This window comes from Myotis nattereri (assembly GCF_964212035.1).
Source record: "Myotis nattereri genome assembly, chromosome: 1".
NCBI classification, from domain to species: domain Eukaryota; kingdom Metazoa; phylum Chordata; class Mammalia; order Chiroptera; family Vespertilionidae; genus Myotis; species Myotis nattereri.
This window is the reverse complement of record NC_138075.1, coordinates 200,243,645-200,307,050: the sequence shown is the minus strand read 5'-3', so window position 1 is coordinate 200,307,050 and position 63,406 is coordinate 200,243,645. Positions and strand designations below refer to the sequence as shown.

At 44.4% G+C, this 63,406-nt stretch overlaps 2 protein-coding genes across 2 annotated transcripts; both read right to left on the bottom strand.

Moving 5' to 3' along the window:
* Positions 1-16,713: 16,713 nt before the first annotated feature.
* Positions 16,714-33,132, bottom strand: LRRC66 (leucine rich repeat containing 66; the record flags this gene model as incomplete). Its single annotated transcript, XM_081082965.1, has 4 exons — positions 16,714-18,944; positions 21,020-21,209; positions 24,298-24,467; positions 32,637-33,132. The coding sequence occupies 4 exons, from the start codon at positions 33,130-33,132 to the stop codon at positions 16,714-16,716; spliced, it is 3,087 nt and encodes a 1,028-aa protein (XP_080939091.1).
* Positions 33,133-38,500: 5,368 nt separating this feature from the next.
* SGCB (sarcoglycan beta) lies at positions 38,501-54,393 on the bottom strand. The gene is made up of 6 exons (XM_081089413.1): positions 54,338-54,393; positions 49,277-49,486; positions 46,495-46,680; positions 44,404-44,595; positions 43,694-43,825; positions 38,501-40,459 (listed from the first exon to the last, which is right to left on the bottom strand). The coding sequence occupies exons 1-6, from the start codon at positions 54,368-54,370 to the stop codon at positions 40,256-40,258; spliced, it is 957 nt and encodes a 318-aa protein (XP_080945539.1). The 5' UTR covers positions 54,371-54,393; the 3' UTR covers positions 38,501-40,255.
* Between the last annotated feature and the right edge of the window lie 9,013 nt (positions 54,394-63,406).

Here is a 63,406-nt window from a genome sequence, read left to right as displayed (position 1 = left end):
GCCTTTGCCAAGATGATAGGGACAGTCCAAGGAGCACTAGGAATGGCCCTGGACGGACAGACAGCCGGGAAGCACTACTGTAGCTCAAGTGGGAACTGTGTCCAATTGGAGACTGTTTGCCCCTAGTCAGGGCAGCCACGGCTCAGCTGCCGCAGAGGAGGGGGTGCAGTGTTCCCAGATGAGACAAACCCATTGTTTCCTTTCAGGCTCCCAATAACCTATGCTGGAGGGACTGTCGCATCCCTATGTTTCAGATGAGGAAAATGAGTTGCTCTGAGTGCTAAGGCACCGAGGTCAATAAACTGAAGGTCACACAAGAGAGTGGGCGAGCGGGGTTCAGACTCAGGCAATCTGGCTGCGGAGCATGCCCGAGAAGGACAGCACGATTCTGCTGATTGTTCATATTAGTCAGAAATTGAGATTTAAAAAATTTAAATCTCCCAATTTAAATATTCAGAGTAATTTTTGTTGTCAATCCTCACCTGAGGATATATTTTCCATTGATTTTTAGAGAGAGTGAAAGGGAGGGAGGGAGGAAAGGGGGAGAGAGAGAGAAACATCAATGTGAAGAGACACATCGACTGGTTGCCTCCCACATGTGCCCCAACTGGGGCAAGGGGTCAAACCTGCAGCCCAGGGATGTGTCCGGACAGGGAATCAAACCTGCAACCCGTTGGTTTGCAGGCCGAAGCTCCAACCACTGAGCCACACCCGCCAGGGCAATATTCAGAGTATTAAAAAAAAAGACTTGCAAGGCAGAGAGAACCAAAGTGTGGTCCAAGCCATGGCCTGCGAGTGACGAGCTTGTGTTGAGCATTCCAAGAGAATGAGGTTTTTGCCTCTGTTTTGTTTTCCCCAAAATATTCACAGCAGAATTTAAACTCGCAGGTTCTCCTTCAGAAGAGTCAAGTTGGACACCTACACACTTTTGCCATTGCTCAAAATATTTCCGGAATTCCTCTTTTGGAATTGCCTTCAGAAAGGTTTACATATCGGCTCTATTATTCTGTAGCCGTATGTCTTTTTGTTGATGACGCTAGCATTTCCCCGCGTGATGCCAATCATCTTCACCAGATGCGGCTCTGAATCACTTCTAGTTATTTCCAGGAATCACGTCCATTCTGAATGCATGGCGATTACTGCCTGGGGAATCATTCAAAAGAATGTGTTCAAAAATCATTAAAATACATATATGGCTTTCAAGGTAATGGCATTTAAAAGGACACGCCAATTCATCTTTTCACATTTAATATAGTAGTTTAAAAGCCAGCCTCTAATACAAGGCTTCATATTTTGATCCGTGCTGGGATATAATTCCTTGTAAATTCTGCCATATAAAAGCAGCTCTCCCCCTCCCCAGAACAGGGTGGGTGAGGCAGGTGCTACTCTGCAGCTTCCAATATCCATCTGCTGTCCCACTTAGATTAGAGCCTGTGGCACTGGCTTTGAGCTGGGCGATGTTATTCTGTCTCTGTTGTACCTGTGATAAGATCAATTTTTTTTTCTTTTTGTTTTTTAAACACATTCTCTTCTTACCCCAAGGAGGTATTGGTGCTTTTGCTGCTCTTTCCACCCAATAGGTTTCTAGACTTGGATTACATGGTCTGAACATTTCCTTTTCATTGCAGGGACTGACACAGCGATGTCAACTTCTAATTTTTTTCATGTAAAGAATATTTAAAATAAGGAAGCCTCTGTGAAGGCCATCATTTGATGAAAGAAAGTAGATTTTAACCTTTGAGAAAGAATGAAAAACATAATCCTATATAATAAAAGGGTAATATGCAAATTGACCCTAACAGCAGAATGACTGGTAATGACTGGTCACTATGACACATACTGACCACCAGGGGGCAGACACTCAATGCAGGAACTGCCCCCTGGTGGTCAGTGTGCTCCCACAGGGGGAGCTCTGCTCATCCACAAGCCAGGCTGATGGCTGCCAGTACAGCGGTGGTGGTGGGAGCCTCTCCCGCCTCCTCAGCAGCACTAAGGATGTCCGACTGCAGCTTAGGCCTGCTCCCCGCTGGCAAGTGGACATCCCCCGAGGGCTCCCAGGCTGCCAGAGGGGTGTCTGGCTGCAAGCTTAGGCCCAATCCCCCGGGGAGCAGGCCTAAGCTAGCAGGTGGTCATCCCCCGAGGGGTCCCAGACTGCGAGAGGGCACAGGCCGGGCTGAGGGTACAGGCCGAGTGCACAAATTTTTGTGCACCAGGCCTCTAGTCCTATAATAAAGGACAACGGAATAGATTTATCTTTTTCTCACCATACATGATCACACCCACTAGAATAGCTACTATGAAAAAAAGAGAAAATAACAAGCATTGATGAAGCTGTGGAAGTATTGGAAACCTTGTGCACTGTTGGTGCGAAACAATAGAATGTTTCCTCAACAAGTTAAAAACAGAACTACCTTATGATCCAGCTTTTCTACTCCTGGATATATACCCAGAAGAATGGAAAGCAAGGTGTGAAGATATATTTGTACACCCCTATTCCTAGCAGCACTATTTACAATAGCCAAACAGTGGCAGCAGGCTAAATGTCCATTGACAGATAAGTGGATAAACAGAAGATGGTACATATTATACCACACTAGAGGTATATGAAATTTGTGCATGGGGGCGTGGGGGGCAGGGAGGGTGTCCCTCAGCCCGCCTGCACCCTTTCCCAATCTGGGACCCCTTGGGTAGGGTCCCTAGGCCTGGCCTGTGATCAGGGCGACAGGTGTGGGGTACCATCGCTTGACTGGCCTGGGTCTCCCTCTGTGGGATGATCGCTGGCTGGCCCCACACACCCGCCACAGTGTTGCAGCTGGTGGCCTGGGCCTCCCTCTGTGGGGCAATTGATTGCGAGGCTCTGAGATCAATGACTCCGCAGAAGGAGGCCCCGCCCACCTACCACAGCACCGCTGGCAAGGTAGCCAGGGTCTCCCTCTTTGGAGCCCCTCGGTAGATTGCCTAGCAGAGTGAGGCCCTACCCACCCAGCTGGGGCTCCGCGATCGATCACTGTGCAGAGGGTGGCCTGGGCCTCCCTCTGCGGGGCAATTGTGGGGTGATGGCTGAGCCCCCCAACCAATCGCATCACACCCGCCTTGGCTGGCCTGGCACCATGCGTGTCATAGCGAGGTCGTCTGGAAGGTCGTCCTGACGGTTGTTCTGCTGTTCGGTCATTCAGTCAATTTGCATATTATGCTTTTATTATTATAGATAATCCACATCATATACAGGTTGGGCAAAAGTGGGTTTACAGTTGTGAGTAAATGAAACACAAAGTTTATTCTTGGATTACTTATTATGATTGTATTATTTTCCATATGAACAACTGTTAACCTACTTTCCTCCACCTTGCACATATTAAAAAGGAATGAACAACATAAATGAACCTTGAGGGCATTATGCTAAGTAAAACAGGCCAGTCACAAAAAGGTAAATCTGTCCAATTTACATATATGAGATGCTGAGAGTAGTCCAACTCATAGGAACAAGTGGAGTGGAGCTTACCAGGAACTGGGGAATGGGGGTGTGGGGCGTTATTGTTTAACTGGTACAGAGTTTCAGTTTTGCATGAGACAGTTCTAGGGATGTGTTACACAATTATATATACACTGAGTGGCCAGATTATTATGACCACCTGACGTTTGTAGGCAAGTTAGCCGTACACTGCATTGTATGGGATATGGAAGCCAAAGGCCTGTTGAAACACCTTTGCTGTCTGCAGTTACCAAGATAAAATGTCTCAAATTCACACAGAAACACAAGGATTGGACAGTCGAGCATTGGAAAAAAGTCATGTGGTCCGATGAATCACATTTCCAGTTGCATCATGCAGATGGCAGAGTGAGAATTTGGTGGAAACAGCATGAAAGTATGCACCCCACATGCATGAGTACAACCCTTCAAGCTGGTGGGGGCAGTGTTATGGTTTGGGGCATGTTTTCCTGGCATGGTTTGGGCCCTTTAATTCATGTGGAACAACGTCTGAATAGCATAACATACCTAAGTATCATTGCTGATCAGGTTCATCCTATCATATTGATCGCGTATCCCCATGGAGATGGCTTCTTCCAACAAGACAATGCACCATGCCATGGTGCTTGTATTGTGCAGGAGTGGTCTCAAGAACATGAGGGAGACTTTACCTTGCTTAGGTGGCCCCCACAATCACGAGATCTCAATCCAATTGAGCACTTGTGGGACGAAGTTAAAAGAGCCATCAGGCAGCTGGTTCCACAGCCATCAAATCTCACAGAGCTGGGCAGTGCTATTCATCAGGCATGGTGTCAGATTCCTCGCATCACCTTTCAACATCTCGTGGACTCAATGCCAAGAAGAATCGCCACAGTAATGAAGGCAAAAGGTGGCCCAACGAAGTACTGATGGGGTGGTCATAATAATCTGGCCACTCACGTTCAAATATATCCCATGTTCAAAGGCTGTTAAATCGCGTTGTTTACCCATATCTTCAGAAAAAAAATCACTTCTGTCATGGTAAACAACCTGCTTCCCTATTTATAATGGTCTGGCCCTCTAGCAACTTCAGTGCAAAATTATAGCTAATTTGCCTACAAACGTCAGGTGGTCATAATAATCTGGCCACTCAGTGTATATATATGCCCAGGAACCGGAATGGCGGGATGACCAGAATGACCGTGACTATGACATGCACTGCAGCAGCTGACCAGCCTGATCTGGGCCCTGATTGCCCCCTCCCACTGCAGCCAGACCCCCCCCTGATAGGCCCCCAACACCCCGATTGGGGGCAAGGCTGACTGGCCAACTGCCCGCAGCCCTCCCCCCACTGGCCTGGCCCCAATGGGCCCCCATTGGGGGTGAGCCAGCCAGACCCCACCTGTGCATGAATTCGTGCACTGGGCCTCTAGTGTGAATATATTAAACACTACTGACCTGCGTGCTTAAAGATGGTTAAGATGGAACATTTTGTTAGCCACTCACCTGTTGATGGACACTTGGGAATACTACTTGTCCATAAAAAGAATGAAATCTTACCTTTTGCAACAGCATGGATGGACCTAGAGGGTATTCTGCTAAGTGAAATAAGTCAGACAGAGAAAGACAAATGCCCTATGATTTCACTTACATGTGGCATCTAAAGGATGAAATAAACAAAATAGAAACAGACTCAGATGCAGGGAACAGACTGATGGTTACCAGAAGGGAAAGGGGTTGATGGCTGGGTGTAAAAGGTAAAGGGATTAAGAAGTACAAATTGGTAGTTACAGAATAATCATGGGAATGTAAAGTATAGCATAGGGCAGTGATGGTGAACCTATGGAACTCATTTTTTTGGTTGATTTTTCTTTGTTAAATGGTATTTAAATATATAAAATAAATATCAAAAATATAAATCTTTGTTTTATTATGGTTGCAAATATCAACAAATTTCTATATGTGACACGGCACCAGAGCTAAGTTAGGGTTTTTCAAAATGCTGACATGCTGAGCTCAAAAGGTTCGCCATCACTGGCATAGGGAATATAGTCAATAATATTGTAATAACTATGTATAGGCCAGGGGGGTACTTGAAATATCAGGGGGACCACTCTGTAAAGTATATGATTGTTTAACCACTATATTGTACACCTGAAACTGATACAGAATAATACTGAATGTAAACTATAATTGAAAAAAATATGGAAAATTTTGTTATGTGTTTTTCATCACAATCTCTATATATAAAAGCCTAAGTGACCATTCCAACTGAATGACTGGAATGACTGGTCAATCAGTCGTTATGACACACACTGATCACCAGGGGGCAGACGCTCAATGCAGGAGCTGCCCCCTGGTGGTCAGTGTGCTCCCACAGCCAACCTCCCATGGCCGGTGAACTTTCTGCGGCCCCTCCCCACTGGCCAACTGGCCCCCTGATAGGCCTTGATTACCGACCAGGCTGAGGGACCCCACCCATGCATGAATTCATGAAAAATAAAATAAGGGAAGCCTTCATTCTCCTCCCCATCAAATGGGCACTGATCCTCAGTGGCATTTGAATCACTGGACCAGGAGGCCTCATGCAGCCTGGAGGGAGCCCAGGTTTGGGCTGGAACACATGTTTGTTTTTATGCCAGTGCCATACTGTGATAGCTTTGTAGTATATTTTGAATCAGGAAGTGTGTGCCTCCACCTTTGTTCCTTTTGCTCAAGGTTGATTTGGCTATTTGGGGGTCTTTGGTTCTATATGAACTTTAGGATTGTTTTTCTATTTCTACAAAAAATGCCATTGTAATTTTGGTAGGAATTGCTTTGAATCTGTAGATCACTTTGGGCAGTATGGGCATTTTAACAATATTAAAATACCAGTCCATAAGCACAGGATATATTTCCACTTATCTGTGTCATCTTCCGTTTCTTTCATCAGCGTTCTATGGTTTTCAGTGTACCGATATTTCACCTCTTTGACTAAATTTATTCCTAAGTATTTTATTATTGTTGATGCTGTTGTAAGTGGAATTGTCTTAATTTCTTTTTTAAATGGTTTGTTAATTATAGAAATGCTACTGATTTTTGTATGTTGATTTTATTTATTATTTTTAGCAGGTGTTTTTATATAGAAGATCATGTCATTTGCAGTGTTTCAATATCTTAATAATCAGGAGGATCATACTGGCGAATGCCAGCTCAATGCCCTTTAGGTTCTTAAAGTAAAAACATTCCTACTCTGCGGTACTGAGCTGAGCAGGAGATTTGTCTGCATCTGGAGCAAACCAGTGAGGGGAAGCAAAGTATCCTAGACCTGGTTTATGGGCTTGAGAGAGGGTCAGGGAAGACGGATGGTAGCCGCAGGCCAGCCAGCAAATCAGGGCAGAGTTAGGTGAGCTGTGGTAAGGATGCGGGCAGAAAGGAGCAGTTGGAAAGAGCTAGTGGAAAAACACCTCTAACTTCCCATTTTTCAAGGGAGTGTGCAAGAACCCTGATTAAATAATTAGCCCTGCAAACTCTACACGTAAGGACAGTTCCTAGTTTCATCCTCCTCCCAGTACTCCATTGGAGCTCAGAGCCAATCACAGAGCAGATTTTCCAAAGCCAGCAAACCAATACATAGCAAGTGAGTTCTGGAAGAAGTTAGCTTTCTACACATTCAGGCTCCGTAGCTTTTTGGCATTTTGTGGGCACAGTCTCAGTGATCCCTCCTTTTCCTTCTTCCATCGAGAGGCGACGATACTGACAGACAAGAAAACCTGGACGCCAAACAGGAAACAGAAAAGGCAGCACAATGCCTGGAGGGCACCCCTGACGAATGGAGTGGCAGGCGGTGCCATCCATCGGAAAAGATTGTCCATCACAATTTAAAGCTCAGAGCCCTCCCCACACGAACGTTGGGGTGGGGGTGGGATGTGTGCACGCACACAGGTACATCTGCCCAGGTTTTGCTGATGCATAAACAGAGACATGGAGAGAATTTCCAGGACAACAAAGAATTAGTGGAAGATCCAGGAACAAAATCCAGTCCCTGACATGGGGAAGCAGGAATTCAGTGCTACATTTACTTTATATTTCCCTTCCTCTTACTCACATCCCCTGTCCTCCTCTTTCCCTATTCACAGAACCTATGGTCCAGCCTAGGTCAGCCAGATAGTTGGGACTGGGGGAAATTACCGTAGCCAGTAGGAAAGAATGGGAAAGTGATGTAGAAGGATTTACCTGGACCATGGTTGGGCTGACAATAATATTGGTTGAGTGAGTAAGAAAGTGATGGGTTAGAATGGAAGTAGCTTGGAGGTACTAGACTAGTGGATGGTAGCAGTGCTCTGCTGAGCACTCCGTGCCTGAGGCTTTCTGGGCATTTATATGCTTGGTGTTATTTGACTCTCACAGCGACCCTCTGGTGCAGGACTGTTGTCATCCCCATTACCTGGATGCGGAAACTTAGGCTTAGAGGCAGTGATGAGCTGGTGAGTGGGTAGCATGGAGCCTGGGGAGGGAGAGGGATGACAATTTGTAGTGTTTGCCCATTTCCATGGTGTAAACATCGCCACGGCTGATTTCACACTATCAACCCGACGTTACTGAACACAGAATTGGGAAGAGTTGCACACAATTCGCTCCTGTGTGGAGCCAGCTCTTTTGCGCCTCAGCTTAGAAGCGTTCAATAACTTCCCCCCAACAGCACCTCCCTGCACATTAATGCAACCTAGTTCTCACCCCAGAACTATCCTCTTCACCATAGCACCTGGGTGTTAGTCACCCAGCAAGGAAAAGGGAAAGAATGAATGCTTTTCCTTTTTTATTTTTGAGCCCAGCCAGAGTTCAAAGATCAATGACCGATTAATATCCAGCTCCTGAAAGAGAACAGCGCTTTGGCCTTAGCAGACCGTCACGTACACTCTCTGTGGACAACAGACCTCTTAGGGAGAATTCAGAGGCGGTAGGGGCAGAGTTCACTGGGAAAGAACGAAAAGGGCTTTCCTGTTGAATCCCTAAATTCCAGTCAGGGCTCGGGGGGGGGGTGGGACGCACAGAGGTCGGGCTCCACAGCCGCTCTGGAGGGAGTGGGACTGAGTCAGCTTCCTACAGGTGTTCCAAAGCCAAAGACAGTGGGATCGCGGTGCTGTTGAGGTCATTTTCAAGTTAGTCCATTATGCTTCTGGGTTGCCTGTGGGACCCCAACATGGTGTGTTCTGGCGCTGAGCGAAGCCAATCAGGAGACTGGCAGGTGCGGAGGCTGTTGGGGCGGGAGGCGGTGTAGGTGACACCGGGGGGGGGGGGGGGGGGGGGGGGGGCGGGGGGCGGGGGGGGGGGTGTGGGCCGAGGACGGAGCTGATTTAGGTTTTCTACAGGACAGCGATGTGATCTGGCTACCACGTGGGAACTCTGTATGTCCCAACCATGTTTCCATGGAGAAGAACAGAAGAGCAATCTATGCATTCACTTCTGGGTCAGGGCTCACATTTTGTTTAAAAAAGAAACAAATCATGTTTTGTTTAATGGCCATAGTATTCATTAGCATTTAGCATTACTAGCATTTCTTTCAGGGTGTGGAATTTTGCTTACATACCACAGTTCATAGCATTATGGACTCAAAGACACAATGTCCACATGCTTCTGGATTTAGACCGTCCAAAATGGCTGGGCCTTCATCATTCAATGTAAATTGAATCTTGCTCATGCATTTATAAATTGTATTTTTCCTCTACTGACCCACATAGGGCTATAGCCCATTACATTTTAGTACTTTTGGATTCAATGTAACATCCATTATTTAGATATGTGGTCTACATGATACATGGACATTCCCTCTGCACCCCTCCATAAATTACTTTATGATATGGACATTTGCATATTTGATACGATATGCATATTCCCCGCCTCCCTAGCCTCTCACTCCTACCCTCTCCCCTGCACTGTTTGTTCCCTTCCCAGCCATGGAGCTGATTCCTCTGGACAGTTGTAGACACCTCTGGCGTCGGAGGCTGATCCTTGTGAGTCTTTCTCTCTGGAGTCTAAGCGCTCTGAGGGCAGGACTGTGTGGTCCAGCCCGCACCCCCATGCTCCCTCACACCCCACATCCCACCCTCACCCCATAGCTGCACAGCAGTTTGCTCATGAGGCATTCAGTTCAATTAAGCGGTAAATACAAGCATGTTTCTGGGCATATATGTGTACCAATACTAGCCAAAGTGGCACAGTATTTTTTAAAAAGATTGTGTATTGGTTTTTTGGGAGTGAAACATTGATATGAGAGCAAAACATCAATCAGCTGCCTCCTGCATGCCCCCAACCAGGAATCGAGCCTGAAACCCAGGCATGTGCCCTGACCAGGAATTGAACCAGAAACCTTTCAGTGCCCGGGGAAATGCCCGACTAACGGAGCCTCTGGCCAGGAACACTTACAGAATTTTTAAATGTGCCACTGAGTTAACGGAAAGTAACGCACTCCAGGCTGCGGAGTCGGCCAAAGCAAAGCTGGAGCAGGTCGGCGCCGTGAGGTTGGGCCTGGGCGGAGTGTGCGTGTGAGTGGGGTGGTCGCTTGCAGAGCGGAAGGCCCTCAGGACCCTCTCCTTGTAACGACAAGCTTCAGGTCACCCACTCTCCCTACGAGAAACTGCTTCCCTGCACAACCACTTTCGCAGCTACTGGTATTTGGTTTGGTCGTGGTTTATTTTGTTCCTTCCTTGGCAACTGCAGGCAGGACTTGCTGTTCTGGGTGTTCTTGCCCCTGGATTTGGGTGTGAGTGAATTTCCATGTTTACTGCTTTGTAAATCATTGCCCAGGCTCAGAGGGAGGCGCTTTTGCAGGCAGGGGTGGCACGTGCTTAGTGCCTGATGCAGACCATGCCAGCCATCTGATCACTTCTCTGCTGCAGCAAAGGGAGCTCAGCCATGTTTGCTCCTACGGCAGGCCCTTCCAGTCCCTTGCGTGGAAGATTTTCCAGTTCATTTTACTGTTTGAACGCTAACCTGGGGTTGCCAGGTAACATCCCGTCACCTTGTTAAATCTGAGTTTCAGAAAAACAACAAATAGCATTTTACTATAAATAACCCCCAATATTGCCGGGGCATACTTAAATAGTAAGAAAGGACTTGTTTACCTGCAAGGCACACTCAACTGGGCATACTGTGGTTTTATTGGTGAAATCTGGCAGGCCTAGCTGAACTCACAGTGCCAGCCAACACTGCCAGCTGACACGCTCCCTCTGTAAATGGGGAGACAATGAGTGAACATCTCTCTTTTCTTCAAGGTCATAGGCTGTGCCCAGTTGGCCTCCCCCTCCCCCCTGCCCCCACCATTCCCCTCCCAGGGGGAGCGAGGTCCGCAATCTGCAGCCCTGTATGGCGCTGGGAGGAGGCTGGTCTTAGAGTGAACTGGGGTTGCGTCTGCTGGGACAGGGCTGTCCACAGCTGAACAGGTCCAGAACGAACGACACTCCAGCTGCTGAAATGTGGAAAATAATCTACACTAATAAAAGACAAAGATGCTAATTGACTGTACCTTCGCTATGCCCCCAAGCAACGCCCACCAGCCAATCAGAGGGACTGTATGCAAATTAACCCATCCAAGATGGCGTCTGGTAGCCATGGAGCTGGAGCAAGGAGGAGGCTTGGTTGCCCGGGAAATGGAGGAAGCCAAACTTCCTGCCTGCCCTGAGCTGGCTATGGCCTCTGCTCATAGCAACACAGTTTCAATTATAAAAGAAAAACAAATCCCAGATACCTGCTTCCAGCCAGCCTCCAATGGGAGCTTGGGTGGCTGGGGGCTGTGGCCAGCCTGCAAACAGCCATCAGCCCCTCACCCAGACTGGCCAGGCACTCCTATATAATAAAAGGGTAATATGCAAATTGACCCTAACAGCAGAATGACTGGGAATGACTGGTCACTATGACAAACACTGACCACCAGAGGGCAGACATTCAATGCAGGAGCTGCCCCCTGGTGGTCAGTGCGCTCTCACACAGGGGGAGCTCTGCTCAGCCACAAGCCAGGCTGACGGCTGCCAGCACAGCGGTGGTGGTGGGAGCCTCTCCCGCCTCCTCAGCAGCACTAAGGATGTCCGACTGCAGCTTAGGCCTGCTCCCTGCTGGCAAGTGGACATTCTCCAAGTGCTCCCGGCTGCCAGAGGGATATCTGACTGCCAGCTTAGGCCCAAACCCCCAGGGAGTGGGCCTAAGCCAGCAGGTGGTCATCCCCCGAGGGGTCCCAGACTGCAAGAGGACACAGGCCAGGCTGAGGGACCCCCCGCCCTGAGTACATAAATTTTTGTGCACCAGGCCTCTAGTAATAATAATAAAACAATAAAATAATAAATGAAGTAGGAAAAGGAATTGAGTCCTGTTTGAGCTGTTACCTCTCTGGTGGCCATAGATGTCCCAGCTGCCTGGCAGCAGGCACCAAAGCAACCTAAGGGGCAGGCTTTGGGGGAGGGGGAGGTTGGGAAAGGGCTCCCCTTGGTCGGAGGGAGGGAGGGAAAGCGAGAGCGTGGAAACCCTGCCCCTCAAAGCTGGCACCTGGAGCCCATCACAGAAGGCAAGAAGGGGAAGTTCATGCTGGGAAGGTGGGAAGCACAGGGCCCCAGCCAGCCAGCAGTACTGCCCTGTCGGGAGCAGTGAGGACCACCCCCAATCCTATTCAAAAGCTATGGTAAAAAGTCAGTCCCCTGTGTACATTTCAAACATAATTTTAGGGCCTAAATGTAAGCTTCTAGTTAATAACCAGGTTTCGCCAGCCAGCTGTTTGTCTCAAGACATCTGCGGACATCTGATGCCTACAGAAAGCCAGCGTGAGTCTTGGTGTTTTAGGGGAGGAGCAGGCTCCTGAAGGAAACCATCCAGGACCTCTGCCAAGATGCAGCTATGCCAAACAACGATGTGGTTCAAAGGCCAAATAGAAGTCCACGGTGTGCATTTGGGGAGCACAGAGAGAAGACGGTGGTGGCAGCTTCTGAGCCTGGGCCTGGAGGCGGGTGGGTATTCCCAGGCACGTAATGGGGAGACAGGATTCCTGGACACAGAAACAGCACGACTTCCAAATGCCAGATGGAATAAAAATGACACTGGGAGGAAGCAAGCTGCCAGGTCCAGGGTGTAGGCCCCTCTGCAGGACAAGTGCCCTGCTCCTTTAGCAAGTCGATGGCCGGGAAAGAGGTGCTGGTGGAGGGAGGACTAGCTGGATACAAATACCCTACTGCACCTCATGGTAACAGAGTTCTCTCCCTCCCCCTCTTCTTCCTCCCTTCATTCGTGTACTTGCCAAACACTTCCTCTGTGACAGGCACTGGGTTCGCCAATCAGCACGGTGGATCCTAACCTTACACTGTCTCTCCGGTCGGTCCTTTCCTTTTTGTGTCCCCCTCCCCCTTCTCTAGCAAAGGCCCACTTTACAGCAGTGGTCTCCGCGGGGACCTCACTCTCTCTACTCTCAGACCATTTCCACAAGCTGTGAAACTGATGTAAAAGTTGATTTGGAATCAATGAAGCTCAATAAAGAGCCTGGACAGAGGCCGCCCGGCCACCGCCCTGGGTAGGAGGCCCACTCGGTTGAGGGCATGCACGGGACTGCACAGAAAAGGGCTCCGTGGAAGACAGCCCATAGACAAAGTTGACAAGCTATGTGGTGAGGGCTCAGAGGTGACAAGACACTTTATTTTGTCCTCATGGTGCTTATAGTATAATAAGGGAACAGAATTTAACAAAAATTCACACACATCATTGTTTAATTTTCCCCATGAAAGCTCTCCTCTGGGAAGGAGAGTGCTTGTGTTGTGAGAGGGTTTGCAATGGGGAAATCTAACACAGTCTGGAGGCCAAGAAAGCTCCCTGAGGAAGTGGGGATTAACCTGAGAACCAAGTAGGAGCTGAAGGAGGGCTTGTTTGGCGGAGGGCTGTTGAGTGGGTTGGAAAGAACCATTTCAGGCCAGTGCCATGTGGGCAAAGGTTATATGCAGCTTTAGAGAAACAGAGAAGCCTGTAGCCTATGGGTGGGCTCTAACCAGGGTGCCACACGGTCATATTTGTATTTCAGAAACCCTCCTCCCTCTACACACACACACACACACACACACACACACACACACACACTATGTGTGGGAATCATTACAGGCACATAGGATGGAGGTAAAGAGCCAGTTGGTGTGCTGTTACCATCGGTCTGGTGGGAGAGTCAAGGTGAGCACTGTAGCTGTGACAGTGGTGACAGTGTGGCTAGAGAGGAGGGAACAGGTTTGACAGCTATTTGGGGGCTAGAATGTGCTGTGCTTAATGACCAGAATTAGACGTGGGAAGTGAGGAGAGGGGAGTCAAAAGAATGACTCCCAGGTTTCTGGACGGAGCAACGGGTGCGTAGTGGACTGGGATGCAGAGGCTCAGATTTGGTGGGTGGGGAGGGCTAGAGGGAGCAATGAGTTTCCTTTCGCACTCACTGAACTTGAAGTGCCTGTGGAGACACCCAGCAGGCAGCTGGATGGGAGGGGAACATGCCAGAAAGATTTCAAAGCTGGAGTTACAGATATGGAAAATATCAGCTTTCAGGTAGAGGTGGAAGCCTTCACAATTGATGGCTCACACAGGGAATGTGAACTGAGTAAAAAGGCAAGAGGTTCCTGGACCAAGCCCTGGAAAACACAGGTATTTAAGACGCGGACATAGAAAGAAATGGTGGAAAAGGAGCTCGAGGAAGGATGACCAGAGAAGCAGAAGAATCAAAAGAAAGCATGTGCTGCATGGGCTCTATTTGCCCCTCCAAGTCTACTTTCCACCCTTCTCCGCCCAGCTCTGTGGCCTGGAGGCCAACCTCTGTGGACTTCCCCTCTGGCTTCCAGGACCCGGCCACTGGAGGGCGCTGTAGAAAGCCTGGAGGGCGAGAGGAAGAGAGAGGCCGGTGATTATTCTCTGGGCTTCCTCCTGCTGGGCTGCAGTTCTTCCGTGGCTACATTCTTCTACCAAAGACCACAGTTCCTGCTGTGCACCCATAGCTGCGATTTCTTTTGTCTTTTTGGCCTAAGGGTGGGAAAGGCTTTCGCTGTTGCTCTTCGGTCCTTCCCCTTCCCTTGCTAGTTTCCCTTAATCCTGCCCAGATCTTCCCAAGTGGTTCCTTCATTCAACTCTCTCTAGCCATCCCTGGTCCTTGCCTTCTGTGTCCTGCTGGGATCCTCGTCTTTATAGTCATATCACAAAACCACAGGAACAGGGTGCCAAGAGGGAGTGATCTACAGTGACAAATGCGGCAAAGGATACCTTGAAGTCCACAGTGTGTGGCAAGCAGGGATTGTTGGTGATGTCTCCTGGCACAGGAGAGGTGAGCTGAAGCCTGGCCACAGTGCCCCGAAGACCCAATGAGTCACTGGCCATTCCCGTGAGCTGCTAGCTATGAAGCGAGAAGAAGGTGGTATTTTGAGGGAGCTACAGGGTGGTTTTCTTTCATTTTAATATTGAAGGGACCTGAGCCTGCTTTAGCCTGTGGGAAGGAGCCATTAGATAGGGAAGGCTTGGAAGTGCGGGAATGGGAAACATGAATAGATCCATGCCCAGGACTGCACCGAGAGCAGACGGGAGGGACTAACCTTGACCACATAACCCAGGCTTCTTCTTAGACAGCAGGGAAGGAGTGAGTATAGGTATGACTAGGAAAACGTGTGCTGCTATGGGGTAGGGAGTGGGGGAGTTTCTTCCTGATAGTCTAAATTTTTTCAGTGAAAGTTCAAGGACAGGAAATCTCAAAATAGCAATTTTGAATGGAGAGGGGAATTGATCAGGGACCAGTGAAGGCCTCAAAATCTTGCTGAAATAAGTGAGATAAATGATTGACATAAATGATGTAAATCAGAATAAAAATATGTGGTGAAGTGATAATGTCATGCGATAAAGTTGGAAAGGTCGGAGGTGTCTATGGAATTTGGTCTTCATAGAGGCGATGGGGAACCACCAAAGGTTCCTGAGCCGTGGAGAGATGAATAGGATATAAGATTGAGTGGGGGCGAGGAGAGGACTAAAGGTCACCAAGAACCCTTAAAATAATCTAGATGTTAGATGAGGAATGTGCCTTATTTGGGGTGAAGAGTAGGGTTACTAAGGAGCTAGATCCTATAAGACCAATGGTGATGCCAACAGTTGGACTGGGGGAATCCTTAGGGCCTTTCCCACAAACTCAGTCACCTTCTATCTTAATCTACCCTAAATATACACTTGAAGTAAAAGCAAGCTGCTATCTATGCAAACACTGGTCCGACATAAACTGGCTGGACCCTTCCAGGTTGCCATACTAAATGTCCCCTTGTATCCGACATACAGAACTACCACTGCATAGAACTTAGAGGCTGCTCAGATATAGGATAGAAAAGAGGAGTCAGAGATAAGTCAAAAATTTGAACCGGTCCTGCTGCATGGATGTGATGATATTACTGACCAATAAAAAGAATATGGGACATCATGATTGTGAAGGAAAATGATGGATTTTAGTTCCCAGGAAGATCTATGTGAATTTGGGCATTTGGATTGAGAATGTGAGTCTGGAAGTTGGGAGGGAGGTTGGGCCTAGTGGTGCAAACCTGGGCGTCACCTGTAAGAGCTGGTCGTGAAGCAGCGGGGTCCAAGGAGGGGCCAAGGGGAGATGCAGGGGACTTGAAACAGACCCCTGAGGAATGCTGTTAAAGAGGACAAGCCGAGGAGGAGTGCCAGGAAAGCAAAGGGGAAAATGTCAGAGAAGCAGGAGGATAAACAGAAGATCACAGATCATGAGAGCCCTGATTGGCAAGTCAGGCCAAAGAAGGGAGAAGCAGGGATAATGGTGGAGACTCTTTTTCTTTTGCAAAAACCATCACTTCTCTTCTTGAAAATTGATTTTTAATTTATTCTTTGTTTTATAAAATGTTCTTTTTTTTTAAAAAAAGATTTTTAAATTGATTTTTAGAGAAAGAGGAAGGGAGAAAAAACCATCAATGTGAGAGCAAAATATCAAGTGGCTGCCTCCTGCGCGCCCCCTAGTGGAGATCGAGCCTGAAGCCCCGGTATGTGCCTTGACCTGGAATGAACCAGCAACCTTTCTGTGCACAAGACAACCACCAACCGACTGAGCCATACCAGCCATGGCTAAATGGTCCAACTTTTAACACAACTTATTACAAATATTTAGAAAATCTCTGAACCCCTCCAGTTTTGTAGGTTTGTGATCAACCTCCCAAAATCTGTGCTGTTCTTTGTGCAGAATTTGTTAAAATCTGTTCAGCCATTCCACCTCAGTGCTCCAATCTGTACTAAGAATGTTACTTGCATTGCCTTTGACTTTCAGGTTGAACATCTTCGTCTTTGTTATAGGAGAGCCGGTCCTCACCTAGACGGGCAACCCCCAGCAGGTCGCTGTGGGTCTGCATTTGAGTACAGAAGTCAGAATCATCTGTTTCTAGTTGCAACAGATTCTCCTCTGAATATTTACCCCCGTCTCCATCACCAAAGGGCTCCCGTGTTCTTAACGGACTGGTTTTATTGGGAAGCGCTTGTAATAATAGTACCTGGCTCTTGGAACCCTCTTCAAAATAGTCCCCTCCTCCTCTTTCACCCTGAGGAGCTGGTTCGTCACCAGAGAACTGTAACAGTTGTGTTGGACTCACAGCCTCTCTGGACTCATGGGCCTCAGGGGCACCTGTGTCCATCGGGCTGGAATGCGTGCTGCCCCCTGCAGAATCGTGTTGTGAGAGACGGTTGCTTTCATCCGGGTCTGACCCCTGAGTGAGAGGTTCATATGTACACATGTCTGCATCTCTCTCACCACAGGCAGTCTTATCAGGACCCGGGGGAGCTTCTGCAGGACACGGTGGTGTTTCCACAGTCAAAAATTCTAGGTCTCTGAGGGAGCAATGCCACCCTGCTGCCTCAGACCGAGGAGCCGTGACGCAGCCATAAATGAACGTGCCCGGGGTCGTGTCGCGGGCGGCCCTGTCACCCAGTGACCCGGGGACGGCCCCTGGGTTCTCACATGTGTGGGTGTCAGAGGCACTTTCCCGATGACTCTTGGTCAAACCAGAGTCTGAACCGGAAATGAGAGGTTTTCCAAAGCGATCCTCCTGATTCTCACATTTCCCCTGAGCCTTCCGGAAGGTGGTGTCCTCAAGACTCTCGGATGATGTCACGGTGTCCCTCCTCACCCCTGGGTCCCCGTCCTCCGGGAGCTCACTGGTTCCAGGACTCTCCTCCCCATCTGCCTCTTCTCCACTCACATTTCGTGCGCCCTCTGAACTCACGGAGCTCAGAGTAAATAAAGAGCCTTCATCGGAATCGGAGTTGGTGCCCAGCTCGTCCCGCGTCTCAGGAGGAGCGTGTCTCTGGGCTGGGTCCTCGTGAGCAGGAGTGACATGTAGGTCCCTGCCCCGTGCTGGGGGAAAGGCCTTTGGGGACGGGCCCACATGTCCGAAGTCACCGAGTTGGGCTGAACCGTAGTAGGGGGGATGTTGCTTCTCAGCACTGGCTCCCTGTGCGTCCAGCAAACTGGGAGTGCGCACTGGCACTTCCTCAGGAAACGCCAGCGGTGCCCGCTCCGCGCCCTCTCTGACCCCGTGCCCTCCCGTCCTCTGTGCTTTTGTACATATTTGCGTTTGAGAGAGAGCAGCCGTCATTTCTCTTGACAGTGGTGCGTCTAATGCATTCGAATCCTTATGGATGGAGCCAGGGCCAGTTCGTAATCTGCCAGCAATCGCAGGGATGCCCACTGAGTGCTCACTGAGCGAGTCTTCCGTTTCAGAATCAACTTCTCCACGGAGACCATGCCTGCAGACGCGGTCCTGTCTTGCTGAGGCGCGGGGGTTACTGTCAGCACCGGGCCCTCCGCGGATAACGGAACCGGCTGCTTGGCCATTGGGAAGCAGGTGATCCTTCCTCCTCCCTGCCCCAGTGTGGCCCCCACGCGGTCCCCTGCTCTGCCCGCCGCCAGGCTCCTTTCTGCCAGCAACGACAGCAGCCTGTGGGCTGGCCTGTGTCCCCGAGAAAGCGTCTTGGGGCGCACAGAGCCTTAGGCCATGGTGAGCTTGGTGCAGATCCACCCTTGGGTGCTGGACGGCCCCCGCAGCTTCCGTTTCATCGTAGAAGCCCTGGTTGGAATACCCGAGGGCAGGACCGGGTCTTTTCTTTCTGCACCTCCGTTGCCACAGTCTGTCGATATACGGCCTCGTCAGAGCCCCCAGGCAGAAAGCTACGAAGAATGTGATGAACACCGCTAGGCACACGGCCAGGGCGAGGTCCTGGGACGCGGCTTGTGTCCTGCCAGCCGCTTGCACATCCTGGGTGCTCCTCACCCGTCTCGGCGGCCGTCGGTGCTGCTCGCGGGCATCGGAGCCTGGGCGGTCCTTCTTCCCCGGCGTGGATGAGCCCACATGCATCCCTGCCTGGGGCCTCCCAGCTTTGCTCCTTAGGAGGCTTTTCCTGTGATTCAGCTTCGTGTGAGGAAGGTGGGCCTCCCTGGGAATTCTGCTTCTGGGTGTCCACCCGTATGCCTCCTCGTGCCCTGAAAGTGGGGGTAAAACACATGGAAATTAGAGCCCATGGTTATATTTAAAGTGCATATTGCATGATGATAAGCAGCCCTCCTGATTGACCGATGATGTCTAAGGCCGGCAGTACGGCTCCGTGTGCATTCACACGTGGCTTGGGCTCAGGGCTGCTGCTCACCAGCCCAGGATCGGTGTGTTTCTCAGGCTTCTTGACGATGGCTACCTGTGGCAGGGAAAGAAGCCAGACTGGAGGGGTAACCTCATTACGTCTCCTTCTTCCAGACCCTGACCTACTGCACGTTCTTGAGAACATCCCATCAGCCCCCCACAAAGTCTGCCTCAGCCCTACCCATGTTCCCAGCATCATTTCCTCAGCGTGCCCAGTGCTGGCGAGCACAGCAATGCCCAGGGCTCTCTAGTGGCTCCTGGTGTTCTGCCCTCCACACTCAGAAGCCAGGGCGGCTTTGAGAGAGGACAGGACACGTGTGGCTGACAACACTGGCCTGCCTCCGATCTTCGTGGTCTTCTTCTAAATGTGGGGAGCGTGGCCATGTTCCTACTTTAATGTCAGTCCTGAACAGAACAGAATCCAGGACTGTTCAAAAAAAAAATCTGACTTTCTTTCCCTCTTCCCAGTTAGAAGTTTAAGCCAACACAATAGTGGAAACTGCCCTAACCGGTTTGGCTCAGTGGATAGAGCGTCAGCCTGTGGACTCAAGGGTCCCAGGTTCGATTCCAGTCAAGGGCATGTACCTTGGTTGCGGGCACATCCCGGGTAGGGAGTGTGCAGGAGGCAGCCAATCGACGTTTCTCTCTCATCGATATTTCTAACTATCCTGTGCTGGGCTGCATATCTGGCGCTTCGGCCAGGCGGGGCATGCTGTCCTAAAACACATAGATAGGAAAGTACTGACATCAGGCCAGGCCTTGAGATATGGCCTCATGGCCCCATCCTAGCATGCAGGCCTTCTTTCTCAGAAGGCCCGGAAGTCTCATTCCAAATTTGGGAGACAAAGGACTGGAAAAAGTATAAATAAAAGGAGTTTCCTCCATATTGGGGGCCCAGAATTTGAAAGACACATTTTTCTCTGGGCCTTCGCAGAATTTAATAATAAAATGTAACTCCTGTAGTCGGCACTGCAGTTCAGCCTCTGCTTCGAAAGGGTGCTGTAACTGTAGTCGCTGGCCAGCTTAATAAAGACTCCTAAATTTTGATCTGAGTCCCTGGTGGTTGTCTCCGTGGGTCACCCCATTACATATCCCTCTCCCTTCCTCTCTGTAAAAAATCAATAAAGTATATATTTTTTAAAATAGTGGAAACCACTTTCCAGAATATTCAACTCCAATAACATATTTTAGCATGTTGGGAGAGTGGCAGGGAACAAAGAAAAGAAAAATCTACTTTTGAAATGTGTGTTTGTGTCTGTGTAGGATTATATTTTTAGGATGTTGGCAAACATTTAAACTAATCATGTTTCAAGATTTAAAAGTTCTTTCTTTGATTATTTGTTAAGAATTGGGATTTAAAAATATGACACTTGCCCTACCTGGTTTGGCTCAGTAGATAGAGTGTTGGCCTGTGGACTGAAGGGTCCCAGGTTCGATTCTAGCCAAGGGCACATGCTTGGGTTGCAGGCTCGATCCCCAGTAGGGGGTGTGCAGGAGGCAGCTGATCAATAATTCTCTCTCATCATTGATGTTTCTCTCTCTCTCTCTCTCCTCTCTCCCTCTCGCTTCCTCTCTGAAATCAATAAAGAAATATATTTTATAAAAAAATAAAAATAAAAATATGACACTTGTGGGGTCTTCAGGGCAAAATTCTCTCCTTATGAAGTTTCTGAGACGGTGGAACTAGGTTTCTTTGGCCACGTAAAGAAACTCACTCATGACTGAGGAAAACAGTTAGAAACCAATGACTGCTCTATGACACAGCCTGAGGCTGCCCAAGGCCATGGATCACCACTCTTGCTGTCATTGTTTCCAATGAGACTAAATTGGTCCTGTTTTTTGTTCATCTGTTTATTTGCTTATTTATTTATTTTCAGTTCAGCTGGAACCCTTTCAGAGAGAAGCGGTACTACTGACATACCTATAGACTTGTTGCAAATTACATCCCACTTTCTCCTCCAGGATTCAGAAATGACATTTTGGAAGATGGTCACGCTGTCATCACACTGCCATTGGTTATGGGCCAAGTCAGCCTCCAGGTGGGGAAGCTCTAGAGCAATGGTCATCATGGGCAGGATGGCGGTCAGAGCATTGCTGCTGAGGTCCACAACCTGCTTGAGAAGAAGCACATTGGGGCCAGTCTGCGAATAAAGACACTTAGAGATAATAGACGAGTTCCAGATATTGTTTGTGCCTTTATGGAGGCAATAAGAAGTTAGCGCTGATTTGAGAGTCAGAGGAACCTGAGCGTAAATCTCTGCTCTGTCTCTAACAGTTCTGTGAGCCTAAGCAAACTGTTTACTTTCCATGAGCCTACCTGCCAAGGTTGTTGTTAGGATGAAATGCATGCAAACTCTTTTAGTATGGTGCCTACATTAGATGATCAATCATTTTCCCTTCCTTTTTTCCTATGAGCTGTGATTTGTACAGTTAGATAAAACCTGGACTCACCATTGTTACCAAGGTCTAGATCAAGGTCTAGAATTAGATACCAGAACTAAAATGTCTAGAAGCACAGTGTTCTTGAAAGTGGCAGAAGATACTGAATGATGAGCCCATACAACACAAAACTGCGGCTGACCACAAGTAGCGAAGAGAGATCTTTTGCTGCAAGGGTAGTAGTACATTTCTCTGCATCTGCACTACTTAGTATGCACAAGATGACCAGTTTTTCTAGTCTAATCAGAAATGAAGGGGAAACCAGGGAACAAAAAGGACTCAGTGACACTAGAAACACAGAGAAGGACCCGTTGAAGATGGATGTGTCCATGGCATGATGCAGCAGGGAAAGCACAGTTAGGTACAGCTCTAGCTACCATTCGCAGAGCACTGCTGTGCACCAGGCACCTCACTGGGTGCTTTATATATATTATCTCTAAACCTCCCAACAAACTCCTCATTCCACCCCCCCCCCCTTTTTTTTTTACTCATTCCACCCCCCCACACACTTTTTTTTTTTTTTTTTTTACAGAGGAGGAAACTGGGCTAGGGCACACAGTATATTCCACAAGCCCCTAGTACATAGCAGCTGCTCCTTAAATAGTGGAGAAAAGAATGAATGAGTGAAATGGCAGAGTTGAAATCTGATCTGGCTTCCCTGTGTGCCTTCTATTCCACAACACGCCCTCCTGGAGCCTGAGCTCTCACCAAACTGGAGTGAAGGGCTTGGTGGAGGAGGCCTGGAGCATGAGGCACCAGAGTGGGGTCTTGGGGCCCGGGAAGGGGCAGATGGTTATCAGAAGGGAAAATCACAAAAGTCTTGTTGAAAAATAAAAAGAGGGCTACGGGTGAAAATTAGAGAGGCTGGATGTTATCTGGGTCAGATGTTTTATAAACATCACGGGAAAAGCAGCGTTGATCTCCTGGGTTAAATAAACCCCTAAGAGCTGATTCAGACAATTATTCCAATGACACCATCACCAAGACCACTACATGCTGAGTCAGAATTCTCCCTGGACATGAGCAATGAGGCTGACCTTTCCCATGCTGAGTAACCAAGCAGTCTTGACTCCCCAAGGAAGGTTGCCAAAAATAGGAAGTAGGAGACTGGGATTGGGAAGGAAAAAAACAAAACTCTTCTTTGGCCTGGTCTTGCCAAGGATCAATAATTTTCTTACGTAACCCTCCTCAACAACTGAGTGAAATATTCTACTGTTTTTCAGGTAGTTCTTTTCTTTTTAGTGCACGTCTGGCTTTTTTTTTTTTTTTCCCTAGTCTAGCAACTATGATATGATAAATCATTGAATTGAAAGCAAAACTGGAGAGAGGCCAGAAACCTAATAAGATGATTCAGGAGAAATAATTTCTGAGAAAAGATTAAAACAGAATAGTCCAATGTGGCTAAAGAAACAGCCATCCACCATCCGTGGCAGGAGTGTACATTAGAGAAAACCTGGGAGAAGCATACGTTGCTACACAAATCACTGAATCTAAGAAGAATGGAGTAAGAGTAAGAAAAAGGATGCTAATTTGAAATGCTAATGCAAATGTATTCTATCTAAACATGATGATAAATTCATCATATGAAAACTCTATCTGGCTTCTGAGAAGATTCTGACATGGGAAGACATATTGCACTGTGTAAATGTTAAATGCATCTCCTGGAAAAAAAAAACAACAACCCACATACCATCTATTTTAATATGCAGCTTTCTGGTACCAAATATGTTCATCCTGTTCCAAAACCAGTTTTTAAGTTATTACCAAACATGTAGAAGGAATATTAGAGAAGGAGAGATTGTATAATTCTGGGCAGTTCAGGTGAATTGAGAATTACAGATGATTTAAATCATTCTTGGGATTGTTTTTTAGTTTGCCTGCAGCATCTATAACCTGTGAGCTGCAGAAGACTTACAAAGTACAATAAAAATGCACAGGAAATAAAACAGACACAGGGCAATCACACACACATATACTTATAATCAGTAGACACTATACTAAATGAGGTCCCCAGGCAATCTGACTACCTGTTTGTGGTGAATTGGAGAGCACTGTCAAGTTCAGTGGGCTTTCTCATCTGCTCTTATAATTTGGCAGATTCTGAAAGAGCCCCCAATGATTCTGTCTCCTGGTATTCATGCCCTTGAGAAATCTCCTCCCCTTGAGTGTAGGCAGGGCCTGTGACTTGATTCTAACCATCAGAGTCCGGCAAAAGCAATGGGACATCACTTCGATGGATCTCATATTCTTTGTCCTAGCAGGCTCTCTCCTTTGGGCTGTGGTGCAAGCTGCCATGCGGTGAGCTGCCCTAGGGAGAGGCTGACATGGCACAGAACGGAGGGCAGGCTCAGGCTGGCAGCTAGCAAGGAACGGAGCCCTCAGTCAATGCCCACAAGGAACTGAATGAAAGTTTCCCCTTCATTTCCCCGTGAGCTTCACCTAGGCCTTCAGGTGAGAATTCAGTCTTGGCCAACACCTTGATTGAAGCCAGCGACAAGTTTAATTTGATTTAGAAAAAAATAATGTGCCAATTGTTGCTGCTGAGTATTGTGTTCAAGAAAAATTCATGTCCATTACTGAGACCACTGATTTTTAAGGCAAGAGAGAGACTTCAGCGATTTTAAAGGAATCTTAAAATAGACTTACATGTTTTGATTAATAGTCAGTACTACTGGACATGAAGACACTCTTCAAACATTCTTCTAATGTCATTGCTCATATGGCTGTGTATTTGAAATATTATAAAAATTATTTTATAACCTGTAACTTTTTGAGGTCCTTGAAGGCTTCCGGATGAATTCTGAATATCTTGTTGCTCCTTAAATAGAGGTTCTCCAATTGCAGGCAGTTATGAAAATCAAACATACCAATTTGCAATATCCCATTGAATGACAGATCCAAACTCTGTAATGACTTCAGTTTCCACAGTCCTATTAAAATTAAAAAGCAAGTTAAAATATTGCCCTGGCTAGTGTGGCTCAGTTGGTTGGATATCGTCCTGTGCACAGAAAGGTTGCTGGTTTAATTCCTGGTTGGGACACATGCCCTGTCTGGGTTTTGGGCTTGGTCCCAGTAAGGGGCATGCAGGAGGCAGCCGATTTCACATCGACGTTTCTCTTTCTCTCTTTCCCTTCCTCTCTCTCTAAAATATCAATGGAAATGTAGAAAAACAAAATTAAAATATAAACTGGTGATATTGATTGCAGCATTGTTTGTAAGGGTGAAAGATTAGAGACAACCTAAATGGTTTTCAATAGAGAAGTGGTTACAAAGCATGGTATGTCAATACTATAAAATACTATGGAACCGAACACTATAAAAGAGAATGGGGTAGAGCAACAAGACTGCATGAGAAGGAAAATGTTAAGTTGCTGAACAGTATCAAGGATAATTCCAGTGTTCTTGAAAAAAGGAGCCATTTGTACCCATACACATATATCATATATTTTGAGTGAGCAGGAAAAAACGCCTGGAAGAGGTAAACTAAGCTATTAGTAGTACTTACACTTAGAAGGAGAAGTGGGGTTAGAGAAGGAAGGAAGCTTTATTTTAGACATCATTGAACTCTTTTTTTCAATGAGCATGTGCTAATCTATACTAATAAGAGGGTAATATGCTAATTAGACCGGATGTCCTTCTGGACAAAGCCATGGTGGTGGGGCCAAGGCAGAGGTGGTTAGGGTGATCAGGCTGGCGGGAGAGAGCAGTTAGGGGCTATCAGACTGGCAGGGGAGAGCAGTTAGGGGGATCAGGCTGGCAGGGGAGAGCAGTTAGTGTGATCAGGCTGGCAGGCAGGCAAGCGGTTAGAAGCTAGTGGTCCCAGATTGCAAGAGGGATGTCTGAGGGGTCCCAGATTGGAGAGGGTGCAGGCCAGGCTGAGGGACACCCCCATGCATGAATTTTGTGCACTGGGCCTCTAGTTTTATAATAAAAGCATTAATTAAAAAGTCTAACTTTGAAGAATAAGTAAATATTCATTTGATTGAACTATGGATAAAACTGAATAGTTGTTTGATGATTTATTTATATGGGTGAACTGAGAGTTTTCAAATTTCATGACTCATTTTGTAGCTATATCCTTTCTTTTATGTACTTATGGTTAATATTATAACTATTTTCTAGGCATTCTTGTATGTTTTGAAGGTAGTAAATTCTAGCTAGATTTTGTATTCTGGCAAAATAATCTAATTGCCTTTGTATTTCACCTGATGCCAGAGTCACCAGGAGGTGCATTTGGCACTGAAAAGAAAGCTTGAGAAGGAGGTGCCAATCACAGCGTCTCCCAAATTTGATTTACCATCTGAGTCCCGCAAGGAAGCCCTGCATTTTTACATTTCCTTCTGCTCTGCTCTCGTGTAGTCTGTGTCTTTAACTAACTACCACAAAACAGCTCAAGTTGGTTCAATTCCAGAAGGATTTATTCCTTGTGTACTGTCTTTGGTGCTGAGGACAAATATAGCATAGAATCCTTGTGTCTGGTTGAATGATAAAACCTAGAAAAAGTTGCTAGTTATACAAAGCACTTATACCCCTCCATCCAACTGTCCATAAGATGATTCAGGTCAGATTTCATGTCTTTGTGAACTCTTCCGATGCCTGGAATATAACATGCACACAATAAATTAGAGGTCACAGTGTTCGGCCTGCACAGAGATTTAAAAATTAATGAGCTGACAATAAAGATTCAATACAAAAATGTTGCATATCTAGCTTCTCTTGGATTATTGGAATTTTAACTGGCACAAGACGTTTGGCTGGAGCTGAATGAGGGCACCTGTCTTAAATGGGCATGGACTTACCTACAAATGTGATTTCTTTCTACTCATGTCTCTATCAAAAGTAGGAAAACAAAGGATAGGCCAAGAAACCTGCATGTTTTAAAAAAATGGGAGAGAACCAGGGCTGATGTTCAGCTGGCATATGCTGGTGGGAAATGCTTCGATATTGGTTGGTAAATTTGCCGTTCCTGACTGAGTGCCCCAGCATCTGTTAGCTTCTCTGCTGTCCTAGGCACTTCAATATTTCCCCTCCTGCCCCTGGAGAAAATGTTTCTTTGTGGAGAATATTCCTACATATTTTAATATGCAAACATATGGGTTTGTGAGGCGGGGAAAAGTGAAACAGAAGACAGGAATATGAAAGGAGCTATAGTTTCCTTGACATTTTTGTGATACCTGACTGCCCTATGCAGGGATGAGAATTTGTGGTTCTGCAATTTCTCAGTACTTAATTGAATTGAATATGTAGGCCAGGAGATCAGCGGAAGGGAGATCATGGCTAGCTTTGAGTGGAAGGAAGAAGTTATTTTTAAACCTCCATTTAATTGTATACTCTTTCTGTGCTCTGAGCATTTCACAAACATCTCCTTTTAATCCTCACAAAGCCCTGGGGGTTATTACCATTTTACAAATTGCAAAACTTAGGTGCAGCAAGAATTTGCCCCACGTCATGGCAGGTGGAGGTGGGATTGAAATTCAGACCTTTTAACCATTCATTACCATTTTGCCACACACACACACACACACACACACACACGACATGGTCAAGGTCCTGAAAGATAACTTGAGTTCTGAAAAGGAAAAAGAAGGCGGGGAGTAGGGCTGGGCTGTCTACGAAAGAGAATGGTATGGGCCATGGAATACATAAAATGCCAAATGCACTGGGATTGTTTAGTGATTCTACTTGTGTCTTATAGCAAGTAGGGCTATAAGATGTTCGGCTTATCCAGCTCTGTCACTTTTGATGTGAATCAGAAAGTATCACTTAAGGTCTCCATGCCTCAGTTTCCTCCCTTAAAAATTGTTTCTTGCAGGTGAAATTGAATCTATCTTTGATTACTATGGTCAGGTATTTTGAGCTCAGTGGAAACCAGGTGTAACAGTTTAGATAATCACTCAGCAAATATCCACTTTACTTCTTTGTCCCGTTGAGTTGAGGTTGGTCATGTGACTTGCTTTGGGTAACGAGACGTTAGCAGACATGATGTGAGCCAAGATTTGAAATGTGATGGGGATTGCTCCCTTGGATTTTGCCAAAGAACAGTTACGAAAAGAGCATGTCCTGATTAGCCTGCTGATCCAAAGATAATAAGAGATATGACCTTATTCATTTAGGGTCTCTGAAAAACGGACCGGGAATTTGAGAACTCTTCCATGATACTTGGCTGACACTCTCAATGGGGGAAAATATGTTCTTTTAAAAATTTTGCATGGTGAATCAATGTTGCGCGGGTGTGCATTCAGGTGACTAAAAGAGGTTAGGAAGTGCATTAGCTGAGTTTGGATGTCAGAGGGTAGATTCTGTTTCAAGAGAGAAGAGTCAAATGTTGGGAAGAAAATAGGGAGGCACTTCTTTTTTATTGAATTGCTTTCTGATGATCATATAAGCTAGGGAAAGCAGGAATTTGATTAGCCTTTGCATTTAAAAGGCCAGAGGCAGTTTTATTACTTCTAAGAAATTATCTCAGTGTTTATTGGAAAAAAGGCCACAGAAGGTATGCCCAGACATTACACCACCTTAAAAATATTCCTTTGGACTATGAACTTCCTAAATGTTCTCCCAAGTATGATACCTAATAACACAGAACAATAATGTTCAAGGGTCATGGCTTCAAGTTCAAAGAGTACTAAGAATTAGAATAGAGTCTGGAATGGTCCTAGATAAGAATTATTGATAAGGCTAGCCCTTAATGTAGTTAAATTTATACTAGTAGAGGTGAGCCAAAGACCTTGCCCTCTTAGCTTAATGACATACATTTTGTTACTCCTTTACAACCTGAACTTTGAAAAAAAATATTTTTTTTTATTGATTCAAAGAGGAAGAGAGAGGGGGAGAGAGAAATGTCCATGATAACAGAGAGTCATTGATTGGCTGTCTCCTACTGGGGATCAAGCCCGCAACTTAGGCATGTGCCCTTGGCCAGAATTGAACCTGGGACCCTTCAGTCTGCAGGCTGATGCTCTATCTACTGAGTTAAACCAGCTATGGCCAACCTGAACTTTTTGAAAAAATTGGTTACTGGTATTCCCATAATCATAGCAATCAAGATGAAATGCTTCATTTCCTACAAATGAAAAGAATACAATGTACTTTTGTTTTTACATGATTAGTAATACATGATTTTGTGGTTGTATTTTTTTTTTAAATTCTACCAGTTTCAAAGTCAGGTATTATTTCATCTCATTTCTAACACATTTATCTCTTGGGTTCTGAAACTTCGTTGTTAAATGATGTCAGGCTATCACATCTGGACTGTCAACCTAACTGGAATCCCAGTAACATGTTGGACCTGAGAGATTTCTAGGCACTCTGTGGGCATTCCGGAAATACTGCCTGATGAAGGTGGGATAGTTTAACTGGAGACCTGCCCCATTGTTTTAAAATTTTAAAACCGATTTTCCATTATTAACACTATATTCCAAATATATGGGAGGAAGGTAGAATGATCATTAAGGTTGAATTCATGGCTGGCTTCTGTCTTGTAAACACATCGGCTGGTACCTCCTCTGTTGTTGTCCCAACATGAAGCTTTTTGGTGACTTCACAGCTGCCTCTGAAGACAGGCAGGGCTGACATTGGGTGAGTCGCTGTGATAGTTCACCCTCACAGAAGTGGGCTTTCCTGGGTGAAAGCAGCTCTCTGTTGGCTCTATAAACTCACTGCTTTAAGACTCATGGGACATGAGTTATACAGGTACACGTGTGCTGGCAGGCCAGTTGTTGATCCCTGCTTCCCAAGATACATATCTCTAAGGTATTATTTCCGATCAGACCAAACACCTATATAAATAGTTAGACACAAATGATTCTTGGCTCATGAATTACAGTGGACTAGGAGTCCCATCTACTGCGAAGTTATTTAACTTACTTTGTTGTTGTTGTTAATCCTCACCTGAGGATATTTTTTTTTATTGGTTTTTAGAGAGTGGAAGGGAGGGAGGGAGGGGTAGAGAGAGAAATAGGAAAGAGGGAGAAAGAGAGAGAGAAACGTCCATGTGAGAGAGACACATTGATTGGTTACCTCCCACATGTTCCCTGATTCGGGGGGGGGGGGGGGGGGGGCGGGGTCAGGGGATGGAACCTGCAACCCAGGTATGTGCCCTGGACCAGGAATTGAACCTGAGACCCTTTGGTGTGAGGGCTGAGGCTCTAACCACTGAGAACACTGGCCAGGGCTATTTAGCATTTTAAAAGATAACTTGAGATTCTGACAAAAACAGATTTATTATTTGTTTCTGAATAGGCTGTTATTTTCAGTTTGTGCCAAGAGAATAATAATAACTAATATTTGCATACTGCTTTACAAGGTTACAAAGTACTTTTCACAATATCATTATTATGCCAAATACTATGTTAAATTAGGTTCTTGAAAGACATTTTTTTCTTTACACCTCACAGCAATTCTATGAGTAAATTCCACATTATCCAGATGTTACCTTTAAAAAGGCTTACAGCGGTTCTCAACCTGTGGGTCGCGACCCTTTCACAGGGGTCGCCTAAGACCATCGGAAAACACATATATAATTACATATTGTTTTTGTGATTAATCACTATGCTTTAATTATGTTCAATTTGTAACAATGAAATTGGGGTCACCACAACATGAGGAACTGTATTAAAGGGTCGCAGCATTGGGAAGGTTGAGAACCTTAGAATAAAGGAATCGAAAAAGCACCAAGGAAATGTCAGAAGCAGCATGGCAGGCAGCCCCCTCTTACCAGCTTTTCCCTCCAAAATGGGGTTTTAAAGCCAGAGTCACCCAGCCACAGTCACAGAATCATAAAATGGGAAGGGATGTTAGAGGGGACTCAATCCAGTAAAAACGGAAAATGCATGTTGATTTTGGAAAAATAACTCATATCACAAAATTCTATGGGTGAAAGAACTCTGAATTATATCCAATTAGATTCTGTGCTTACACTGGACTCCATCACCCAGCTGTTTCATTCATCTCTCTGTGGTTTCACTTGCTAGAATTCTAATAGAATATCAGGCACAGGATTTGTCATTTCCCTTCTTTTTTCTCCTTTGCGAGTTAACATTTCCCCTGATACTTTGGGAGGCCAAGTTTAACTCAGAAAAGGAAGATAGGGGTTGCATCTGCATTTTATAGGGATATTTGGTCCTTAAATGGAATTGTATTTGCCCTAACCTCCGATGAGCTCTGGGAAATTCATCTGCCTTCAGGAGACACATTCGGCAATTCTCTATTTACTCTTGTGGTGGATAATATTTGACATATTAATCTTTTACCTCTGTTTTCCCCCTTTCCTTTCTCTCAGTTCAAGCAGAAAGCTGTCGGTGCTCCAGGGGAGGCACATTTCGAGGCACAAAGCAGAGGAGTCCACAAGTCTTTCTGGCTTTTGTTTTCCACAGGCCTAAAGTTTTAAAGGAAAGGAATTTCTAGAACTAGACAGAAGGTTTTGAAGAAACAAAAAGGGGATTTTTTCCAAGCTGAAAAGACTGAAAGAAATGTTCTTTGGCTAATGGGGTTAGGGGGACAGATGGACAACACACACACACACACACACACACACACACACAACTTTGATGCCTTGTCAGGGTATAAGATTCTAGAGCTGCAGTACAAGTCTGAGAAAAGGCAGAGGAAAGCTCACAAAAGACCGAGGTTAAGTACAAGTACCCTATACCCCACCCACAGCCTATCCTAGTAGAATTCGGGCTCAGAATCAGAAACGATGCTGAATTATAGGCAATAAAAGGTTATATCTCTAGTACACTTGAATTTGTGGGTTGAGATTCACATCTACCATACTAGTTAAAAAATATTATATCATTATATCATCACATATGTTATACCATTATATCTAATTGCTTGATTAGGTAAAAAATTCAAACAATTTGATGGTATAAAAATATTATGGAAAGTATATTCCAATTTGAAATAAAAATATGTACATAGACCTAAAGAATAAACTTAAATAATATACACTACATGAAGGACTTCAATTTTTCCCTTAAATTTTTTCTTCAAATTCTAATGTCACACAAATAACAGGTATTCCTTTTATAATAAGAACAATACAATAAAAATTGTAAAATAAGATGAAATTAGTTTACACTGAAAATACTGCACACTGCTTTTATGGAAAAGGTCAGGGAGAGAAGACTCCTGCCATTCTCACACAATTCTGCTGATATGATGGCTGGAATAGTAATTCCGTCACCCCTTCAGGCTATTGTTGTCAAAATGGTGCTTAAAACCAGACCAGATGTGGAGAAGGAGCAAAAAATAAATAAATGAAAGACGTAAAAAATGAGAAAAACTAAATATGCATCATTTGGGATGGAGAAAAATGACAATATCCCCCCACTTCTTTTTATAGTATAGTGTCTTGTGTAAAGTAAGTACTTGGCAAAGAATGCCCAACACCAAACACAAACAGGGAAAGGAAATGGCCTAGCACTCCTGACTATAGAAAGGGCAAAGGAAGCTCTGGCTAATGAACCTGACACAATTTCTAAATGAAACGTTGGTGGATTAGCTGAGGAACGCCAACATGAAGGTTAGTGAATGTCAGAATGGATTAGAGTTTATTATAATAGAAGGATATGTAGAGTATCCCATTAGAAACCAGGATAAGGAATTCTGATTTTGACTTAGTAAGAAAGTTTACATCTTAATACATAAAATGAGCATTTTTCTAGTCTACACTTGGAGGGCTACTGGATAAGTAGAAAGAAAAGGTATTCTAAAAAAAAAATTCCAAATATGGCAATAAATTTGAATTGTGTTACATATTAAAAGTATCTGCACTAGTTATTTCTCAGGTAAAATTTAAAATCATGCATTATTATTTAGCACTTAATACTTCCTAGTGTCTCTTGGCAAATCCACATAACATGAATATAAATTATAGTGACGGAAGATGAAAAAGCATTGACTGTAAGTTCCACATATTTTAACTTCAAATTCCACAAAGAAACCCTTTTTATTATATTTGCTTGGATCAAATTGCTTTACTTTCAGCCACTTCCTCAAAACTGAAAGCAAACATGGAATTCTCATTGGCATAAAACATGAACTCTCCACACACTCAGGATTTCTCAGTCTAGTCCGCCTCTTAAGATTGTACTTACCCTTGGGAATGTCACTGAGTTTATTTCTTTGAAGAATTAGCAGCTTTAGATGCGGAAGCCCACGTCTCAAGCTGCTTCTGTGGCGTTTCACCCATGAGCACTTAGGACCGGGGAGATCCAGTGAGATGGAGTGGATGGCATTGTTGCTGAGGTTTAGGGTTTCCAGACCAGGTAAATGTGCAAGAGGGCTTAAGGCTATTTTCAACATGAGATTGTTACTGAGGTCCAGATGTTTTATATTCTGTTTTTCTTCTTTTGTGGGAGATTGTAAGAGAACCCTAAAGAAAATGGAACTTGCATCCACGGTGGCTGCCGTCTGTGATGTGTCCACAGGTATATCCTGCTTTCCAGTAAAGGAACAATTTGTCAGATGATATCCATTCCATTGGTGCTCAGAATTGAAAAAACTACTGCTTTTCCTTGCTGGGTTTGTCATGGCCCCAGTAAAATAAAGACCCAGAGCCATGGTAATGGCTCTGAAACAAAGGTTTTTCATAATGCCTGGAGAAAGGAAAATGAATTGATTTTTTCATTATAACGCGTAAAAACTAACAGCAAGTAAGCAGAAAATTTACTTTTCAAGATTGAGGAAAATTATCTTGCCGTGATTGCCAATTTAAGTGAATGTTTGATTTCTTAGAAATTTCTTAGAAATAAAGGCATTAAAGTGTAGCTTCCAAAATTGGTATAATTATGGTATAAAATTACATTTATGTCACATTCTACAGAAAGAACTCCCCCGATTTTTCAGAAAAATACGTATTCACTTGGGCCTCACCTCTGTGCCTGCTTTTCCAGGACCATTCACGCTGCAGGCTGCTTCGGAGTGAGGGAAACCTACCAAGATCAAAGGCTTCTCTGCTTCCTGCTGGTCATTGGAACAGAGCAAAGTCTAGTATCTACAACACTATAGTCAGCCACGTGACTTACTGTGGAGTGGCAGGCCATCCGGGTACACTGAACTGTGGGACTGTTTGGGTGGAAGGTTCAACTCACAAACGAGATCCTTGATGTTATATATATTTTTTTAATGACTAGAAGAACTGCAAGCTTTGTCTGACTTCAAGTCCTTTTGAAATCATTTAGATATATTCAACATAAATAAAATGGGTTATAAAAAGGGTGCTCTGCCTCCAAACATGAAGATGTATCCTATATAATAAAAGTCTAATATGCTAAGCGTCCGGTCATCCGGTCATCTGTTCAACCAATCAAAGCATAATGTGCTAATGATATGCTAAGGCTGCTCAACCACACGCCATGACATACACTGACCACCAGGGGCAGACAGTCGACTGGTCAACCAGTCGCTATGATGTGCACTGACCACCAGGGGCAGACGCTCCAACTGGTAGGTGAGCTTGCTGCTGGGGTCCAGCTGATCAGGACTGAGCAAGATGGGCCAGACATGCCCTGGAGCCCTCCCAGGGTCCCTCCCTGGCTGGCCCACCTCCTGCGTCCCTCCCTGGCCCTAATCGTGGTTGGGTGGGTGGAAGGTAATCAACCAAAGACCATCCTATATAATAAAAGGCTAATACAGGCAGTCCTTGGGTTACATTGGACTTGACATATGTCATTTTGTGGTTATGTCGCCATCTCCCATTTACAGTATTTGTAAAAAAAAAAAGTTCCGTCATTTTGATGTATGTACATATGTGCTTTATGTTTTTTATTTTTTAGTACTACAAGGCCAGGAATTGTTATCTTTCTTTTAATTTTTTTTTACTGTTTCACTTCATTACTGCTGTGTATATGCTCCATGTGAGTGACATAGGTGCTTATGCAGGTGGGTTCCGACTTACGGGGATAATCACGTTATGTCGTGCTGTAGGAACGGATCTCTGACATAACCTGAGAACCTACTATATGCAAATTGACCGAATTGAAATGACCGGTTGCTATGACACACACTGACCACCAGAGGGCAGACACTCAATGCAGGAGCTGTCCTCTGGTGGTCAGTGCACTCCCACAGGGGGAGCGCCACTCAGCCAGAACCCCAGCTCACAGCTGGCAAGCACAGCTGTGGTGGCGGGAGCCTCTCCCACCTCTGCGGACATCCCCTGAGGGCTCCCGGACTGCAAGAGGGTGCATTCTGGGCTGAGGGGACCCCCCCCCTCCTGTGCACCAATTTCGTGCACTGGGCCTCTAGTCCTATCTAATAATATACAAACATGGTAATTGACCATATCTTCGCTATGCCTCCCATTGGCTAATCAGTGCAATATGCAAATTAACTGCCAACAAAGATGGCAGCTAATTTGCATACTGCAGGCAGGGCAGGACAGTGCCATCCCGCCTGCCCCACTGCCATCTGGGCCTGCTATCTGCGACCCAGGGCAGCAGGCGTCGATGTGCGACCTGACCCGGGGCGGCCGAGTGGTGCAGCAGCAATCGGCCGACCCGCCCAGTCATCCCGTGTGTGACCTGCCTGGGGTGTTCCGTGTGTGACCCAACACCGGGGTGGTGCCTCAACCCCCGGATCAGCCTTGCTGTGTGCGCGACCTGGGGAGGCGGGGCAGGCACCGAGGGATCGGGCCTGCCATCTGCCACCCGGGGAGTGGGCCTAAGCCAGCAGGTGGTTATCTCCCAAGGGGTCCCAGACTGTGAGAGGGCACAAGTGGGGCTGAGGGACACCCCCCTTCCACCTCCCCTCCCCCACCAGTGCACAAATTTTTGTGCACCGGGCCTCTAGTTAAGATATAAACATCAAGGATGTTTTTCACCAAAGATTTCTGAGAAGCAATGAAAAGTTTTAAAACAAGTATTTACACATTTCAATGGCTAAATATATACACAAAATGTTTTTAAAAGTAAATGGATAATTTTTATTTTAATGACACCAAATTCCATGAATAACTACATTATTCAGTATGTAGGCTTGCAACCAACTGTCCCTTTCTGCTCTAATGGCACCATTTAGTTCATCACTAATCCTAAATACTAGAATGGCTTAACTGTTTCTCCTGCCACGGCCTCTTGATTTTCCTTCTTCTTGGCCTATCCTATTCCAATGGGTTATTGCCCTGTAACACTGTTTTCCTCCTATCGTTCCCTCATTCAAAAGCCTCAAAGAGCGTCTGAGTGCCTGTAGTCCAGTCCCTCAGGTTGGCAGGCAGGGCTAGCTAACCTACGGACCAGCAGTACACATGGAGCCATTACAAGACGCGGCTGTGCTCAGCACTATGTATGGACGTCTCATGCTGAAATGAGCTTTTGTAACTCCCAGCTCCAAGCTCAACGCCTTTTCCTCTCCTCACTCCAAATCCTACATATGGCCTGGAGACCCCTTTCCCAGCTTTAGCCTATTTTATCTTTTCGGAAATCTTTCAGTCAGTATTTACTGAATGAATGCATTAGTAACATTCAGTGTGACAGAATATCAATATTATCCCGCATTCCCATTTCTTTGTTTTGTGTCTGTTTTAAACTCCCTGGAAGGCAGTAAGTTCCTTAAGGGCCACGTTTTCCACGTGTGTGCTGCATATGTAAATTTCTCCCTTGTTTTACATTTTTAATAGTTTGCAGTCTGTTGCAGGGTTATGTTCTGTTTGGATGAATGCACGCAGCGAATGAAATGTACCAGGCAACTTTTAAACTTTGTTCACACAAGGTCAATTCTCCATGTGTTGAAGGGCATCTAAATTCAGAGACACGGGACCATGAACTGCAAAGGTGCCCTGCAGCATGGGGAAGTGACTTATTTTTATAGTGTGGCTCTTATGCAATTTCAGAAATTGAATTAATTTCTAGTTGGAAAGATATTTGTTTCTACAATGAAAGCTGCAATCGTTATATATACATCTGAATACCAAACTAATGCAGTATCAGCAACAAAAATATAGTAATTCACAGGCATGCTACTTTCCAATATTGAACAGAAACATGTGGTTAAGAAATACTTGTTCTTAAGGGGAGATAAAGATTTTCATGGACCTGGTTCTTTCTAATTTAACGAGATCTACACATTATCTAACAGACTTGAGTTCAAAACAGCTAGGTAATGGTAATCTTATGTCCTAAAGTAAAAGTTATTAATATGTAAAGAAAAATGATATGTACTACATATAAGCTTATACATATTAGGTAAGGAACCCCTGAGAACTCTAGGAAAATTTCCCGAGGAAATGAAAAACAACTTGGTAAAATGTAAATCTTTAAATGGACACATTCAAGCTGAAGTTGAGGAAGCAGAACTACTGGGTGTGTACGGGTGTCAGAGAGTGAGCGAGATAAGGGAGGGCAGTAAAAAAACAAAGTAGAAAGGAGAGTTCATTCTTATATAAAAGGAAGAGAAGTTAAAGAAATGAGAAGAAAAAAATCAGAAGAGGCTATTTCTGATAAGGTGTAGAAAGAACACAACAGCAGCGCTGGAAGCCCTACCTTGTGATCTTTAGGTAGTTTCCAAATGGGTCTCTACCTGGATCCAGCCAGGTGGGAATTTTAGACCTGAGCCTCTGAGGCTCCACCCATCTGCCCGTAGAGCCTGCCCTGTGGCAAACTTTCACCCTTTCGTCACAAGGCCCTGGCCTCCTGCCACAGTGACAGCGTGCACGTGTCCCTGGGACTCTGAGGGAACGCGCAGAGGGAGGTGGGACTGTCCAAGCTCTACAGCGTCTACCTAAGAGCTGGGGGATCAGAGAGCTCACACAGATGCGGACGGGGCTCCGTTCTCCAGCCATATTTAAGCTCATCATGCTTGTATGATTATGTGGAAACCTGATAATATTTTAACCATTAAAAAATGAACAGCAAGCAGTTGACAGAATCTTTATTGTAAACAGAGGTCATTAATAGTTGTTACAAACTGAACTGAAACTCAAAGTTAGCAATCTGAATCAGATTTATAGGTTTCCTTTTGTTTGGCATAACTTGTCATCTTTGCACCTGCAGCACTTTTAAAAAGATTGCTAAAATTATCAGCATATCAATGGTCTCCTTTATGTCAAGTTTAGAACCAGAACATTCTTACCCTCTTAAGAAAACTCATTCAAAACTAGGTAGAACTTCCACCTTTTATCATCAAAGCTATTACACAAATTTTTTTTTACAATGCAAAAGAATACAAATAAGTATATTTTAAATATTAGACCATATATGGGCAGTCCCCACCTTATATCGTTTTGCATATTCCTACCTGCTGTAAAGTATCTTTCTTTTATTTCATGTGTCCCCCTGACCACTGCAATCCACTCTGAAGTACCGCATTAGCCACCTCCCCCAGCCTGCTGCTAGTCACAGCAGTGCTCAGCTTAGGGGAGGAAAAGCTGGTAGAAAGAGGAACGTTAACATTTCAGTTTATAGAAAAATACCATCTGGTGGTGAGAATGAGTAGCTGAAGCTTTACTGTTATGCAAAATAGGTCACAGGTAAAAAGGATGGTTTGTTCTTGATCTGCTCTCCAGTGAATTTTCCACTCTACAGTTTAGTGAAAAGGCAAGAACCACCTTCAAAGTGTCCTCAAATACTATACCTGTTACCTTAACCATCAGTTCTATAAAACATCAAAATATCCTCTAATGTCAAAAGCACCTAATGGAGATGTATCAAAAACAGAAGTATTTCTCAAAGAGGAGCAAAAATAGATATTTCATGAATTATATTCAATAAATAAAACATTGTTAAGATAGTGTTTTGTAGTTTTTGTAAAAATATTTAAAGAAATATTCAAAACAAATCTAAATAGAGCAGACAAGTGATGGATGTAAAATTTAAAAATATACTGAGCATCTGAATGGACATTTCAATGATTTTTTCTTGAATATCACTCAGATGTTAATTGGTACTGAATATATTAAAATAGGATCTGAATATCACTGCAACTATAATACTCAGAGGTCATAAATTTCATTCTCTTTTTTCTTCATTTAAAAACTGCACTCGGTACTGTATAGCAAGCCAGTTTCTATTTTAGTATACTTTAGTACACTATTCATAATCTCTAAGGCATTTGGTTGTTCCATCAGAGAGAACTGTAACATGCTGAATGCAAACTGTTTTTGTATTGATTTTCCTATCCACACAGCTCAAAGTGCCCATCCCAGAATGTAGGCCGGGGCCTACGATTTATCACTGCTGCCTCCTTACAGCACACTACTGCAAAGTCTCTGTCCCTGACACTGTGCATGTCTTAACAATACCAGAGAGTGCCTTTCAAGTTGAATAGAAAATACATTAAAAATCACTGACTTGAGGGTTGAAAATCATTCCAGTGGGATGGTGATGTTATAACAGAGATCAATTCTCATACTTAAAACTGACTTGTATTATTTTCTGCATTGCACCCTTAGTCCAGTGCTTCTCAACTTTTTTCAAGGCATGGCACATATTAAAAGGGGTAGTAACTATATGGTGCACACTGGGGTGAACCCACCAGCCATTCTGGACAGCGGGACTTGCCACTTCTTACTGTGCTGCACTGGGGGCTGAGGGTATGTGTTTGGCAACCCTTTTCCCCAATTCAGGTACTCCAGTGCGCCATGGCCCACCAGTCAGGAAACTGGAAAACCCATTACCAGGCCAATTTGACATTTTGGAACTAGCTTAGGAGAGTTTAAAATCTGAAGGGATTGGCTTTTTTTTTTTTTAAACATGAGGCTGATTGGTTTATTTTTTAACTGGAGTAAGTATACCTGCTTGATTTCTTTTTTAAAATTTATTGTCTAAAGTTGATTTGATTCTTATCTGTAAGTCTGAATTAGTCTTTGTTCGTCTTTGTAGAGTTTTAAATAATTGAAACCAATGCATTAAGTGAAAATAACAAGGTATTTGGAAGCAAGTGTATCTAGGTTTGAATCCCAACTCTGCTATTTTCTACCTGAGATCAGGTAAGCTTCTTAAGTTTCTGATCCTCAATTTCTTAATGGTAAAAACTGGGACAATAACGTCTACTTACAGAGCTCGAGTGAGGATTAGAGAGAGTACACATGCAACGCCTAGACAATGCCTAGGATGTATAAGAAGCTTAATAAATGACAACTGTCATCATTACCTAGAAGTTAAAGCTAGGATGGTATTTAATTTCTACCACATGGTGGACAGTTAATATTTATTAATATTTAACAAGTAAACATTCTATTACAGAGTATTCTTCCTAGTGCAAAACTAAGGAACCACACACAGACTTTTACTACCTCACATAGGTGCAGTGAGAATGTGGCTGAAAGTTAATGCACTAGAAACCTGCCTTGCCTCTTAGAAGCAAAAAGAGAGCATTTAACACTTATTGACAGTGTACCTTTCAAACACCTCGAGGGGGTCTATGCCCATTAGTTACCAAAAGCTTACTTACAGTGAATCTAACAGTTGCTTCAGCCCTTTATCTTTTAGACAAGGAATAGTGGAGTTTTAAAAACACTTTTAAAAAATTTGGATTTTATTCATATCTGATAATTATTTTAGAAAACATTAACTTGAAGATCAGTGCAACTTAATGAAAGGTCTATTAGAATTTAGGCTCTCTGAGACTGCTTTAAATATGGAGATTATAATAGATACAGTAGTGCTCTGCAGATAAAATAATTACCAGTATCACAAACTCTGTAAAAACATAATTGCATGCATACTCTTAAAAAAAAGTCAAGTCAAGATATGAACATATTGAAGACCCTCCGGCTGTTCTAATGAGTGTTCCCGCAGGGGTGGTCTGCGACCTGGCAGCCCATGTTCTGGCCGGTCACCTGCACCTTGAAGAGAGTCCCGTCGGCACACATGCAGAGCTTGTAGCGCACCCACTCCCCAGCACCCAGCTGGTCCCCACTGGAGGAACTGGGCAGGCGAGTGGTGCTAACCATCACGGTTCCGTTTAGGATGATGCTGTTTTCCTAGGAGGAGAATAATAAGACCTATTTACCTCCACAAATGGGGATACAAGTTTAATAAACAGAACTTACTGGAATATTCACAAGTAAAGAAGGCAGTAAGCGAGAGTGACGTCGTGACCAAAACGACAACACAGAAACCAAAACTAATGTCAAGATTCAACCAGTGACCTTTTAGTAATAGTTTACAACATACACCAATACACTTGTTACGCAATTTACCTCTCACTAGTTATAACTACAGCAGAATTCCTAAGTGCATAATGAGGCTGATGTTGACAAGGTCTCAGACCATTTTATTTACTTCCTGAGAGAGTTTTCAGTTACTGCTTGGTAAGTTTCTGATGATGCTAAGAAAAAGAATTTTCCCCTAGAGAAAATTTACTTTAATTCCCACTGTTTCTGCATCACACAGATACAGATTCAAGCGTATACTTTTGAAGACCAGGGACTCCAAGGAACTGCCTGCAGGGTCTCTTCTTCAGTTCCAGGAACTTTCTTGTATTACAGGCCCTTCTATCTCCCTTCTTTGCTCTGCTTCCTTTTCTTCTTTTCATTCATTCAACAAATAATTATTAAATGTCTACTCTGTGTTGGACACTATTCTAGGTGCTGGGGATACAGCAGCCAACAGACAGGCAAAGTCTGGCATTTAAATGGGGAGGGGCAGACAATAAACACACCAACAGGAAAAGCTAACAGGACATCATCTGAGAAAAGTCAGCCAGGGTACGTAGAGAGGGACCAGGCAGGGTTCCACTTTACACAGGTGGCTGGGAAGGCCTCTCTGATGAGGTCAAAGTCCAGAGGGAACTGGGTCATGTGAAGGAGTGAGCCATGTGGGTTAATGGGGAAGGAAACCATACACCAAAGGCTCCAAGGGGAAGATGTGCCTGGGGTTCGGGAACAAGCAGGAGGCCAGTGTGGCTGACGCAGAGAGACTGAGGGAGTAGATTGGTAAGAGATGAGTCAAAGAAATAACTAGGGGCCACATGTAAGGCCGGGGAATGGACTTTGGATCTTACTCTGAACTAGATGGGAAGCTATCTGTAGGGTTCTGAAAAGGATCACTCTGGCTGCTGTACAGAGAACTGACTACAGGGCGAAAGGGGAGTCAGGGACCCTCAGGAGGCTGTCCAACAGTGCAGCAGGAAATGGTGGTGGCAGTGGCGGTGGCAGAGCCTGAAGGCTTTGCTGATGGGACTGTTGTGTTTGAAATGCCTATTAGATAGTAAAGTACAGTAAGTAGTTGGATATGTGAATCTTAGTTCAAAGAAAAGATTAAAGCAGGAATTTGAGAATCATCAACTTATAGAGGGTATTTAAAGCAATGAGAGAAAGTTGGTTATGAAGTAACGAAAATGGCTCATTGATCAGGAAGTGATAGTATAATGGACTAAATATAGTCCAATTTTGTTCCAATGCTGCCATCGTGTGGTCATTTAATTTTATTTTCTTTAAATTGCTAGTGCAGTTATTTTTAAAAGCAGTTTTATAAAATTCTAATTATTAGCTATACACTTAAAACTAACCACTAATATTAACTAAATTACAAAGCTAATTATCTTTTCAATATTGGCCTTTATTTCTTTAACTGTGGAAAAATGGATATGGTGTATGTATATTATAAATTATTTTAATAATTGTCATATTAACAACAGGTAGAATTTCCAGGTAGAAAAAAGTAAAAGGCTTAGGTCACTTGCTAATGGCTAGGTACAAATCTACCACACTTATTGTTTCTTTGAGTTTCTAGTGCAGAGAACAATGCCCCACTGTGACCATTCTTCAACACTATTTGTTTAGAGGAATGTAAAAAATACCCTGTATTGCTATTGAATTTTTGGCAAGAATCACATTTTATGTCCATCTTTTTTATTCAGAGATTGGAATATGTGCTTTAGGGGGGAAAAGCTATTTATGAAAGTGAAAGAACTTAATTTTTTAAAGTTTATTTTTTCTAAGAACTATGAGATTAAATTTAAAATGAGGAAAGAATTATTTTAGTCCTTAGGTTTAAGTTAACTTTTGTCATTTAGTGCTTGGTAAAAAAAGGTTAATTAGCTTGAATTAATTAACATATAGCAGGTGCCCAAAGACATCCTATATAATAAAGGACTAATATGCTAAGTGTCCGGTCATCCATTCAACCAATCAAAGTGTAATATGCTAATGATATGCTAAAGCCACTCAACCGCTCGCTATCATGTGCACTGACCACCAGGGGGCACACGCCCCGACTGGTAGGTTAGCTTGCTGCTGGGGTCCAGCCAATCAGGACTAAGCGAGAAGGGCTGGACACACCCTGGAGCCCTCCTTTGGTCCCTCCCTGGCTGGCCAACCTCCCACGTCTCTCCCCGGCCCCAATCGTGCACCGGTGGGGTCCCTTGGCCTAGCCTGCACCCTCTCGCAATCCAGGACCCCTCGGGGAATGTTGGAGAGCTGGTTTCAGCCCGATTCTGCAGGCCAGGCCAAGGGACCCCACTGGTGCATGAATTTTTGCATCAGGCCTCTAGTTTTGAAAAAACATGCTTTAACCTGAATTATGAGCAGGTAAAACATTTTCAGACTTATTGCTCCCTTATGAAATATTTACCTATTAAAATTCAGATATAATCTGTAAAGCACAAAGAGAATCTCACATTTCCACAGCTAAAATAAAGGGAAACCTTTTTTCCTTAGAATTAATAATGGACATATAAATAAAAAAACATTTTATATGTTTGCTAATTGATTTTCATGACACTGGATATAAAACCCAGGAAGGGATATGAAAAAATCTTTAACTAAAAAGAAACCCAACTTCAGAGAATACTTAATTTGATCTTTCACAATTCTCTTTTGTAAGTTTTTGTTGTTGGTGTTGTTTGGTCTTTGTTTTTGTCTTTTAAAATAATATAGGTATCATCATATACATTTTTTTTAAAAGAAAATGACAGGCAAGCAGAAATAAAATAAAAATAAAAGTCATCTGTTATCCTGCTACCCATAGCTAACTATTGTGACATTTGGCATTCCCTTGCAGATTTTATAATTATACATGTTTTGAAATGTAAAAATGAGGTATTTCACAAATTATTCTATAACTTTCACTTCATAATCCATTTTGAACATCTTTCCATGTCAAAAAATATACAACTATAATACCATTTTTTAATCATTGTACACTATTCCACATACGGATTTATATATACCCAAGAATCTTATAATTCTCTTAAATTCTTAAAAAATACTCACTGCTTTTAACTCCATATTACCACCCATGTGAAATTCAATGGTTTTGCCCATAATGAACACTCCTTCATTTCCACGCACTATAGCACGTCCATCAACTTTTATATTTAAATCACTAGTGGCATTGCTGGTAATCTGAAAATTTAAAAAAAGCAGTGAAAAGAGTTACAAAGTTAAAGTGAATATTATTATCAGAGACAGAGGAATAGGAGTTTTACCATGAAATATGAAAGGCAAGTGTTTTCATTCATGTTTTACAGATGTTGAGGTAAAGTGATGACTTGATAATGATCACATAAGCTAGGTAATGACAAATCTAGAATTTGTCCTTCTCATTGTTCTGGAATTTCTTTCATGCCACATAAAACAGTAAAACTCCCCTCCCAACTTGTACCTTTAGAGCAGCGATTTTCAACTGGTGTGCTGTACGAATCTTTAAAACATGCAATACCCAACTATTAGCCAGGGGCACTAACCTCTTTTCCCTTATACTGTCAAATAAAAAAATGACACTAGCCAACACAATAAAACTGTCTGATGGGAATGAGTCAAAATTATATCTATTTCTTGGTCAAATCAGCAAAAAATATATTTTTTGGTGTGCTGCAGAATTTTAGTAATTAGTTTGTGTGTCATGAGATGAAAAGGGTTGAAAATCACTGCTGTGGACAGTAACTCTCTTCCATTAATAAAGCAAAGAAAATAAAACATACCCTTTCAGTAGATGCTTTTTGAACATTCAAACTTTTCACTCCACTTGGCAAATGAAACTCATGAGTTTCATAGTCTGTGCTGAATAAAATATTTTGAGTCCTTGGGTCGAAAAACTGCATACCAATGTCACTTGTAATAGAAGTTTTGTTCTTTTCTACACTGAGTTTTGTTGTCCCTTGCTGAAAAACAATCTTCAGAAAAACACTTTATCATGAATATGTTTTCAAAGAAGACTGCATCCAAAATTCATCAAGAACATTATCAAAACACTCTATAACAACAGACTAATTTCAAATATTTTAACTGTCCATCTGCGCCCCCTCCACCCACTTGGGATAAAAGTTCTTTAAAACAAGGCTCACTGGGGTGGTGAGCACACAATACAATGCACATACGATGCATTGTGGAACTGCCCACCTGAAACCTGCCTAATTTTGTTAACCGCTGTCACCCCAACAAATTCAATTTAAAGAAAAAAATAAACTGAAATAATTTAGAAAAAGTATAATCTCATCCCCCCAAAAACACACAACAAAACACAAAAACAAGGGCTTCTGCAGGTATTTGCTTACTAGAGGCCCAGCGCACGATTAAATCATGCGGGTAGGGTCCCTAGGCCTAGCCTTCTGCAATCAGGGTCATCTTCTGCCCGTTCACCAGGCTGAACGCCGCCTCCGCCACCGGGCTGTCAGGCCGTTGGGATTACCAGCTCACTGGGCCAGCCACTGATGGAACGTGCTGCCTGCTCCGGCTGCTCATGCCGCTGCTGCCACTGCTGCTGGGGCGTGAGGCACTGACAGAGGCTGCGGGGCGCGCCCGTGACCTACCCGGCATGAGCGGCCCCAAGCGGGCAGCGTGTCTCATCAGTGGTGGCCCGGCGCACACGCATGGAGGTGAAGTGCAGGTGCCCGCTTTCTCGCAGGCCTGAGCCCCCAGCAGCGGGGGATGAGCTGGTGATCCCAACAGCCTGACAGCCAACATGGTCCTCCTGCCACCCACCCTGGTTCCCCGTTCACCATCGCTGATCCATCCGAGCCTGTGGGCAGGGGGGAGGGACCAAGAGGCCAGTGGCCAGTCCCGTCCCACCCCCACTCGCAGGGGGTGTGGTTGCAGGGAGAGGGACTGAGAAGTAGTCAATGCCACCTCATGGCCACCGGTCGTTTGGTCGTTCTGGTTGTTTGGTCATTCTGGTCGTTTGGTTGTTAGGGACACTGGCTTTTTATATGTCAAGATATTGCTCTGCACAAATACATGGGTCTAGGCCTGTGATGGGCATGGAATGTAAGGATACATTGCGGTTCTATGCGGTTAAAAACCTTTGCTATAGCAGCATCCTGGCATGGGCTACCACTGACTAGATGGGCATATTCTCTTCTACACTCCCAGAAAGTAGAGAGTATTCTAACCAGGAAAGGTACTTTTTTTAAAAAAAAAGTTCTTTTATTGATTTCAGAGAGAGGAAGGAAGAGGGAGAAAGGGACAGAAACATCAATGGTGAGAGAGAATCATTGATTGGCTGCCTCCTGCATGCCCCCTACTGGGGATTGAGCCCACAATCGGGCATGTGCCCTGCCAGAGAATCAATCCGTGACCTCCTAGTTCCGTGGTCAGCAAACTGAGGCTTGTGAGCCACATGCGGTTCTTTGGCCCCTTCAGTGTGGCTCTTCCACAAAATACCACGTGCGGGCGCGCACGTACAGTGTGATTGAAACTTCGTGGCCCATGCGCAGAAGTCGGTATTTTGTGGAAGAGCCACACTCAAGGGGCCAAAGAGCCGCATGTGGCTCGCGAGCCACGGTTTGCCGAGCCACAGTTTGCCGACCACTGTCCTAGTTCATGGGTTGATACTCAATCACTGAGCCACACTGGCTGAGCAGGAAAGGTACTTTTTAAAAAATGGTTTTCTTGTATGGAGAAGACAGGAGTAAACTATGTATTCTTATAGTAATTATGTCTATCACAGAACATGCTACAATGGAACAAAATCTAGAATATTAAGAAAGCATTTAACATTAATAAAGACCAATAATATTATTAAATATATTTATGAATTTTTCTCTAATGTCCCTCAATTAAGTCTGATAACTTACAGGCTGGTTGTTGCCAGTGATGACCAAATTTTCATTTCGCCTTCCTCCTACTGTGCTCTTATAAAGAGGGTGGATAACGCCCATGTCAGATACTTGCTTAAATCGAAGCAGGCCACTTTCATGAAACTCCATGCTGTCACAGCCATTTGGTCCAATGCGAATCACAGACCAGATAACAAGTGTTATCTAAAAAGGAAAACAATCTGCTATTAACAGGCAGCAAACATTTAACATACTTGGAAAACAAACAGAAGAGATCACTGCCAAAGGATAAAACTTCTTAAAGTGTGTCATCAGTGAGATGAACATATCAGTTGGCTTTCCACTTATAAAAAACACACATTTAATTTCTATCACAATATTATATGCAAATAGCTGATGGTCAAAAAGTGCTAAAAGGTCTCTAATAGAAACAGAGCAGTTTATTTCTTCTATTCCTTCCATATCTCATCCATATAACAACCACTTTTAATAATTTTATCTATTTTGTCTAGAATTTATCTTCACATTTAAACATAATATTTGTGCATTATTCTTCTCTCATCAAGTTTAGGTTTTATCTACTGATTTTCTATTTCAATAGGTGAGAATTTTAGCTCATTTATATTTCTTCTCCTCCAACTTCAATCTCAAGTTTTGGTTAAATCCATGTTTAGCATTTTCAGTATTATGACCATATAAATATTACTCACTGCAAGTCAAATACTATATATGGTAGCAGTCCCTTTCTCATACTTTGTGTCTCTCAGAGTTTAATACTTGTCTTTCCTTTTTTTTTTTTTTTTTGCTTAGTTTCTCTGAAAATCTGACTAAATCTTTCCAAACCCTCCAGTATTTGTCAAATGTCTCTCAGTAGAATATTCTAGGAGTCTGAGCCTCCCAGATAATTTGTAAGTTCTATTTTTCTCTCTCAGGAAATCTTTCTGGAACCCCTGTCTTCTTGCTCCAGTCTGGACGTCACCTCTGGGCCTGCTGCACAGCTGCCATCATGAACTTGTCCTTCATGTCTATGCTGGAACTCCCTTTTGTCTTTCTCCCTGTGGATACCCAGTTTCCTGTAACAGTGTCTTCAACTTTCCTGCTTTAGTACCTCCTTCTGGTAGAGCACATCCTCCCGTGGCTTTCTCAGCATGTATGAGGAGTGAAATTTTTTGAGTGTGCATGGCTAAAAATATCTGCATAATCCCTCACACGTGACTGATGGTCTAGCTTGGTAGATGTTTCCACATTTGACACTGTTTTGTTTCTGAATTTTGAAGGTCCTTGCTTACTTGCCTTTTAGCTTCTGGTGCTACTTTTGAGAGGTCTGATGCCACTCTGATTTTTATTCCTTACACATTCATAACCCTTTGATGCTTGGGCTAATGCTCTAACCACTGAGCATGCTGGCCAAGGCTAACTCTTTACTTAAATCAAAAAGAGCTTGTGTGGCTAATGGTTAGAGCACTAGCCTGCACACTGAAGGGTTGTGGGTTTGGTTCCTCAACCTGGGTTGCAGGTTTGATCCCAGCCCAGTTTGAGGCAGGTGCAGGAGGCAACTGATCAATGAGTCTCTCTCATATCAATGTTTCGCTCTCAGTTTCTCTCCTCCCCCTTTTCCTTCCACTTTCTCTGAAAATCAATGGGAAAAATATCCTCGAGTGAGGATTAACAAAAAGAAAAAAAAAAAGAAGAATTAGACACAAAATATTTTAGGTGTACATAAATACAAAGGAAATATTAGAAGTAAAAAATAAATGGAATCACTTTAGAACTGCCGAAGTTCACGTTCATGATTGGTCTTAGGTATACCAATAATCACTCTCTGAAAATCTAACGCTCACATAGTTACAACCTTGGATTAAAAGTCTTCTCCCTTAAAAAAAAGGAATATCTTTGTAAAAGGCAACAAACCATGTCCTCAGTGTACACTAGCTTACCAGATCCTTTCGTTCTTTGACAACAGAGATTTAAGACTATCCTATATAATAAAGATGTAATATGCAAATGATCATTACACCGTGAAGTGTAACGACCGACCATAACGACTGGATCACAGATCAGCAGGAGGGTGGGGCAGCGAGCTACAAGCAGGCAGAGGCAGAGAGCTACAGAAGGGGCAGGGCAGCAAGCTATGAGGGGGAGCGGGGGGTGGGGGCAGAGGGAGCTACAGGAGGACGGCAGCAAGCTACTGGCTACAAGTGGGTGAGGGACAGCTACAGGAGGGTACAGGCAGCAAGCTATGAGGGAAGGCAGGGGGTTGGGAGGAGCTGCTACTGGAGGGTGGCAGCGAGCTACTGGCGCACAGATTCTAGTGCGCAGGGCTACTAGCAAAATATATCTTTTACTGCTATCCAAGGGTTTATAATTTTAAAAATCTAGCTGAGGAGACAATACTAAATGCAGAAAAAGTTGAATGAAAGTAGGAAAGATTATATTTTTTAGGAGAGGTGAAAGCTATAAAATCATCCTGGCAAAGGTCTCTTCTATTGAATTGATTCTACCCTTTTAAAAGTTAAGTCTTTAAAGGGAAGAATCCATGAACACCGTTTTTTCTTTTCTTTTCTTTTTTTATTAAAGAAAATGAATACATGGCAATGTCAGCACACTAAGTTTTATATATATATGTATTTATATATATATATAATCATTAAAACTCAATAAGAGATAAAATATGTATAGGAGAACAGAAAGTAAGAGGATCCTGAAAGAACTTATAGAAACAAAGTCCATTATTTCACTGAAAAACAGAGCAAAATTCCCACGGTAATGAAAAAAAGGATATTCAGTACTGCATACTCACAATTAAGTTGATGACAGCCAGGATAAACAAGAGGATAATCACACAGATGGCCAAGTTGCCCTTTCTCCCTCTCAAGCCCGTTTTATGGAGGCGATCTTCGTCGATTGGAATATATCCGGCTTTGAAGTTGCTGTTGTGCTCTTTATTGACATTCCTTCTCTCCACAGCCTTCTCACGCATGGACTTCTTTACAGGACCATTGGAACTTTGCTAAAACAAAGGACAACACATTGGGACAGCTTTTGATGCATTTATTTGTTAAGTGCATATTCATAACCAAAGAAAGCTAAATCGGTCAGTGATATATTTTCCCCTAATAAACTTCAAATCACATTGAGTTTCAGGCTCCAAGAAAGGACATTAATTACTCTGCTTAAAGGGGTGGCAGGAAGAGCTTTCAGTGTGACTATTTGGTAACAGATTTCTACTCTCTGCTTTGAATAGTCCTACTTCTAGTAAAGCTCATTTGGGGCAAGAGTTGATATATATACATTCTACAGTGGGTAATCTTTTAATTAACGATTCATAATTATTTTAAATTATATATGTTTTCATTTATATGAAAAGAATTTGGGGAGGCTGACAGACTTTGTTCTTTATCAAAGCCAAAAATGGGCTAAAGCTAACATTATCCTAGACCAGCAGTTTTCAAAGTATGAGCTGGGGAGTCCCGGAGGGGTCTGGAGGGTGAAACCATTTTCATAATAACACTAAGATGTTATTTTTCCTTTTTTATTCTCCTCTTGTGAATGTACAGAGGAATTTTCCATAGGCCCCATGACTATATGGGATGACATCATTGCTCTAACAGCTAATGAAATTGTGCATTATGTATTCCTGTGTTGAAAAATTTTTCCAGTTTTTCTTTTCTTTTCTTTTTTAAATATATTTTATTGATTTTTTACAGAGAGGAAGGGAGAGAGATAGAGAGTCAGAAACATTGATGAGAGAGAAACATCGATCAGCTGCCTCCTGCACAGCTCCCACTGGGGATGTGCCCACAACCAAAGTATGTGCCCTTGACCGGAATCGAACCCGGGACCTTCCAGTCCACAGGCCGACACTCTATCCACTGAGCCAAACCAGTCAGGGCAGTTTTTCTAATACAGTAAATATCAACGGATATAACACATGTGGACAAAAGCTCTTTGGGATCCTCAGTGATTTTTAAGAGTATAAAGAGTACCCGAGACCAAAATCAATAGTATAGACCAGTGGTCGGCAAACTGCGAGCCACATGCGGCTTTTTGGTCCCTTGTGTGTGGCTCGTCCACAAAATACCGACTTCTGCGCATGGGCCACGAAGTTTCAATCGCACTGTATGTGCGCGCCCGCACGTGGTATTTTGTGTGTGGTATTTTGGCCCCTTGAGTGTGGCTCTTCCTAAGCCTTAGGAGTACCTTAATTAAGTTAATAACAATGTACCTACCTATATAGTTTAAGTTTAAAAAATTTGGCTCTCAAAAGAAATTTCAATCGTTGTACTGTTGATATTTGGCTCTGTTGACTAATGAGTTTGCCGACCACTGGACAGACAATGCATGCTGTGGAGTGTAATGGGAGCAGAAACAGGATGGCTTGGAGTTGTCAGGGAAACCAGGTGGAGTGAGTGGGCCAGATCTGGCAATTCAGGGAGAATAAAGTAGGAAAAGCAGGGCATGTTGTGAAAGTTATTGGACTGCTGGGTACAAACTCTAGTCTTTATGCTGTTTAACTGGGAGTTATTAGAAGTTTTTGAACGTGAATGACATGTTTCAGGATGCTCAGTGTAGGCGTTTGTAGGAGAGTTAGTAAATACAACTACCAGGAAGCAGGCTGTTGGGAGATGTTGCAGGAATAGAGGTTTGTGGTAATGAAGGCCTAAACTAAAGTGGAATGAAAAAGGAAAAAATATATAGTTCCAAGAGAAAAGTTACTGAATCTGTAGCCAGGTTCAAAAAAGAATCTCATGTTTACTAAATGGTGACTAGTTAAATATGTGGAATGAAGGAGGGAGGCGATTCCACATATGTTGCATTTGAACTCAATGAGAAATAACCACATGCCTCAAATGCAATGGGATGGGATATTAAGTCGTTAGGACTAGCGATACAGATTTGAGAGTTCTCAGCCTCGAGGTAAGGTAAATCTATGAGACCACATCAGTTCATTGTGAAAAACAGTATAAAGAGGAGAACAAAGAGCTAAGGAGATAGTACTGGGAGACTTTAAGTGTGCAGGAACAATGGAAAATAAGAAATACAATAAATGTCAAGAAAATCCAGGATGTACAGTTGCTGAACTTGATTTGTCAGGAAGTGCCTCCACAACCTTAAAGATGAACTCTGTATAGCAAATTGGTAAGTAGGGAATAGTGAAAAGCCAGCATGTATTCATCTATTTCCGAATCCAGAAGAAGAAGAGAGGAAAGAAAAATTACATCTAAAGAATTACGTATTGTCAGAGGAAAATTGTGTTTCTTCTGTTGTGTTTGTTATACCTTCCCTCTCCCCAATTTGGGGGAGCACTTGTATATTTGACGGCAGAGGGAAAGCCGTCAAGCGAGGCAGGTGTCTGAGCAGAGCAGGGTAATGTGGGAAACAAGATCTGTGGAGGCAGGAAAGAAAGGGATTCCGAGCACAGGAGAAAAGAACAGTCTTAAAGGGTGGACTCGGACTTCACTGAAATGGTCACACCACTAAGGGAAGCCATTCTTTTCCCTAGGGATGTTCCAGGCAGGGCCATCTGGAATCTTATGTGTCAGGAGTAGCAGCAGGCCGGTTGGGGGCTTACGCAAAAAGAGGAATAAGCACTGTGAGTAATGGGGAAGATAAAACATTTTAAATTCCACAGAGCAGCAAGGAAGGCTCGATAGAATTTAATTCAATCTACTTAGCAGATTTTATCACAAAACAGAATGCTGGTACAGTTGTGTAGGTTGTATATCTGCATGCGGTGCACCATCTATGAGGTGCACAGCAGACATTTTAGCCTCGAATATGCATGATGGTAGTTTTTCCCTGAAGGGAGGTGTGCTTTCTTCTCATTTTCACAGACACTTGTGACAGTGCTGATAGGTGGGCAATTTCAGTCCTAGTCAGAGTATGAATGTCCATTTACATAAGACAGGCGGGGCAAAATTTATCCCTGCTGGGATGCATTCTTTAGTCTTCTCTGCTACTTCATGTACATGATTTATTCACCGCATGCATCAACATGTACTGAAGAGTGACTGTATGCCAGGTGCCCAGACCAGCAAGATGAGCAAGACATAGCACCTACCCTCAGTGAACTTACAAGCAAGTGGGGTAGATAGTCAAGGTCACTAACAACTGCAGTTCAACCAGGCAAGGGCCACGGTGGAGCATGCGCAGGGCACCACAGGGCACACCAGAGGGATGACATTCCACTTAGCAAGCAGGGGCATCAACTGAAGGTTTTTAAGGACACTTGAGGTTTCAGTTGAATCCTGAAGGATAAACAGGAGTTCACCAGGCAAAAGTGCAGAGAAAGGCGTGCAGGCAGCGGGAACAGCATGGAGATTCTGAGTTCAGGTCACCTCTGGGCAAACTAATTTTGGTAGCTTTAAGTGGGTGATGAGGAGGATAAGTACAGAAACGGGGCAAAAAAAGAGGTGAGAGAGGTGGTTAGAGGCCAATAAATGAATAGACATAAGTACCATGTCAAGAACGATGGGCTTTATCCGTAAGGTGATGGGGAACTACCAAAAATTTAAAATAGGTTAGTGATAACTCAGATTTGCACTAAAGCAAAATCAACCCAAAAAGGGCTGAGCTGGACTAGAAGATACCAACAGCGGGTTTCTCTGACAGCCCCAAGTGAGGGCTGGCCTGGGCTGCAGCACTGGGGGTGAAGGAGCCTGGGCAGAGGTGGTACAAGGTAGAACGGACGGGACCTGGTGAAGGACTGGATGTGAACGGGACAGAGTGGGATCCACGATGACTCCGGGTAGGACCTGCTACAGCTGGTGGGACCTGCCTATGGTCTTTAGTTGGTGGTTCTGCATCGATTAGGCAACTTGACTTTAAGCTCCGAGAAGGCAGACGCCACGTCTTCCGTATCTTATATCCCTCAGAACGCCTCTCCCAGTGACATACACCGATGAGGTCTCTACAAGCAGTTAATTACCTACGAAAACCTTTCCAGAAAAAAAAGAGATTTTCTGGAAACAGAATGCTGGTTACTTGACTCGTATTTATTTTTTAAACACGGTTTAAGAAGGGGACTTAAAAAACACCCTATCACATCATAGTTTTGTTTTTTTTTTTAAAAGGAAATAACAGTTAACGAAAAGAAAAAGTGACCATGAAAGTGATCTTTGTTGTAAGAAGTCACCCTATATAAAGGTTGTCCCCCCAAAATGTACGCACACTTAACAGCTGCCAGCTCAATGAATGTTTCTCTCTTGCAGCTTTAACCCATTGGAATTAATAATTACTCAATGCGTGTATATGTATTTTTTGGACACCCTGTATAATTCACACACACTTTCACATGTATATCTTGCTTTGGGGGGAAAACAGCCTTCAAAGCTATTCTAAGTTCCAAGTTTACTATGCAGATCAGGACATACTTGATAAAGCATTTTTTTTTTTTAAACAACCGGCCAGGGGACGGCTTTAAGCTCCCAGAACCAGGGCGGAGGCGCACCCCGCGCCCGCAGGTCCGCATGGGCGCAGCTGGCCCTCCTGGCCGCGCCGGGCAGCCTGGCGCCGCGCGGAGGCTATTTTTACCCGCATCTTCCCCAGCGCTGAGCCGGCCCGTCCCGGCCGGGCTCCCGGGGCCGCGGCCGCCTCCGGCCTCTCCCCGCGGCCGAGGGGCAGCCCCGCCAGGCCGCGGGCAGCTGGCTCGCCCTCGCGGCTCGGAAGCCCCGGGGTCCCGCCGGCCTCCGCCAGCAGCGCTGGCTGCGGACAGCTCCTCCCGCCGCGCCCCGCCCCGCCCCGCCCGCCGCAGCGGCCCCGCCTGCCAGCCCCGCGGCGGCCCCACCGCCAGCACCGGGCGCCCTGCCCCTCCAGCCCCTCCAGCCCCTCCAGCCCTCCGGCCGCGGCGGGGGTCTCAGACCTGCTCGGCCGCCGCCGCCGCCGCTGCCGCCATCTTCCCGCCGCCGCCGCCCCCCCACCCCCTCCGGAGCCTGCGCATGCGCCCTGGAGACGCGGGCTGGGGGGGCGGGGGGGGGCCCGCTGTCAGCGCTCCGCCGCCCCTGCACCCGGCCGCGCGTGGGGATTCCCCGGGAGCGGGGCGGCCTCTGGATTGTCCCGAAGGGCCCGCCGCCGCCCCCGCCCCCTCGGCCCCCGTCGCGCGGGGCGGGTGCCGTCCCGGGGGGACCTTCCCCTCGCGCATCACCGCCGGGTCTCCCAGGCTGGGCTGCAAAGGGCGTTTTGGAAAAGACACGTGGGCGGAGGCGGAGTGGGGACAGGAAGTCACAAATCGCCATTAGCCACTAAAATCTTGAAAACGGGGAGCCCTCGAGGAAGGCAGTCACTCCGGGGACGCCGCTGAAGGTTGGAGGCCTGTAAAGTCTGCTGCTTCCATTCGGAACTGGAGATGGTGCGGGGCGCGAGGGGGGCGGGCATAATGTAACGGGTAAGACTGCCCATCAGGAGGCACCCAAATGTACAAGCCACCTGAGTGCACATGTCACCTGAGTGCACATTCCTTGTTCCCAGTCCTCAGTATGATCCAAAAACCCGCTCACTGTTTTTTGTTGGTTTGTTTTTTTGTTTGTTTTTAATGCAGTGAGGGCAGTAGCAACCAAGGTGCAAAAGCTGGCCCTCAGGTCGCTGAAGCCACTTCTCAGAAGCCACTTTGGGCGCGAGGGCTGCCTGGCCAGCAGGAAGCACAGAGGCTCGCTGGCAACACCTGTATTCCTCTAGGACCTACATCAGTGTTGCTTTCTGATGTCTGGAGCCGCTATTTCACTGCTCTGCCTACGTCACATCATAGGATTGCTGGGACGTTTAAATAGATCATCTGTTGCACAGGGAACCCCTAATAAACTCTTCCCTTCTCTCCCCCAATTTTGGCTAATGGGGTCATTTCATAATGTATTATCTTCAAGCTTTAAAAAACATATCTAGAGCAGCGGTTCTCAACCTGTGGGTCACGACCCCTTTGGCGATCGAACGACCCCTTTCACAGGGGTCGCCTAAGACCATCCTGCATATCAGATATTTACATTACGATTCATAACAGTAGCAACATTACAGTTATGAAGTAGCAACGAAAATAATTTTATGGTTGGGGGTCACCACATGAGGAACTGTATTTAAAGGGCCAGAAGGTTGAGAACCACTGGTCTAGAGGCTACTGTGTACCTGGCAATTCCTCTTTAATTCTCCCAACAGTCTATTGAGATAGGTCATATTTCCCCCATCTTACAAATGAAGAAATCAAGACTCATAGCGGTTAAACAGCAAACCAGGTTTTCAATGAGTAAACAGCCAGGATTGAACCTGGGCCCACCTGACTAAAGTCTTGGCTCTTCCTACCATGTAAGTGTCTTTCATTCTGCATTTCCCTTTGCCTGTTGCATATTATCAGCACTTAGAAATGCAAACCAAGGTGATAGTACTAGTCAGGTTATGAAGACAGTTATCCCTTCATTCACTTTATAGTGGGTAGAATAGTATCCCCACCCCCCCAAAGATATATACAAGTCAGAATTCCTGGTAAGGTGAATGGGATGTTATTTGGAAATAGGGTCTTTGCATATGTAATTACATCAGGGATCTCAAGATAAGATCGCTGTGGATTTTGGTGGGCCTTAAATCTAATGACTGGTGTCCTTAAAATAAGAGGAGAGGACAGAGACACATTCAGAGGCAAGGACGATGTGGAGACAGGCAGAGGTTGGGGTGATGTGTCTACAAGGCCTGGGATGGAAGACTGTCACCAGAAGCTGGGGGAGAGGCACAGAGCAGATTCTCCCTCAGAACTTCAGAGGAACTTACTCTGCTGATTTCTATCTTCCAGAACTGTGAGAGAATATATTGTGTTGTCTGAAGCCATCACCTTGGTGGTAACTTGTCACAGCAGCCCTTAAGAAACTAATTCACACTTGATGCGCAACACATCTACAAACTGAACTCAAAATCTCTCCCCCGCGACCCCCCCCCGCCCCCTTGTGAATTCCCTTAGTGCAGCGGTTCTCAACCTGTGGGTCGCAACCCCTTTGGGGGTTGAACGACCCTTTCACAGGGGTCACCTAAGACCATCGGGAAACACATATATAATTACATATTGTTTTTGTGATTAATCACTATGCTTTAATTATGTTCAATTTGTAACAATGAAATCGGGGTCACCACAACATGAGGAACTGTATTAAAGGGTTGCGGCATTAGGAAGGTTGAGAACCACTGCCTTAGTGAATGGCACCACCATCCAGTCAGAATTCTCAAAGTCATTCTATACTATCTCTGCTGTGGTCTTCCTAAAATACAAAGCTGATCATGTCACTCCTCACCCGAAGCGTTAAAACCCTCCAGGACCGTTCACGATAAAAATGACTCCCCTTAGATTAGCACATAAGGTCCTGAACACTGGTTTCCATATGCTGCTTCTTGGCCTCCTTTCCTGCCCCTTCCACAACTCATTCTTTACTGCAGCCACGTGCAGTATTTGCTGTTCCCATTTATTTGCCCTGACACATCAAGTCTTTAATGTCTCTGTGCCTTTGCAAATGTGGGTATTTCTCTTTTTTTTACTATCCATCCTCTTACTTGTCCACTAAGACTCAGCTCAAGGAATATGTCTTCTGGAAAGCCTTCCTTCATCTGTCTCCTCATCACACATTTCGGATCCTGTGCCCCTCTCTGTGATCCCCAAGCATGTTTCTGTTGCCACATTTATCCTACTACGCTGACATTTATTTACTCGCCCGTCTGTCTTGTCTTTGAATTTATCCTTCCCCAAATTTCATTCATCTTTAAGGACTAACCTCATCTGTTCCACCTCCTCCTGACAGTAACAGCCAATCATTATTGCTCTTTTCAACTGCTTGTGACTCCCATTTGATACTTAATAAAACACTATCTGATGTTATTTTACCTTTCACACATACATGTATGGTTTGCTCCCAAGGTTAACTGTACACTCATTACAAAGCAGGGGCAATGTGTTACTATTTCTGTTGCTCCAAATCCTGAACACATTAGGAAACATGCATATACCAGTAACTCAGTAACTAGAGGCCTGGTGCATGAAAATTCGTGCACTTGGGGGGCCCCTCAGCCCAGCCTGCACCCTCTCGCAGCCCGGGGCCCCATGGGGGATGTCCACCTGCTGGCTTAGGCCTGCTCCCTGCCTAAGCTGCAGTTGGACATCCTTAGTGCTGCCAGGAGGCAGGAGAGGTTTGTGGCTGAGCAGAGCTTCCCCTATGGCAGTGGTCGGCAAACTGTGGCTCGGCAAACCGCGGCTCGCGAGCCACATGCGGCTCTTTGGCCCCTTGAGTGTGGCTCTTCCACAAAATACCTGCTCTTCCACAAAATACTGACTTCTGTGCATGGGCCAAGAAGTTTCAATCGCACTGTATGTGCATGCCCGCACTTGGTATTTTGTGGAAGAGTCACACTCAAGGGGCCAAAGAGCCGCATGTGGCTCGCAAGCCATGGTTTGCTGACCACGGCCCTATGGGATCACACTGACCACCAGGGGGCAGCTCCTGCGTTGAGCATCTGCCCCAGGTGGCCAGTGTGCGTCATAGCAACCGGTCATTCCCAGTCATTCTGCTGTTAGGGTCAATTTGCATATTACCCTTTTATTATATAGGATATGTACTTGCTAACTTTGATGGATGAATATTGGGCTGATTTTCTCCTATTATGTAAAGAACATTACTAATACCTAAGTGTTTCTGACATGTGTCCACTCTAATGCTCACCAGGCATTACCCCAGAGAAGAACCTCATTCACTCTCTCTGTGTGTCTCCTAAGTGTGCTTCCTGGGTCCAGTCCTGCCCTCTCCAAAGTTAGCCCCTAGGACCTCCAACGGGAAATAATAGAGATACCAGAACATACTGTTTATCTATTTACAGTCCTTGGCTGCTTCCCCATTGCCTACAAAATAAATCTCTCTCTTTAAAAAAATTTTTCTTATTGACTTCAGAGAGGAAGGGAGGGGGAGAGAGAAGCATCAATGATGAGAGAGAATCATTGATTGGCTGTCTCCTGCACACCCCACACTGGGGATTGAGCCCCCAACCTGACCATGACCTCCCCGTTCATAGGTCAACACTCAACCACTGAGCCACGCCAGCCAGGCTAGTTATCACTTTGTTAGCCTGTTATATAAGACTCATCATAGCTGACCTCAGAACTGTCTTTCCAGTCTTTTCTCTGATTCTGTTATCCCACTGAACTAGTGTTCATCATTCTCTGCCTCTCCATGCAATTTCATGTCTCTTTGCTGCTCCATTTTCTCTTCTCTTCCGGGTGAACTCCTCTCCATCCTTCCAGAGCTGGCTCTTTATGTCACTTTCTTCTGTGGCTTACCCTGATCCTTTCTCCAGGGGGATGGAGGAGGAGGTAAGGGGAGAGTCCGTGTTGCCATGGGACTTAATATTTACCTCATGTAATTTGTTGCATTCAGCTATGGTGTGTATCTCTCTCTTGCACAGATTGTGAGGCCTAGGAAGTAGGGACTGAGTCTGATTTTGCTTTCTGATGAAGGCAGATGTTTCAGCCACATGAGAAATTTAGTAAATGTTTTATCAAATGTGCTGAAAAGATGTATTTCAACATCCTTCATCCAAGGACTGCCTCATGCCGTCCCATGTCCCTCTCCTGGGATGTGTAAGGGTATCTTACACTGTAGAGCATGCCCACTGCACCTTTGCAATAGCTTAATGTGCCCTAAGCTCACCCCTTCAATGAATGCTTCACAGAGCCATGTATTCAGCTAGCAGAGCTGAAAAACTGAGGGCAAGAATGCCTTCTTTTTTGAACTAACTGTAATGATGGAAACCTGGGTTGAGCTAGGAGGGCTATCTCGTGACCCCAAAATACCTCACTAAATCTATTTTTTCCTTCTATACCATGTTTGTTACAAATGTCCTATGGTTTACTTAGATTTAGATGCTAAGGTGATACAGTTGTGATATATTAAAAATTTCCTCTTGTTTTTGTGGTTTACTCAATAGTGGGTATATTGCTCTGACTGGTTTGGCTCAGTGGATAGAGCGTTGGCCTGCGAACTCAGGGGTCCCAGGTTCGATTCCGGCCAGGGGCATGTGCCTTGGCTGTGGGCACATCCCCAGTAGGGGGCATGCAGGAGGCAGCTGATTGATATTTCTCATCGATGTTTCTAACTCTCTGTCCCTCTCCCTTTCTCTCTGTAAAAAAATCAATAAAATGTATTTAACAAAAAAATAGTGGGTATATTTTTTTCCAGAAAAATTCTGAACTGTTGTTTTGAGCAGGGGATGCTTATTGTTATAACTGCTGTCCCATGGGAGGGCCTGCCTTCAGCTCAGATCCCTACCAATTCCAGTTGGCCCTTGAACATGGATTTGAACTGTGCAGGGCCACTTACATGCAGATTTTTTTCAATAAATACATACAGTACTGTAAATGCATTTTCTCTTCCTTATGATTTTAACACTTTCTTTTCTCTAGCTTACTTTATTGTAAGAATACAATATGTAACACATATAACACACACACAGTGTTGATCAACTGTTTCTAGTATGTTATCGGTAAGGCACTGGTCAATGGTAGGCTACTAGTTAAGTTTTTTGGGGAGTCAAAAGTTATACACAAATTTTCCGTTTTGCAGGGGTCAGCACCCCTAATCCCCATTTTGCTCCAGGGTCAACTGTAGTTCTTTCTCCAGTGGGTGGGTTTTTAAAAACATTTTTCCCTTCCAGTGTGGCAGAGAACAAGGACCAAAGGAAGCTGGCAAGTTGGGGACAACAAGCTGTCAGGCTACAATGGACACATTAGTGTTTTGCCACCTACAAGGAGACAAAGTGCCTTGGCAGTACCACCAGTAAAAACTGACTCTAAAGGAAACATCATGCACGTAGGGCCCTGGCCCAAAGGAGTAAGCTCCTGATGCAGACAGCTGTGGGCCAGAGCGGCATGGCACATACAGAAGAGGATCAGGGGCGCCTGAAAAAGCATCGGACCAGAGCAGAACAGGTTATTCTTTAGCCACACTGTCCTGAGTGGGGAAGGACGGGACATCTGATAAGGATCCCATCAGCTGTCTTTGTAGCTTATTGCCTATATTCATGTTTGGTGGCGCATGAAACTACACACACAGCCCTCACTTCATTGAGTGTTTCTGTTAATCTTCCACTGGCTTCTTCAAATCCCAAGTTAAAAATCTCTCCCGCTGACCAATGTAGGTAAAACTCAGAGTGGACAAAAACTAAGGACATTCAGAAGCTTATTCCTTCCAGATATTTGACACATTACCTTCTCTAGAACAAATGGTTTCTGGGTGGGCGAGAGAATTGTGATGCCATAGAACACCAACTGGCTATTACATTTGCTTTCTTCAAACTCAAAGGGATTATGATGTCAGATACAAAAGAGCCAATCATCGCCCTCCTTCCTTCCTTTCTCCCCCCCCCCCCGCCCCTTTTTTAAATTTAGCAAACTATGCAGAGGGTAACATATCAGTTGCTCTGCTGAAGTAATAAAGCTAAATAAGCCTCTTCCTTTTCGTCAAGAAGCTCACAAGCTGATGTCGGAGGCAGACAAATGAGTACAACATCCTGTGATCATTGCAACAGTATTAACATATCTGAAAGTTAAAGACAGAAAACGTAACCATGAGAGTGATGAGCTCTGAGGGGTTGGGGGATTTAGGAAGATTTTTGTCAGTTTGAGCTGGGTGTAAATTGATTTAAAGTGCAGCTATGGAAAAATACCTTGTTTATTTCTTAGAGGTTAGGTGTGTTGCCTTGTTTATTTCTTAGAGGGTTATTCCAGAGAATAAATTGTACTCAAGAAAGATGCTCAACTTTTGATGATTAGCTAATGCTCTCAAAATCAAGGCTTGACTCGAACTGAACTGTGAACCAAAAATTGAAACAAAGGGCCAGATTTGCTCAATCTGAACCTTAGCCAGTATGTTTAAAAACAACTACACAAGCATTAAAGAATGTCACAACTACAAGAAACCTTAGAACTCATTTAGTCCATTTTTTTATTATACAAATACAGAAAAATGAGGCTCAGAGTGATTAAAGTGTTATGTGAAGTCATGAAAACACGGTAGGCAGAGTGTGAGATAAAGCAAGAGTCCACGTTCCAAGTTAGCTGTTCTTCCAACTTCTCCAAGACCCCTAAAAGTGTATCACAAAAGAAAGGTTTGCTTTGCATTCTTTCTTTCCAAGCAATTGCCTAGTTGATAATATCCTAAAATAACCAAATCGGGATAAAATTAGAATGTCAGAATATTCTCCAAATAGAACTTTTAGTTCGCTGACATTTTCTTCCATATATAGACAAAAGTAGGCTTACCAGCTTTTTGAACAGAACTTCTACCTTATTGACAGCATGCTTGGAATTTGAAGCATATGGATTCTTCTTTAATTGGAAAGACTATTTGCACTCCAGGCTCTAGCTCTTTCTTTAATTGATTGCTATGCCGCACTCAAAGCTCTGAGGAGGGGATCATTATTGAGGGCACGTATGAGGATGTCCACTTGTTCCTACAAGTGTGGAATTTCTAAGTGTGTAGCAAGTAACATCACCAGCGCTAAGAGACGGGTGTCGGTTGCTTGTCCCTCTCTTTGATGACATGTGTTCCAGTGTTATCCCTTTGGCATTGATGGAAGGTGACTGCAAGAAACAGTCACATGAAGATTGTCCCTATATTTTCTTTTAAGATAGGGGGTTGTTGTTAAAAACACCTTCATCTCTGTTGTTCTATACTCTTTGAAAAAGAATAAGCATGCTTTGGAATTAGTACCAGGAAAATGCATTTACATTCGAAGAACTGATATCTATACTTTAAAAATCACTATTCATAACCCTCATTTTCTTTTCTGTGCTGGCTTCCACAGAGCTCAGAAAGAAATATAAAATATGGCTCAATCTTATTACATAGTCTTAAATTTGGGGTATATTTGCTTTTTCTAAAAAAATATTTTTATTGATTTCAGAGAGGAATGGAGAGGGAGAGATAGAAACATCAATGATGAGAGAGAATCATTGATCAGCTGCCTCCTGCATGACCCCTACTGGGGATCGAGCCTGAAACCCCGGCATGTGCCCCTGACCTGGACTCGAACCATGACATCCTGGCTCATAGGTCAACGCTCAATTTTGCTTTTCCATTAAAAAATAGCAATGATATTTTCTACAAGTCTTTTACTGTAAACCATTTCAGATCCTTTTTTGGAAGTAGTGAGGGTAAATTATGAATATTAAAACATTTCCTTTGTTTTGACTCATTGAGTGCTATGCTTCATTGTTACATTTTAAAGAGTTGAGTTTTAAAAAATATATTTTTATTGATTTCAGAGGGGAAGGGAGAGGGAGAGATAGAAGCATCAATGATGAGAGAGCAATTGATCTGCTTCCTCCTGCATGCCCCACAATGGGGATCAAGCCCGCAACCTGGGCATGTGCCCTGACCAGGAATCAAACTGTGACCTCCTGGTTCATAGGTCGAACCTCAACCACGGAGCCATGCTGGCCGGGTTCGCCGGCAGGGTATGCTTCTTTGTTATTAATAAAAAGTTTCTACTATGCACCACCACACTCCAGAGTTCTAAGGGAACCAAGAAGTACAAAATGACTACAGATCTTAAGGGCCTTGAATCTAGTTGTGTGGCTAGAGCACTGTAGAGATAAGTAATATCAGGTAGCATATTCTTAAGGGATTTCAAAGATGCATTCTATCCTAGGACTCTATAAGTTTAATTATTAACTTAGTAATATGGACATTTGCTGAAAGCATACTCTGTTTTGATTCAGATTAAATATTGATATTTTGGCTAACATTTTTCTGAGGGTGTCAAAGTTCTTGGGTAACTTTGTTTCTGAATAAGTTTTCATAAAAGCAATTTGTATTCCTGGTAGAAATTTGGAAAATCAGGAAGGTATAAAGGAGCAAATTAAAGTCACCATAATCATTCATATTGCATAATATTACACAATATAAATGACATTTGA

Coding starts and splice junctions, on each gene's coding strand:
- SGCB (XM_081089413.1), bottom strand. CDS start 54,370: ATGGCGGCAGCGGCGGCGGCGGCGGCCGAGCAG. Junction 46,681..49,276: donor TGGCTGTCATCAACTTAATT/GTGAGTATGCAG, acceptor TTTCCTTTTTAG/ATAACACTTGTTATCTGGTC. Junction 43,826..44,403: donor AAAAAGCATCTACTGAAAGG/GTATGTTTTATT, acceptor TTAAATTTTCAG/ATTACCAGCAATGCCACTAG.